Source organism: Nicotiana sylvestris, chromosome 5 (genome assembly GCF_000393655.2).
Source record: "Nicotiana sylvestris chromosome 5, ASM39365v2, whole genome shotgun sequence".
NCBI lineage: Eukaryota > Viridiplantae > Streptophyta > Magnoliopsida > Solanales > Solanaceae > Nicotiana > Nicotiana sylvestris.
Window position 1 is genome coordinate 9,713,479 of NC_091061.1, and position 71,262 is coordinate 9,784,740.

At 35.7% G+C, this 71,262-nt stretch overlaps 8 protein-coding genes and 1 non-coding gene across 10 annotated transcripts; 6 read left to right on the forward strand and 3 right to left on the reverse strand.

The window, feature by feature from the left end:
- Window positions 1-5,399: 5,399 nt before the first annotated feature.
- On the forward strand, window positions 5,400-5,473 carry TRNAV-AAC (transfer RNA valine (anticodon AAC)). The gene has a single exon. It is a non-coding gene; the product is annotated as a tRNA-Val (tRNA).
- A 1,930-nt stretch (window positions 5,474-7,403) lies between these two features.
- LOC104238557 (putative GPI-anchored protein pfl2) lies at window positions 7,404-12,967 on the forward strand. Of its 2 annotated transcripts, XR_011407500.1 has the most exons (6): window positions 7,404-7,842; window positions 8,325-8,436; window positions 9,662-9,776; window positions 10,421-11,485; window positions 11,851-12,251; window positions 12,769-12,967. XR_011407500.1 is itself a non-coding variant. In XM_009792960.2 (5 exons), exons 1-5 carry the CDS (start codon window positions 7,653-7,655, stop codon window positions 12,106-12,108), a joined length of 1,740 nt encoding a protein of 579 aa, XP_009791262.1. In that variant the 5' UTR covers window positions 7,404-7,652; the 3' UTR covers window positions 12,109-12,355. The 2 variants fall into 2 exon arrangements, 1 of the variants encoding a protein (XP_009791262.1); XM_009792960.2 differs by lacking the exon at window positions 12,769-12,967 and having other exon boundaries at window positions 11,851-12,355.
- A 900-nt stretch (window positions 12,968-13,867) lies between these two features.
- Window positions 13,868-14,302, forward strand: LOC104238573 (pleckstrin homology domain-containing protein 1). Its single transcript, XM_009792975.2, has one exon. It carries the CDS (start codon window positions 13,868-13,870, stop codon window positions 14,300-14,302), a length of 435 nt encoding a protein of 144 aa, XP_009791277.1.
- Window positions 14,303-18,112: 3,810 nt separating this feature from the next.
- Window positions 18,113-19,371, reverse strand: LOC104238581 (small ribosomal subunit protein bTHXc-like). Its single transcript, XM_009792986.2, has 3 exons — window positions 19,152-19,371; window positions 19,003-19,067; window positions 18,113-18,378 (listed from the first exon to the last, which is right to left on the reverse strand). The coding sequence occupies exons 1-3, from the start codon at window positions 19,297-19,299 to the stop codon at window positions 18,256-18,258; spliced, it is 336 nt and encodes a 111-aa protein (XP_009791288.1). The 5' UTR covers window positions 19,300-19,371; the 3' UTR covers window positions 18,113-18,255.
- Window positions 19,372-28,758: 9,387 nt separating this feature from the next.
- Window positions 28,759-31,170, forward strand: LOC104238592 (uncharacterized). The gene is made up of 3 exons (XM_009792999.2): window positions 28,759-28,967; window positions 29,075-30,113; window positions 30,909-31,170. The coding sequence occupies exons 2-3, from the start codon at window positions 29,311-29,313 to the stop codon at window positions 31,168-31,170; spliced, it is 1,065 nt and encodes a 354-aa protein (XP_009791301.1). The 5' UTR covers window positions 28,759-28,967; window positions 29,075-29,310.
- Window positions 31,171-31,901: 731 nt separating this feature from the next.
- LOC104238606 (alternative NAD(P)H-ubiquinone oxidoreductase C1, chloroplastic/mitochondrial) lies at window positions 31,902-35,369 on the reverse strand. Its single transcript, XM_009793010.2, has 2 exons — window positions 35,254-35,369; window positions 31,902-33,707 (listed from the first exon to the last, which is right to left on the reverse strand). The coding sequence occupies exon 2, from the start codon at window positions 33,690-33,692 to the stop codon at window positions 32,085-32,087; it is 1,608 nt and encodes a 535-aa protein (XP_009791312.1). The 5' UTR covers window positions 33,693-33,707; window positions 35,254-35,369; the 3' UTR covers window positions 31,902-32,084.
- A 7,536-nt stretch (window positions 35,370-42,905) lies between these two features.
- LOC104238613 (eukaryotic translation initiation factor 3 subunit F-like) lies at window positions 42,906-48,984 on the forward strand. Its single transcript, XM_009793021.2, has 6 exons — window positions 42,906-43,222; window positions 45,016-45,095; window positions 47,357-47,586; window positions 47,939-48,060; window positions 48,144-48,257; window positions 48,643-48,984. The coding sequence occupies exons 1-6, from the start codon at window positions 43,001-43,003 to the stop codon at window positions 48,730-48,732; spliced, it is 858 nt and encodes a 285-aa protein (XP_009791323.1). The 5' UTR covers window positions 42,906-43,000; the 3' UTR covers window positions 48,733-48,984.
- Window positions 48,985-51,137: 2,153 nt separating this feature from the next.
- On the forward strand, window positions 51,138-52,702 carry LOC104238620 (uncharacterized acetyltransferase At3g50280-like). The gene has a single exon (XM_070147200.1). The coding sequence runs from the start codon at window positions 51,175-51,177 to the stop codon at window positions 52,594-52,596; it is 1,422 nt and encodes a 473-aa protein (XP_070003301.1). The 5' UTR covers window positions 51,138-51,174; the 3' UTR covers window positions 52,597-52,702.
- A 2,602-nt stretch (window positions 52,703-55,304) lies between these two features.
- Window positions 55,305-56,712, reverse strand: LOC104238642 (uncharacterized acetyltransferase At3g50280-like). Its single transcript, XM_009793064.2, has one exon. It carries the CDS (start codon window positions 56,706-56,708, stop codon window positions 55,305-55,307), a length of 1,404 nt encoding a protein of 467 aa, XP_009791366.2. The 5' UTR covers window positions 56,709-56,712.
- Window positions 56,713-71,262: the final 14,550 nt, after the last annotated feature.

Below are 71,262 nucleotides of genomic sequence, written 5' to 3' on the forward strand. Positions count from 1 at the left end.
TTACCTATACTCTCTATGTTTTGAAGTTTTTAATAAGTATCTAGGTTTCTCTTACAAATTCTATATATTGCTTTTTAAAAGACTCTCACCCCATTATTAGTGTCTTCAATTAAGTGATTCAATTATATCCTTTCTTTTTTTTCCCTCTCCTCTTCTCTCTCCTTTTTCTTTACATCAAAATCCCTTAATCTACGCCCATAATCTTCATCTCCTCTCTTTCCGCCATTACCGAGAGCTTTATATTGTTAAAAAATATTCTGAAATTTTATGATAATTATCATACATGTATTTGAATTGTATCAGATACATCAATGCCTAAAACATAAATGTATCATACTTGTATCACAATTCTATCTAACTTGTATCCGGAATATTAATATCCAAAATAATACCTGATACAATAGTAATAAATTAATATACAATTATCATACTTGTGATATAAACTGTGAAATTCGTCACGAACGCACAACTGCTCGTAACAATATACATTGAATATACAATTATCATATATTTGTAATACAATTCCTGCAACATTTATGATACATAATACAATTACGATACATTCTGAAAAATTGTGACACAATTACGATCTTCGTCTTTTCTTCAAATTTCTATCACAACTCTACACTAAAATTTAATATAATCGTATTATAATTGTATTAATGAGTATTATTTTGGGTATTGATATATCATATACAAGTCACATATAATAAAGATTTTAGAAAGAAAGAAAAAAACATTCAAAACTTACCCCACAACTTGATTCTAGAGCAATTTTTTGAATTTATTGTATCAATGAAAAATAGAGATTTTGGGTCATTAGTAAGAAAGAGAGAAATTGAACTTCAAAGTCTTTGGAAGAAGAAAAGAATCTACAATTGGGGGGGGGGATAACTTTAGGTAAGCAAGATTTTGGTAAGCGAGATTTCTTACTATGGGTAAGGCTGTATTGTGGTCCGGTCCCGGGCCTAAATGGGTTAAACAGGCCGGGCCAAATGGTCCCGGGCTTAACGGTCCTGTAGGGTAGAACCGGCCCAATGTGGGCCTAAGCCCACATGGTCCGGGTTAAATGGGTCGGGCCCACGAGCCTAAGTGTTTCGGCCTTTTTTTTTGAATTTTTTTATCTAAGGCAATTTCTTATAAATTATATATAAATTGTCGTATATAGTATATTGCCTTATATAAGATATTTTGAAATTTTTGTTATCTAAGGCAATTTCTTATAAATTATATTATATAATTGTGACTAAAATCTTCTAATTCAAATTTAAACACAAAAATAATTGCAAAGAAATATTCAAGGGAATGCCTTATAATTTTTATTATTACGATATTAACAAAAAATGGCAATATCTTTTTTAGTTTTCCTCCCCCCCAATGGAATGAGCACAACAAGGTGTTAATACCACCAAACCCAGCCCACACAGTATCGGCTGGGCCTGGGCCACTGCCTTTCTGACGAAAGCCTGCTGGGTCCGTTCGATTCGGGCTCGACCTTCGTGAGGTTGAGAAGTGCAGACTTGCGCTGTTTGTTTTAAAGCAATGGTTTGCCAATTATAAGGAGGCAATTTATCCAAAGGAAATGAAATTAACTAACATGGATAGTTTTATGCATTTAAGGACATGCTAAACATAATTAGATAAAGTCTAAGATACAACCCATTGCATTGGGAATACTTTTATCTATCAGCCTACATATACAAACTAACATTCAATCACCATACATTGATATCTACTAGGCGTGCAGGCTACCTTCAGTATCCAAACAAGAATGTAAACTATTATACATTACATGATGTTCAATATAACAGTCTATGTATGAAATAAACACCTTCAACTCTTCTCTTTTATATTCATGCTCAACTTTCAAGTTACATTGACACTATTAATCGTGTACCTGGTATAGCAAAGCAAAAGAAGAAGGAGAATGGTCAGCTGAGTAGTATGCAGCAAATACAGCAACAGCAGATAAACATCAACAACACAACAACAACAACCAGCCACAATGATGAAGCTCACAAGTGGTCGAGCAACAAACAAGCAGTCCCAGAAACAGAATGATGAACCAACAGAAAACCAGAGTATTCAATGTAACAGCACCAACAGTTCAACAATCACAAACAGCTCGGTAAATAACCAACAATAATTAGCAAAGACAGCTTGGCCAACTTGAACTCCTAGGCAGTTTTCAGACAGTGTTTGGTTACAATATTCTGGAAATTTCTTTATGTTTCTTTCTTTCTCTCAAGACTAAAAAAATATCCAGCCTCTTTTATGTTCTGAAACAGTCCTATTTATAGGCAGAAATGGCAAGCACTAAGCGGCCTTCAACCCTTCCCCTTTTTCCTGCCCCTAACTTCTTTTTAAACTAATCAGAATATTCCCCATGCCCATCCATTCGACAGGCCTTTAGCCTGTATTTTCTGCCAAAAAACATGGGCACCCCTTTTTTTATTCAATCAGCCCCATGCTAACAAGTTTGGCTCCCCACTATTACATTATTTTAATCCTAATCCAGTACCCTATTTGTCAGCTCATTTAAACTAATCATTTCTGTTCTTTTTTACACCCAAATTACCCTTGTTAAACCCTGATTATTACTGTCCTAAACCATTGCAGCATCAGGGCATTTTGAACTTCTGAAAGTTCAAATTCAAAACTGCCCTAGCGTGAGTCTTTTAGTGGTTTATAATGCAGTTACAAACTACTTTCAAACAATGTCAAGCAATCAATTAACAACAACAGGTTCGTTCACTCATGTGAAGTTGTATGAATTAGAATATTTGAACCTTCAGTTATAGGAAACTAATCGACGACGTTTATCAAGTCGACCACACTAATTATAACAAGGCATAATTAGTCGATTAAATAAACAATACGTACGGGGTCCTGAATAACTTCAGACAACATTGCACAATACTGGGAGGTCATATGAATTATTTATGCGACGACTAATCTAATCGAACATATATATCACAGAATATATTCAAACATGCACAGAAAACAATCGACCAAATAAAAGGCCTTACAAAGACGGAAGAAATTGGAATAAAAATACCAGAAATACTAGATAATCACAACAGAACATGCTAACAAACTTAACCAGTACTCAAATAAAACAGAAAAGAAAAAGGAAAACTTACTGTGGGAGCTTAACCAAGAACGGACCAGACCTGAACCAGTTTTGACCATTTGAGGCCGAACAAACCTTAATCGGGGTGTTCTCGACCGAGAACACCTTGATTAAAGCCTATTAGGTCCCAAAATCCCCATGAAACTGACCGGATTCCCCAGGTTCTTGTATTCCAGAGTTTGAATCTTCAGATTTGGGATTTTAAGATTTGTGGGTAGATTCGGACCAAACCAAGCTTGGTTTGGTCACGAGGGAGGTCAAAGGGGTTGTCCAGTGTGAGTTTGGGTTGGTTTGGTGTAGATCGGGGTTTGGTCTCGAATCTTCAAATCAAGATTCGAGATGATGGAGTGTGATTCGAGGTACATGGTTGGTGGATTCGTGTCCAGGGTGGTTGGATGTATCGGGGGTGTTGTTTTGGCAGTCACCGGCATCCTTGCCGCCGGCTTTACAGTGAAGGTGAAGGGTGGCGGCTAGGGTTTAGGACATTAGGGTTGGGCTCTTGGGGACGATGGAACCGGGGGGTGTTTGGATAGGGGGCGTGAGGCGTGATGAAAGGTTTATATACGGAAGGGGAAGATAGATCAGGGCCGTTAGATCAAGTGATCTCAACGGCTTGGATCTACTGGTGAGTGACAGGACGGGGTCGTTTGGTATGGGAACGGGGTCGTTTTGGTTTAAGTGAGGGGTTGGGTTGACCGGGTAAGGGGGATGGACCGGGTCATGTTACACGGATCTGGGGTATGATCCTGGCCGTTGGATTGGACTGGTTGGAACGGCTGAGATGAACCGTCTCTGAAACGGCGTAGTTTTGGGGTTGAACTACGTCGTTTTGGTGGCCTGAGGATGGGTCTTGGGCTGGCTGACTTGGGCTGCTTCTGGGCCTCAAAATTTTTGAAACAAATAGGCCCAATCCGATTTTCTAAATAATTTGCACTCTTTTCCTTTGTTTTCTAACTTTAAAATACAACTAAATTAAAATGAATTTAAAACACACATTAATCAACACTTAACACAATTATCACACACATATTAAAAATTCTTTAAATGGTTAAATCACAGCCTAGAATAAAAGATGCATATTTTTTGTGAATTTTCTTTTAATGACCGAATTATGGCTTAATTACACATGGCATACATATTTTGTATTTTGTTCGATAAGATTCAATGAAAAATGGACAGAAACACAAATGACTACCAGCACATGTCACGTGAAAATTGTACCGCGATGCCATTTATTATTTTTTTTGATTTCTTTTGGAGTGATTGTTCGTGGAGCAAAAATCACGTGCTTACAAATTGTAGTTACGAAAATGTGCATATCCAATTAGGCGGCCGAACTTGTTTCGCCTTCCAGTCCATCAATCAAAGCGATCTGCCATTTATGTCCATAAGTTCACAGAAGGGAAGTTTCATTATATACCCATTTATAACACTTACTTTCATGATATACATAATAGTAATATTGATTATGTTATTCACTATTTAACTTAGCATTATTATTACGTAGTAATTAATTAGTATGATCGAACATATATAGCAGCAAGAACTACTGTAGGTTTGCCAACTGAATTATACGGTTAACACTTTCAAACTAAAGAAAACAATATTATCATATAGTGATCTGTTTATCTTTTGGATTAAAAAGATTGAACATTATGAGTTATGTGAAGAGACAAAGCTCTGGATTAAATTTAGTGATTAAATTGAATTAGCTCATATCTAATAATGTGTAATAAGTCCAAAGTGAATATGTCCAAAATAAATCATTAAAGCCGATGAATGTGACAAAAAAGATCTAGTATATATTAGTCTAAATACCTCCAAAATGATAAGCTTCCAAAATCCCCACACCCCCCACCACCCACCCCGGGGACAAAGTAAAATTAATTATTTAAGAAACACACAGTCACACACAAAGCATCTGTGATCTGTTCATTAATTGTCCTTTGATAGGATAATTACAAAGGTATTACACCTCTTTCCATTTTTTTAACTTAACATGATAATTCACTCGTAAAAAATGCTGATTGGTCAGGATCAACATTTTGCTAATTATTCCGGTTGTTGGGAAATAATGTATGACAAAATGATTATGAAAATATAAGACAAATTCAAAGTAATGAAGTGATGCTCGTAGTATTAAAGTGAAAAATGAGATTCTGCATCTAATTTATAATATTTTTAAATTTAGATGTCGCTATTATTGTTAGTAAAGTCAGCTGAAACATCCTTAAATAGTTTACTGAGCATAATATTGTCATCAAATGGTTTCGTGGTGTAGTTGGTTATCACGTCAGTCTAACACACTGAAGGTCTCCGGTTCGAGTCCGGGCGAAGCCAAGTGTAGTACTTTATTTTTTTGTCACTTATCTCCTCCAAATTCCAACTGTTGCCTTTTTGATTCAGCAGAGAAGAAAGAGACGGGTCTGTTCTCTCAGTTATAGGAAATATGATAAGACTTTATAAAAAAAAAAAAAAATTCATTGAATGTGTACAACAACCGACTCCGCTTAGTAATGAACTGTTTATTTTGGTGCGGATTCGATCGAATCAGGTGAAAATCCATTCTTGAACTTTTCTCCATTATTTTTTAGCCCGTTTGGCCAAGCTTCTTTAAATCTAGTGTTTTTTTTTCAAAGTTGAAGCGTTTGGCCAAACTCTTGAAAGGAAAAAAGGTGCTTTTGAGAAGAAGCAGAATAAGTAAATTCTCCCCTAAAACACTTTTATGAAAAACACTTTCGAGAAAAATACAATTAGAAGCACTTTTTAGAAGCTTGACGAAACGCTAATTGCTGCTCAGAAGTGCTTTTGAAATTAATTAACCAAACACAAATTATTTCTCATCGAAAGTACTTTTGAGAAAAACACTTTAAGAAAAAACACTTCTCAAAATAAGCTGATTAGAAGCTTGGCCAGACAGACTATTACTCGTTTGATGTGATGACCACATATGAGATCAATATGTACGGTCAGACCTCTCTATAACATCATCCCTATATAACAACACTTCACTATAAAAGTCATGATTTTTCGGAACCAATTTCATGTTATGTTACAACACTTCACTATAACATTCAAAAATATTCGGAACAAACGAGGCTGTTATAAAGAGGTTTGACTGTAGTTGTGAAGCTCAACTTAAATTACCCAAAACTTAGGTTAACTTATATTCTACAACAAAACTGAAAAATAAAATAGAGGCATGGAGTGGATAATGCTTAAGGAATTTTTAAATTGATTAGGTACTTACCCAACTACTTTACTATGGTATTATACGTATGCTGTACGCTTCAAAATACCCAATTTGACCATATATAGTTCCAGGGAAAAGTTAGATAAGATTTCCAAATATTTCAAAATAAAAAGAATTAATACCCTAAAACCTCCTTAAACTGACAAAAATTTGACAGTTTAAGGGAATTTTAGGGTATTAACTCAAATAAAAACAGAGTATCATGTAAATCTGCCCAATAAAAATACTACTGCTTATACATTTTTTAATATTAGTCGGCATTAAATTTTAATCATATCAGTTTTGGTAATGTTTGATAGGAATCTTTCATCGTATTAGAGATTTATATATCAAAAGAAAATGTAAGGAAATAATTTCTAATATTAGAAAAATTAATTTTGTTATGATATTACTATTTATAAAGAATTTAAATTTACAGTAAATAATCTTTTGAAAAATAATTATTATTATATATATATATATATATATAATAAAAAATAAGAAAAGTAATTTAAAAAGTAAAAAACAATGTTAAAAAATTCCCAACATATGTAACACGTAAATTATTAAATATTTTATAAAAAAGTAACATAAAATATATAAAAAATATTAACATTAGGTAAACAACAACCAACTACACCAGAAAACTATTTTATATTAGGTAAAATACATAATATTAGTAAAAAATATATAATATTAGTAAAAATATATATAAAGGTGGATTTAAGGCTCTATATTTGTTGTTGCTATAGCAGTTTTATAAGTATTGTGAATTTCCTTTTTTTTTTCCCTGGTTAGAATATCCAGTTTTCCACCATCTAAAATGCAAAATTAAGACTTTTATAAAGACAACTAACCACCATAACGTCTTTTTCCCTCACAAAAGGACAAGATGAAATGTCAAAAATATAAATCAAAATTAACCACAATCGAAAGAAGTGGGGCTATTTTTGTAATTACAAATTAGTGTAAGAGCTACCATTGGAATTCTGATAACGTACCCTTCAAGTGAAGAAAGCATCAGCTGTGTTAGTTGCATTTAACATGCCCCACACTCATGACTTCCCCTCTCAATTATTTTATTATTCCCTTTTTATCCCTCATTCTTCCCCTAAATAACATTCCTTGCCACTCAAATTTCCTCTCTTCGATCATCTTCAGTTCATCCCCTTTGATTTTCTCTCTCCAATTTTCAGCTCACATTTTTTTCTCCATTAAGCTGTCTGTACAAAACAGAGCAGATTTTGTTTTGTAATTTTTTTTTTTTTTTTGTAATTTATTTTGGCAATGAATGGAAGTTTTAGGGCAGAGGAATCGGCAATGAGGCAGTTACAACAGCAAATGGGAAGTTTTAGGAATTCAGTAATGAAGGAGAAGGAAGAGGAGTTAGCTTTGTTTCTCGAAATGCGTAGAAGGGAAAAGGATAGAAATGATCTTCTTCTTTTTCAAAACGGCGACGAATTTGATGCTCAGCTTGGTGAGAAAAATAATAATTCAGTTTTCCTTTTTATTATTTCATTTATCTCAATTTATGTGATGATATTTGACTGAGCACGAGTTTAAGAAATAGAGACTTTTAAAACTTGTGGTTTATGATATAAATATTTGCCTGGTTATAAAATATATCATTAAGGTAAAATGGAAAATTTTAAAGTTAAATTATTTTCAAATATAAAAATATGTTTTTATTTCTGGAACATGCTAAAGAAGGAAAGATTGTCATATAAAATGGAACAATATTAGTATCTGTTTGAGATTATGGTTGAATTTCATTATGGTTTTGCCTTTTCTTTGTTGTAATATGATGGTTTATGTTTATTAAAGAATGTTATATATTTGGGTACTATAGAAGCAAAACAATACAATAGTATGTAAAACTTGTAGTGAATTTGGGCTTTCTATTAAACATTACTTCATAAGCTAAGCTCATAACTTTTCGCAATACTTTATTTCTTATAGGATCAAATGCAGGCGGTTCACCTTTATTTAACATTGGATCAGCCACAACTGTTAGGAAGAATGGTGCTGATGATTTCCTCAATGCTGAGAATGATAAAAATGACTATGAATGGTAATTTCTTTAGTTTTTTCGTGCTGCTCGAGCATCCGCTGAGCGACTCTGCGTATTCGCCTAATTATTATTTTTAGCTGGTTCGGTATATTGTCATAAGTTCCTCTATCCAGTGAAATGTCTGCATCATGTCACCGACATTTCAGGATTGTAATCCTTTTTAGTTACTGGGTTCTAAATTAATAATTTATACATATTCAATGGATTTTTAAAGATAAATATAGTGTTCGAACCAAAGCTACTGGGTTTGGCATCCACTCCCGGCACTCTAGCTCCGCCCCTGCCGACATTATGTCTTCCTGTTCAAAACTTCAGTTTTTATTGTTCCCCTTTTGGATCATTTGATGATAGCTTTTGCAACATGCACAGTTTTGCTCTAATTATCTTCAGTAGATAGGACTACTGATATTTGAGCAGACATAATGTCTCAATATCAAAAGCACCCTTTATAGTAGTGTAGTACACAAAACAAAAGACTTTGAAAATGAGGGGGCAAAAAGAAGTGGATAAGCAATTATAATTTTATATATATTGAGGAGTGAGGGTGCTATTGGTGAGCCTTTCCGTCTCGAACCATTAGTTGGTGATTCGCGTTCCTAAAGGAGGAGCTCAGCTAAGTTAGAGTAAGGAAAACCCAGCTAGTGGGAGAGAAATCTAACTGCTTCAGATTAGCAATTCTTATGCTATTACAAAGTGCACTAATAACGAACATCTGCATATTAACACCTAACTAACAAGCTAACTGACAATTAAATAAACTTGCTATCTTAAGCATCAAGCCCTACTATTTACATCACAGCCTCCAGTCATGCACGTCACAGCTTTGCAGTTAAGTTATTCCTCTGTACTTGCATTCCGTCAGAGGTAATATGCCAAACTATTCGGGACAGAAGGAGCATTCGATAATCAGTGTTCATTGAAAGATCTTGAATAACTAGACAACAATATACAGTATATAAAGCTCTTAGTTATATTTCGAAGTTTAACTAATCAAACTAATGAATCCCATACATCAAAATGTTGATGCAAACAAGTAAACGAGTAGGTGTTATTAACCCACTTGCTAAAAGGCTCAAAAGTAGAAGAGAAAAGGCTCCTCCAGACCTTTGATATTGGATGATCTTTTGTCACACTTATACAATCATTCAGTATCAAAAGAATTTCTGCTTATGTCTTATATCTAATGTTTAATTCTTTATTCTGAGGTGATATTTTTGTGTTTCAGGCTTCTAACACCTCCCAGTACTCCTCTTTTTCCTTCACTTGAGATGGAGTCGGAAAAATCAATGATGAGTCAGCTGGGAACAGCTAAAGCTCGTCCAACTGCATTAAAATCTAGAGTAAGAAAATACTAAACTTTTCTTACCCCATGATTTGCTGAAGTAATGCATTTTCTATAATTACGATGAGTTTTTTTATATGATATGTACTAAATTACATGAAATGTTATCGTAATGACTTGAACATTATTTCGCTTCACGTCCATCCAGTAGAGGGGATGTAGAGATGTGCAGGAAGCATAATAAAAGGGAAATTTCTATAATTAGGTAGAAAGGACCTTGCAGGCCTTTTAGTTCAAAACAGTGAAACACACGTGGGGGCTCCATTATTTAGTCAAATGCTATTGGCAATGAAATCATCTTTATTGATATTTCACAATTGTCTTTACTCTCGAGTTTCTGAGAGCAATATATGATTGTACTCATTTGCATTTTCTTACAGAAGTTCCTTGTGAGCATGTGGAATTACCATTGCTCAATCTCTAAAAAATATCACCACCTTTTGCAGATGTACTAAATTCTAGAGAGTGCATAGTTGTTGGATAGTAAGCCCAAGTCAACCTTTAATAACAAATTGCGAATTCTCCCACGTAAAATTAGGAATTTCAGATGGAATGTTGGAACCTCCGGCTAGGCAGTCTTAACTTGAGTTTGTTGGGAACCATGGACTGATTTTACGGTGCAACTTGTTATTGTGGATGCAGTTAGCAAATCCCCAGCCTGAGCCCTCTGGTAGAAGCATTTTAGCATCTAGACAGCCTGCTTCCACTCATGGATTAAATACTTCAACTTCAGGACTTCGAAGACCATCTTCATCAGGTGGATCAAGACCTTCAACTCCAACAGGACGACCCACATTAAGCGCAATATCTGCTTTGACATCAGCATCTAGACGCACATCTACTGCAGCATCAAAATCAATGACATCCACTGTAACCTCTAGAACAATGTCTACCACAACCGCATCTCGGCCATCAAGGTCTTCAACCCCAACTTCTCGTGCCACCTTGCCTTCTACTAAATCCACAGTTCCTCCAAGATCTTCAACACCTACTGCCAGGTCTAGTGCAAGGTCCTCTATTCCAACAACCAGAGCCTCCTCAACGCCCACAACCAGGGCCTCTGTTCCTGGATCAAGGTCCACATCAAGGGCAGCAACTCCAACTCGGCGGCCTACTTCAGTTTCAAGTACAGCTAATGCTACTGCTCCTCCTGTTAAATCCCCGTCATCAGCTACCACAGCTACCACTACGGCAAGAAATCCTGGAGCCTCACGTGCTAGTTCTCCAACTGTAAAGCCCAGACCATGGAAGCCTTCAGACATTCCAGGGTTCTCCCTTGATGCTCCACCCAATTTACGGACATCACTATCTGACAGGCCAATTTCAGCTACAAGGGGTAGACCTGGAGCACCAAATGTTAGATCTTCATCCATCGAGCCAGTTACAAATGGAAGGATTAGACGACAATCTTGCTCTCCAGCGAGAGGACGTCCTCCTAATGGTGTTGTGCGTAGCAGTGGAAGCTCTGTTCCGATCCCAGCTATGAGTCGATTACATGCTAAAGCTAATGATAATGTAAGCCCTGGTCTGATTGGAACTAAGATGGTTGAAAGGGTAGTAAATATGCGGAAGCTGGCACCTCCTGCAAAGCATGATAACAAATATTCTCCCCGTAGTAACTTATCTGCAAACTCTCCATCACCTGACAGCTCGGGTTTTGGAAGGACATTGTCAAAGAAATCCTTGGATATGGCTATGAGGCATATGGTATGTATATTCTTTTCACTTCATGCTGCTATTTTTGCAAAAAAGATAGTACACTAAATTCACTTGGATAAGCTAGATGATGGTCATGAATGTTATCTATACAGCATCTCTAGAAATTGTCATTTCTGTATTAATGCAACATAGTGCTCTTCAGATTGAAGACTTCTTTTTTGAGATAAGTTTCTGTAGTTTGAAAGCATCTATCGCTTTCTTAAGCTTTTTAAAGTTTGTAAATATGTTCTTGGTTTTTCCAGAGCTCAAAGAACCCCCCTCCCCCCCCCCCTCCCCCCACCACACACACACAGCCTTCTTATTCTCTTTATACTTCAGGGTTTTGCTTAATTGACGACATTCCTCTCAAACAGGATATAAGGCGAAGCATCCCAGGTAACCTGCGTCCATCGATGACTAACATTCCAGCATCCTCTATGTACAGTGTGAGATCAGGACCTAACAGAAGCAGGACAGTGAGTGTATCCGACTCCCCACTTCATACGAGTAGTAATGCTAGTTCTGAAGTGAGTATCAATAACAATGCGGTGTGTGTTGATGGGAGTGAAGCTGATGATGCTATTAGCAGCGATAAAGGTGTTCGGTCTCCTGCCAGTATGCGTGGAAGGTGATGATTGCCCTTCCCTGATGTGGGATGAAAGAAATTATAGCTTCGATTCAGTGCCGGATTAAGGGTTTTGGTCCCTGAATTATGATTGTTTCCTGGGAAGGACTGAGGCATATGGTTCGCTCATTATGTAAAGATTGATGCACGGTTAGTTAGCTTATATTATTTGAAGCCAGCCTTTATCTCATTAGTTGTGTTGTGTGCTTGAACCAATTTTCTGCACTATTTTCGTTCCACTTTCAAGTTCTTAATTTGTGGGGACACGACTAAGGGGTTGTTTGGTAGGATGCATTAGCTTTTGGCATTACTAATCCCTTGTTTGGTACACTTTTTCTATTACTAATGCAAGTATTAGTTATACAACCTATTTGATATTAGTTATACATAGCAAACCATGGTATTAGCAATACCAAGGCTATTAATGCATGCATTAGCATGGTTAAAGACAAAATTACCAAGTCCCTCAAAGCTAAAGAATATGGTGGGCATTTTTCTAAACAACTAATTTTCTTAAAAATTATACAAATGCATTTTAGTTTTTAATACACTACACCAAACAATTGATAAGAAATAATCTCTGTATAACTAATGCTTGCATTACTAACACATGTATTACTAATCTCTGCATTACTAATAAGGGGATGTACCTCATTCTAATTTCTAGTTGCAGAATATCAATCAAAGTCTACAAGGTACTAAATGAGGACATAAATTTTGCAGAGATATTGTGTTATTAATGTTTTATTCCACATTGGAGGAAATGGTTGTGGTCCCATTACTGTCTCATTACACTATACTGAGTAGCACTTATTGGTGGTGTAAATGCAGCTGGCAAATGACCCTTTCCAAGACAGTCTTAAATATTTAACATTATTCTTTTAATCCAAGAAATATCTTTATTTTAAATCTACTCAATTTCGATTTTGTTATACTAATTTTTTAATCAAATTGTGTAAACTATTGATTTACTAGTATTTTATTGTTACTTATGAAATTTTAAATATCTAGGTGTTTGGACAATAAAATATTAGTATTTGAAGTTGAAAAAAGTTTGACATGAACTACAAGAAAAATACGTTTATAAATGTTGACAATTTGTAGGGGAAAAAATAGTGTGTGCTAACCAGTTTTCGGACCAATAATCGAAAAATAACCAACATTTGCAAAGTTATTGAAAAATAGTCATTATTTTATGCGAAAATAAAATTTAGATAAAAATACCCCGAAACACGGAAAATTCCAACATACTATGCTAGATTATGAAGCTCATGCGTATAAAACTTCCGGCATTATTATATTGGAACTCCAACACATTACGAAATTCCAGCATATTATGCTAGAATATCATATATAAAAAATTCGAACTTCAACATATTTTCTAGAATTTTTAAGGGTATTTTTCTTCAAATTTTATTTTTATATAAAAATATGGCTAAATTTCGATTACTTTTGAAATTGCACTTATTTTTTAGTTACAGATTAAAAATCAAATTATTTTTTATTTTCCCCTAAAATACTGCCTCAATACAATAGCAGAACTTTAATGCACTGGACTTAAAAAGTTAATACATGTACTGAAATAGTAGTACAGTATTACTCAAAAGGGCATAAATTAAAAATATGATATTCCGTATTTAAATTGGAATTGAAGTTAGAGAGAAAAACATTAAAAAACGAATAAAACAAGCAACCACCTGTCTAGAGTTCACACTTTTTCTGCCTTCTCTCTCCTCTTTCTCTCTCCTCTTTCTCTCTCTTCACCCATGGCCAGTCTATGGCGAGCAGCAATGGGAAGCTGGACTCAGTCGAACGACGACTACGACGGAGTCGAGTTCTGGACGAACCCAGAGCGAACCGGCTGGCTCACTAAACAAGGCGAGTACATAAAAACGTGGCGTCGCCGGTGGTTCGTGTTGAAACAAGGAAAACTCTTCTGGTTCAAGGAAGCGAACATCACGCGCGGATCGAAATCACGTGGTGTGATTCCAGTGGCTAATTGCCTCACAGTTAAAGGAGCTGAAGATGTTTTAAACAAACAGTTTGCTTTCGAGCTTTCTACTCGCTCTGATACTATGTATTTTATTGCTGATTCGGAGAAAGAGAAGGAGGATTGGATCAATTCGATCGGACGGTGCATAGTGCAGCACTCTAGGTCTGTTACTCATGATGAAATTCTGGACTATGATAGCCGGAAATAATTAATATTGCCACAACCTAATTTTGGTACGCCTATCCTTTTTTGTTTTTTGGAAATAACTATTTTATTTGTTTTGTCTCTGTGTGTAGTGTGAATGTATATAGTTTTTCGCATTTGAAGCAGTAAGTACTTTGTTTAAGTCATTGTTAAATTGTGAATGCCGTATATTTGCTGCGTTGAAATGCATATGTACCTTTTTCAAATACACTCAAACCTCTCTATAACAACCTCATTCGAAACTTTTTGGCTGTTATAGCGAAGTGCTTATAGAGAACATATATTATAACATAACATGAAAATTTGTTCCATAAAAGAGCTTGTCTTTTATTGTTAATGACTGTTATTTAGCGATGTTGTTAACTTGATTAGTTAAGGCTTTGAATTGTTACTTGTTAGTGATGGTGATTAACTGAATAGAGCCTACTGTTGACAATTATGGTTGAAGAAATGCAATTAAAAGAATATTTAAAGTAAATGGAGATGAGATCAGCTAACCTTCAATCCTCTCGACTTAAAGTTCAGTCATAGAGGAATGTCCGAAATCATCAAGGAATGAGTTTTTTGGAATGATATTAGAGTGAAGTGAAAACAAACAAAATGGATTCTCTAATTTATTTTTTTCGAATAGGAATTCTGGGACTTGCTACTGTACCATGAAGTTTCTATTTTGCTATCAAGCTGTACTTGTTCTTGCATTCTTTGAGCTACTACCCAATTTTTTTTTTCTGTTGATATTCCGTCGGCCTCCCAACATGTTCAACCATCATTTATAGCGTTTGAGACAGCCTTCTGTCTTAGGCTTTTATTTTGATAACCGAGAAATCTCCGAGAGATAGTGGTGCACGGTTTGAAATTCGGTGGATAATGGGTCCGCCCCGCTGCTCTTCTCCACTTAAATACCAGTCTTATGTCTGGGGCAGGATTTGAACCCGTGACATACTCCTAACTCACACATCATGTGTTGTGCTCTTGCCACTAGACCAGGGGGCGTCCCTCGTTAGTTACTCTTTCGTTTTTCTCTTTTGTGGATTTCAGCTTATGCAAATGCATCTTTTGGTTCCTAATTCACGCAAGTGAAATTTTGGTAGTCTTGGTTGAGTTACACCTTCATTTTTTTCTGTTTCATGGATTTCAACTTGTATAAATGCATCCTCTTAATAATAAATCCTATCACATTTTGGCGGTCTTGGTTGAGTCAAAGTTACCTTAACATTTGCTACTTAAGCTCTGTGGTGATATATTTATTTGGATCATTTTATAGAGCTCGTTTAGATTGGTCATGCTTCGGTGGATCCATATTCTTTTGTCAGTGAGGTTTAACCTCCTATTCTTACATTTCCGTGGCCTCATTCTCATGTTCCATAAGCATTTTCCTTTCCGCGGTCCTTTCCGTTGATAGTCAGACTGCTGCTTCTTTCTCCCCGTCCATAAAATCTCAGTTGTGCACTGGGCAGGTTGGCTGGTTATGACTTCAGAAAACCAAAAGAAAGCTTGTCTTACATACAACCAAAGTTGCATTATATTGCTGAGATGATTTGTAGGTAGCTTTCCCTCTAGTTATTATCATTAAAGCCCTGAAGTTCTTTATAAAAGAAAAAGAAAAATCCAGAGTTTTATTAACAATTGTGTCTTATTATCCTACAAAATTTCGCATGACATGGCGGTAAAAATCTCTATTTACTTTCTCACATGGAGTTAAAAAACTGGGGCTTTTTAAGATAAAGTATGCTATAGATGGGAGCCTTTTGAATATCTAGAGATTTTGGTGTTGTGCTAGATCTGAGCACTTGCCAAGTTAGGAATTTCAGGATATTTAGTAGTTATAAGTGTTGTTTGGTAAAACTGAAACTAATCAATGGAAACTAGAGCTAATCTAATCCAATACCACTATACTGATAATCCAATAGTGTTTCTTAATGTCAATGCTCACTGGAGTTCAGAAGAAACTTGTTTCTCCTTCAGAAAAATAGAATTTCTCTTCCACCAACTTTCTGCTGATAATTTTGTCATTTTGACTTAGTTTCGTTAGAAAAAAGAAATCAGTCTCTACATTAATGGTTTTCAAGAAGTTGTTTTCTAATGTGTCCTTTAGCTTATGTACATCAAATTCAGCATTTTCGTCAACCAATATATATTTTATCTAATACCATATCCAACATTGGCATAGTTCTGCTGCCAGAAATGGACTGTCGATCTTTGAATCAACATACTTGTTGGCTGCACCTTTGCCATTTTTTGGCATTTTATTATGTGAACATACACTAAAATGAGCTTGCTTACCCAATAAAGTAATAGGGAGGAGTGGTCGGTTTATTGTAGCTTAAATTTTAATGCTCATGCTGTCTGGGTAAGATGCCTTCTGAATATTCTGCATTTAACTTACCTAAACTTTGTAAGAGAACAAGTCTAGATCGGCCTTGAAATTTCTAAAGGATAAGTCTAGATCATATGCGATACATTCTAGAGAACATGACCAAATAATGAATCCTTATACAACAAGGAAATGCTTGACGGACACGTTTGGTTTGAGAAGTTTTTCAGAAGTCCTTCAAAACCCAAAAACTAAATTTGAAATTTTGTTTTGGTTTGTCCTTTTTCCTGGAAAACGAAACCGAGAAGCCAGTTTTTTTAACCTAAAGTGAGCTCTAACCCAAACTGATTGATATTGGATAGCTAAATATGAGTGATTTGGGGTGAAGCTTTAACCAAGAAGTGTTTGGACGATGAGATATTTCTGTTGTGTGTTTGTGTATATATATTTTTTTATGACAGTTATTGTATCGACGTTGCGCTGATGGACAATGAGTGTTTGATTCTCTTTTTACACATTTTTTTCATTTTTACTTATCCAGCAATCAGCACCCTCAGTTTACTTTTTACTTTTCTTTGGTGTCCTGCACGCTGTGGCAGTTAGAAAGCTATGTTCATTTACTGGTTGCCGATAATCATGGTGCCGGAGAGTAGGTGATTGCATATGAATATCAGTCACCCAACCTTCTCCTTTTCTCGCCATTGTTTTTACTTAGATTGGCATACAACAGAGAGAGATTTGCTAAGCCCCCGGGAAAATGAACCTACATAGTCGATCCACCAATCGTGAAGTAAAGAAACTTCAGTTCAGAAAAAAAAGAAGAGAGAAATTTAATCTTTATGGGAGGTCTTTCCCATGTGGGAACTGCATTATCGAACAACTGTAACTTCACCATGAGCTTGTATTGAGTATACGGTATGGAGAGAGGATTCCGTAGCACAACATCGTGCTTGGGCATTCCTCCTTTTAAAAGAAGACTAGAGGGCGAAAGAAGTATAAGCTCTTACATCGGATAAAGCCTAATTCCATTGTCCTTTGAAAATCGGACAATAGTGAAGACGGACTTTCTTGCAAAACAAATGATTTCCTATGAAAGACATCTTGCCAAAAGAAACAAAAGATCATCAGAGAATGCTCCTTTCATGTTCATTATAACAATATTTAGCATCAAACTGTTGCGTGTTGCCTGTTTTAGTTCACTGCCTTGTTTTGGATAACTGCTTTCATTGAGCCGAGGGTCTTATCGGAAACAACTTCTCTACCTTTGCAAGGTAGGGGCAAGGTCTGCGTACACATTACCCTCCCCAGACCTCACTTTACACGTGTATGTTGTTGTTTTTGTCTTCTTTTAAGTAACCCGGCTTTAGCTCAGTGCCTTTGCAATCGCTTCTTCACCAAACTCGAACTCTTGGGTTATAGAATTGGAACTCTTCTTTTCTTTTGTTCTCTTTTTCTCAAAACAGTGCTATCTCTCCATACATAATTTGAATGAAAGGAACATTTAACTTAGAACATTCAGGCAAACTAAAAATATCAGTTCAACAAGTAAACTAATCGACCTTAAATTTTGGTAACTCACAGAAATTAACAAATTGCAGAGATTTGAGCTACAAAATTGCAGGCAAAATTGCTAACTCAGTAAATTAGGACTCAACAATCTCAATTTTAACGACTTGTCCATCATCAAATGGATCTCTTTTTGGAGCTGCTGGTGGTGCTGCAACCCTAGGTGGCCCTCTTCCCTTCTTCTTATTCCTTGGCCTTGCCTAAACGAATTCATAGAGGCGCAAAGAGTTAATATCAGTTTAAAATAGACATCAAAATATTGAAATCTCCAAGTTTAAAAACTTCATCCAATCAGTTATGCCGCAATCTAAAACTAAAGGTCACTGCTTAACTAGGCTCTCGAGTGTGTTGTCTCGGGTTTGAAACTTGGGTATGGAGTTGCCTTTGCTGGAGAGCATTTTACCCTCAAATGTGGGACTTCCCGGTGCAAATCTAGATTTAATTGGAGCCCAAAGCGAATAATATCACTGATGGGCTGGGCTGTTACATATAGTATCAGAGCTACTCCACGTGCAACCTTAGCGAGGACGTTGAGTCCCTAAGGAAGGTGAATGCAACATCCTAAGCGAATCTCACATCGACAAAACACTGAGAAGATGTTGGGTATATAAGTAAATAAGCCTTTGATCCTTAGTACATCCATATAAACCCTCTTATCTCTTTCTCTATTAAGGTTACTTTCATTGCAATACTAGTAAATGATTTTTTTAATTAAATTAAAGGGGTTACCTACATCCTTACAAAAGCACACAAGTTTTCAACTAAACTAGCAAAAGGGTACTGTAAAAAACAAAGTAAAATTGTAAGAGTGAAGCCAAACTCACATTCCCAAAGGAGTGATTAAAACGCTTGCCTTTTGCAGTTTTCTTGTCGCCTCTGCCACAGTAAACTGAAATCAAATAGCATAAGAATATCATTATCCTGAGTCAAATTGCATAGTAGTAAAATATTTGGTTTTACAAGTGCTCCATACTCAATGGAAGATTTGCAAAGGTGACATCTAAAGATACTGATGCTGAAGAAGTTGCTGAAACTGAGGCGCCGGATATGGAAAGAGAACGAGAGAAAGATAGATTAGGAAAGAAAGCCATAGGAACTGCTCCAAGTAACGACGACGCCATTGCAGTTGAAGTGATAGAGTGAGATAGGATTAAGGTTGTGGCCTTCAAAACCTTTATTTTTTCTGGATAATGTGTAAAGGGATAAAGCCATAGCCTGATTTATGACGGGTAATTGAGAAATAGCCACAGTTTTAAAAGTAATCGAAATTTAGTCATTTTTTCATGTAAAGATAAAATCTGAACAAAAATATCCTTAAAAATTCGGAAATATTCCAGCATAATATGGAATTTCATAATGTGCTGGAGTTCCAACATAATATGCAGGAAGTTTATAGGCAGGAGCTCCATAATCCCGCATATTAGGCTGGAATTTTTCGAGTTTCAGTAAAACAGTGGTTATTTTTCAATAATTTTGCAAACGCTGACTATTTTTCGATTACTGAAACTGACTAGCTCGTGCTATTTTCACATAAAACGATAGGCAGTTGTTATTCAATGGCCCTGGAAACTAATGTCTTTAAAATTAAAAAAAAAATTACTACTAATGCTCCCAAAATTTAATCTTTTGAAAAGTTAAATTTCTTTTAAAGTATTTGATCGTATTAAAACATTTAAATATTATTTATTTGTTAATAATTAGTGAATTATTAATTAGGTGTGATGTTTAAAGAAAGAGAAAGAGTAGTTTAGACAATATTATGTTTGCAAAAACTTGAAAAGAAATAGATAAATATGGATTGAAAGAAGTATTACTCCATTTTAAATGGAAGTAGGGATTCTTTTGTCGCGTTCAAAAAAATAATTGAGTGAAAAAGAGCAACGTAGAACAAAAAATTACTTTTTTTCCCATCTTGGGTTTTTCATTTATGAATGTAGAATTTTTTTTGTAGGTTTTGAAATGGTATAGTACTCAAAAAGTAAAGAATAATAGACTAATTTTAGGAAATTAGACATCATTTATGAAGATTAAAAACATGGAAAAAAGACATGAACAACAAAAACTTTCCTGCAAGAGAGTATTTTTCTTGGAGTTTGTCGCATTTACAAAAATAATTACTATTAAACAATTCTTTGTTGGACCTCGGAATGACCCTGCACTATGGATTTCCCGTTATCATCCATGTAAAAATTTGTTTTTGCATAAGTTGGACGGTCCTTAAATTGCCTCTCCAGAAAAAGGAAAAAGAAAATAAAAAACAGCTTATATATATATATATATATATATATATATATATATATTAAAGGAATAACGTTACCAAATATAATTAGTACTGTGGTTAAGCCAAGTGGCAAGCTAATAAATGCTAATCCATATATATATTAAAGGAATAAAGTTACCAAATATAAATTAGCATTGTGGTTAAGCCAAGTGGCAAGCTAATAAATGTTAATAATGTATGGTAACTTTATTCTATATTTGATTATGTTAGTCAAATACAAATATATATATATAATTGAATTTGAATTAAAATAAAAATAAAAAGAAATTTGTCTTTTGTTATCATGTTATCATGCTTAATTCAGTTAATGATCATATGCAATCATGTTAAGAACTTTTGTTAATTTTTTATAATTATTTAAATATTACTTTTCCTCGGGCAAAAAAGAAAAAAAAATCTTCATATAATTCTAAACTCTTTCACATCTAAAACCCTATAATTATAGTTCTTTAAAACACTATAGCTAGATTTGAATAATGCAGATTTCTCTTAAAATAAATATAATATATATGGTACATGTCTATATTTATTCAAATAACAAAAAAGAGTTTAAAAATCAAATAAAAGTTTACTTACATATATAATGAAGTAAAGCTACATGGTATAGAAAGAAACATCACAATAATGTGTTAATATTCAAATTTTTTTTTTTTTTTTTTTTTTTGAAGAATGTTTGTTTGAAGAGTCAAATTGTAAAAATGGACATCAAAAAAAATAACAAAATATTGGTTATACAATTGCTATCATTACTTTTAATTTAGCATCTTTTAGGAATTAAAGGGTATAAGTTGAAACCTTTTCATTTAGCTGCAGTCAAGCCAACATTGCAGGGGTATGATATTTTTTTTGTTGAAGAATATTAGTTTTGAATCATTAAATTATATGAAAGGTTTCTCGAATTTCACAAGAGGAATATTGGTTTCTAATTGGTAGTTTCTATATCGATTTTCAAGTATAACAAAAAGTATATTTTGAAAATAAATGGTATGACACCAAATGTTTTTTTTAATTGTAAAAAATTATTTCAAAATGTGATTATTTTTTAAAATATAATGTAATTTTAAAAATAAAAGGATAAGATATTTTTGAATTTTAGTAGAGAATTTTTAAATTATTATAATAGAAGTCATATCATGGATGAAATCAAGTAACAGAAATCTTATGGAATATTTAAATAAATATCCGGCCAGATTTATCGTTGATCTTTTATAGCTGATATATATAAATGATATACTGACGATACATGATTATACACGTATTATATATGTATTATATATAAATTACACATTCTTTAATTTTTTAATTTAAGTGGTTAAGTGAGCATATATTTAGGTTGATTAGATAAAGCCAAAAGAAAAATATAAAATAATTTTAACCAAAGACTAAAAATATAAATAAATTTCTTATGTATACAATTTCTATTAAAAATCATCCTTTTATAGCGAAATAAATTAATTTTTTGTTACAAAAGAAAGAAAGACATAAGAAAATAAATATAGAAAAAATAATTTTTTAGCCGGCGAAATTTTGTTTCAGTATGGCTCTATTTTGAGTTTATTGATATCTCTAGCCACAGATTTTAAATTTTGAATAACTTTTATATATAATTTTTTTCTTTGAATCATTAAATGTTAAATTAGCTGATTGTTATTATATAACATTGCAGATATTGTCTTAAAATTATCAAGTAGTTTTTTCTCGACACTATACATGGCTTTACATCAATGCATACTACTCAAATTGCATCTAAATTCAGATTTGAATATCATATCATTTTGTTAGTAATAGTAATTTTTTGAAAACGACACACAATGTAAATTAGAAAAAATATATTCTAAGATATCTTTATCTTATAATCTATGTATTTGAGTTGAAAAAAATATTTTAAATCGATGAGATCAGCTTCCAAATTTTTTATACTCAACAGATAAAGAGAAGAAGAAATTCGTTGTTATCTCTATTCTGGTTCTTAGATTTTTCATATATTTAAATTTGTAGATAGTCTATTAAAGTGGATATTAAATTAAGGATGATATCTTCACTTGTATCATTATAAAGATAATCATTATTGAAAGATAAAAACATACCAAAATAAAATTAGAATTTCAAAATATAATATTTTTTGAAAGATAACAACATACCAAAGAAGAGTTCAAATCATAGTAAAAGAGTCATGTCGTAACTAAGAAGTCGTTCATATTGTGTCACCCTTTGTGTTTTGCTATAAATACGAGTTATTATTTCGCTTCGTGACTATTTTTAGGTTCTAATGATTTCAATAAGAATGGTGCAAAAAAAAATCACTACGAGATTTGAAAAAATATTAGTTTTTTTTCCATGTAGTATTTCTTAATTAATATCTAACGATTATCTATAATTATATAGAAGGTTTAAATTTTAAGGTTATTTATATATAATTCAAATAACTCAGATGTTTAATATGGTTAGTGTCAAATATAAAAATAGAGTCATACTGGAAAAAATAAATTCACTGGCTAAAGAATTATTTAAATTTTTAGATAGCTGACTAAACTGAGTTTTTGAATTAAGGATAATATTTTTACTTCCATTATTATAAACATAATTATTATTGAAAAATAAAATTTTAGAAATTGAAATTTTAAAATAGAAATATTTTTTGAAAGATATCAACAGACCAAATAAGAGTTCAAGTAGTAATACAAGAGTCGAGTTATATCCAAAGAATCCTTCATAGTCTCAACCTTTGATTGTTTTGCCATAGATATGAGTTATTATTTTGCTTCCTGACTATTTTCAGGATCCAATGACACCGCGAAGAATGGTACCAAAAAAGAAAATAGAATTATAACTAGGAAATTTGAAAAATGGTTAATCTTTTTCATGTAGTATTTCTTAATTTATAGGAGTATCCAATAATTATCTATATTTATCAAGAAGGTTTAAATTCTAAGACTATTGACACATAATTCAAATAAATAAATAAATATTTGACATGATTAGTGTTCGCGTATCCGCACGGGTGCTAATATTAGTATATATATAGAGAGAGACGTCGTGGCAAGTTTACACCAAATTAATGCAAGATATATGCATGTCATCATTCTAATTTTAATTAATCAAATTAAACTATTTGATTTGATCGTATTTGCGGCTAAATTTTTACGGTGAGCTTTATGCTTCCTTTGCCTATAGTAGAATCATGACAAATTTTTCTAAAGCACTATCTTTTGGTAGTAATTAGTCATCTATAGATACCATTTGCTATATTACGGATTATAAATACCTTTTGTGTTGTTATAAAATGTGTTTGATGTATTTAAGCTATTATATTCATGAATACAGTAGCAAAAATAGGCGTGAATCTAGGAAGTCCAGCTAATTAGTTGTTGTATTCTAGTGTATTCGACATGGAGTGAAACATGGAATTACAGTTGGACAGATTATTGTATTCAACTGTATTCGATAGTATTCACGGCGTGAAATAGGGGATTACACTGTTTTTAAACGGAAAGTGAATCAATTAACATAATAGACTCCTAATATAACTCAACAAACTCAATTATAACACACAAATTTTGTATTTTCATTTATAAAGAAGATTCTCAACCAAAAAATACCCCAAAAACATAGCAATCTTCAGAGAAATTATATAATACATCTGAATACATAAATTATATTAATTAAAAAAAATATACGAATACATTCATGGAATAAGACAGTGAATATAATAAAATACATATAATATAGCGGGATACATTGAAATACAATGGAAAAAAAAAGACTAGTGAATACAATGAAATACATGAAAATACATCATGATACATTGAAAATACATTGAAATATATTAACAGAAAATCAAGTTGCTTAGCCCCAAACTCCGTCGTCTTTGTTCAAGAATAAACCCTAATTTCCGGCGAATCCGTCGTCGAGCAACGAAATAATCCACCTAGTATCCGGTCTACTATATCGTCTTCCACTTCTATTGAGGCCTTGTCTTTTGATTGCTAATTTTTATGAAGAAAAAGATACCTGGGCTAGACAAGCCTGGAACCGACTCCCTTCTAATGGTTGATTTTTTTTCCAGTCCACTGGTGGTTTTATTGCAATTATGAGATATGCAAGTGCTACTCCCTTGCCACCATCCGTACTCAGCAGGGGTGTAGGTTGGCAGGTAAAAAGGCGTTTTCCTAGAATCGTCCCTCCTGCTCCCTTTCCTCCCCGTTCTTTAGCAAAACAGAACATTGAATCGTGAATAATGTCTTCTAGTTAATGTGGATGTTTACTTGCAATCACCGTAGCTGCATAAAAGGCGGACCTTGGTGGTGGAAGTGGGAAGAGGTGGCAGGTCCAAGAGGGAATCCGTGGTGGTAGATGACGGAGGTGGGTCAATCTAGGCGTTAATGGTGGCGGGGGATCTGGTATGTTAGGGAACAAAGCGTGAGAGAGGAAGCATGAGATTTTATTTACACTAAGAAATTTTAATGGGATGGGGGAAGAGAATGGGATGTATCAAAGTAGAGAGAGGAAAAAAATAGTGTAACTGATTAGCGTATTTAGTGGCTTAGGGCTAGGAGGTAACCAAAATTAAATATTTTGCTATAAACCTTAAAAGGTATTTATAGAATATAATTTTTTTAAATGATATTTATTTAATATAAATAAGGTGTTAACCTTTGCTATATGAGGTAAAAATTCCTAGAATCATCACCTTGTTTTATCGTTAAGGGTATTGGTGTAAGTGTAATGGTTAGGATACTTCAAGCCTTAAGTGAAAGTCTCGTATTCGAGTTTTGATGAGTCGTGCTTCAAAGTGAAATTCTTCTAAAATTCATTGCTCGATTTTGCTACACGAATGCAGTTTGATCTTGTGGTGTATTTGTTTGTAGTGAGTAGGCTTCTTTCTCGTTGATTAATTAGTTCGCCTCCACTTTATTGAAATGTCAGAATTCCTACGATGTTGTCAACAAACGCGTATCGGGCCGGTCAGCCTATTTACATCAGCTGGCAGGTGGGAGCGAGAAGGATATACTACTAGAAATCCGGGCAAAACCGTCCCTTTGGTTGGTAATGGCCAATAACCGTCCAAAATGTGACCATTTATGTGTGAACGGTATTTTAAATGTCGGAAAGGCATACCGACCAAAGTTGATTAAATTCAAAAAAAAATATTGCCTAAAAACCGACCAACTTTGGCCGGTTTTTTGACCAGTTTTTTGACCGATCAAAATTGGTCGTTCGATCGTGGTCGGTTCTTCTAAATTTCTAGTAGTATCGATGAGAATGGAGAAAATTTTATAGGGAGTGTTTCCTCTTTTAATAAACCTTATACAGTGCAATTCTAATTAGTAAGGATTCCAAAATGAGCATCCGATACTGCCATACCGGATAAATAAAAGAAAAAGGAAGAATCATTTTATTTAAGTTATATCAAGATATATTATCAAAAAAAAAAAGTTATATCTAGATGTGCATTATTTCCGTATAAAAGAAAGAAGTGTGACAAAGCAAAGCTGAGGCCATGTGTCTTCCAACCATCCGTGAAAACTAGTAGCATAAAAAGAGAGAAGAGGTCACACATGGCAGTCTCTATGCACCCATAACCTCTTCTTCTCTAGCAAACCTGGTGTTTGCATCACACTCGTGGTGCCAAATGTGCAAGTTAGACTTATTTTGGACGGGTCTAAATGGACTGACTGAATAAATGACCCGCCCCAAAAGTTATTCGGGCTGAAATGGACTAGGTTAAAATGAATTAATTTTGGGTCATAGCCTAACCCGTCCAACTCTTACCAAGGTTTAATTAATGCATGTTATTTTCTTTTGAATTGTTTAATTATCAAATAAGATTTTTTTGTTTTGTTATGGCCAAATATAATATATCAAAAAAAAAGTTATTTTAAAGATAATTTAGCAAAGTTACTCATGGATCAATTTGGGTTAAAAATTAGCCAAACTTTAGATAAGCTAAGATGGGTTGAGTCAAGATTGATTGAGTTCAACAAATGGGCGGGTCAATGATTGGCCCAACCTTTGGCGGATTGTGCGGATTAAATGAGTTTGGGCTCAAATTGCCACCCCTACACCAGACTAGACTAACTGAGGGGAAGTGCACGGTTAGCCCCTAATAGCATATGTATTTACTTTTAAGCCACTGTTTAAAATGTCTTTAGTCTTTAGCCACTGCATTAATAAACTTTACCTGTCCGGACGAAAACACCATTCTGCTCATAAAGTTCAGGACCAAGTGTCCTTAACTTTTGAACTTGTAACTCTAAGTTAAGGACTTCAGGACTACATGTTCTTAACTTTTGAACGTATAACTCTAAGTTCAGGACTTCAGGACTACATGTCCTTAACTTTTGAACTTGGAACTCGAAGTTCAGGACCACCTGTCCTTAATTTCTGTGTTTGTAACTCTAAGTTAAGGACTACATGTCCTTAACTTTTGAACTTGTAAGTCTAAGTTTAGGACCTATTGTCATTAACTTTTGCGCTTGTTAGTCTAAGTTCAGGACCAAGTCTTCTTAACTTTTGAACTTGTTAGTCTAAGTTCAGGACCTATTGTCATTAACTTTTGCGCTTGTTAGTCTAAGTTCAGGACCAAGTCTTCTTAACTTTTGAACTTGTTAGTCTAAGTTCAAGACCTATTGTCCTTAACTTTTGGGCTTCTTAGCCTAAGTTCACGACCTATTGTCCTTAACTTTTGAGCTTGTTAGTCTAAGTTAAGGACTTCAGGACCTATTGTCCTTAACTTTTGAACTTGTAACTGTAAGTTCAAGACCTATTGTCCTTAACTTTTGAGCTTGTTATTCTAAGTTCAGGACCAAGTGTCCTTAACTTTTGAACTTGTAACTCTAAGTTAAGGACTTCAGGACTACATGTTCTTAACTTTTGAACTTATAACTCTAAGTTCAGGACTTCAGGACTACATGTCCTTAACTTTTGAACTTGGAACTCAAAGTTCAGGACCACCTGTCCTTAATTTCTGTGCTTGTAACTCTAAGTTAAGGACTACATGTCCTTAACTTTTGAACTTGTAAGTCTAAGTTCAGGACCTATTGTCATTAACTTTTGTACTTGTTAGTCTAAGTTCAGGACCAAGTCTTCTTAATTTTTGAACTTGTAAGTCTAAGTTCAGGACCTATTGTCATTAACTTTTGCGCTTGTTAGTCTAAGTTCAGGACCAAGTCTTCTTAACTTTTGAACTTGTTAGTCTAAGTTCAAGACCTATTGTCCTTAACTTTTGGGCTTCTTAGCCTAAGTTCACGACCTATTGTCCTTAACTTTTGAGCTTGTTAGTCTAAGTTAAGGACTTCAGGACCTATTGTCCTTAACTTTTGAACTTGTAACTGTAAGTTCAAGACCTATTGTCCTTAACTTTTGAGTTTGTTAGTCTAAGTTCAGTACCATGTGTCATTAACTTTTGAACTTGTAATTCTAAGTTAAGGACCAAGTATCCTTTAACTAATAATTAGGTGGAAGGCTCAGGAGGAATAGGATCAGGATTCACTATAAAAGTTTTTCCTAATGTCCAGATCAGCCATATCTTAGATTATGTCTTGAACAACTTTCTTCTAAAACTCTTTAATTACTACGAATACAGATCATGAAAATGAACATTTAAAGTGTCACATTCTGAAATATCGAGGAAAGAAAGTGAAAAAGGAACAAGTAGAAGCAAGGAAAGAATCTGAAAATTGCGTATCTATCCAACCTGTATTTCGTTTGGGAAGGAAAGGGTAACAACGTCCTTTCATATTAATTTTAATAAACTAGTGATTATTTTTGCTCAGCATTAAAAATGTTGGATAAAAAGTAAATATCACTTTAAATAGTGACTACCCCATATAATTTTTACACTAACCGATGCAAGATATGTTTTTACACATACACATTTCAATTTAAATATGGTTAATTATTGCATATTTTTGCTTTATTATATTACTTAACTATAATAAATTAATATAGTTAAGTATAAACATCTTGTGTGAATAAGCTGGACACTTTCTCTATTGGGATTTGGTTTTCTAATGTGAATTGGATCAGCCACGTTGGAGTCTTCATTATAGTAATTTGATTTATTTATTTTTCACTTGTATTTCACATGTTGGATTGAATCTAACGCAGTCACAGCAACTTCTAGAGTTTATTTTGACTTTCATTTCAAGGTCTACTTTAGATTCAAATTCCACTAATATATATTTTTTAAAAGATTTTTAAAAGTACCCTTTTCCACGGACTTTCTGTTTTCTCTTTTGGCCACTTCTTTTGCCTATTTTCTCCTCATTATTTCCATTACTTCCTCTACTTACATTTTGTATCATCTCTTCTTTATGACCAGAAAATAGTAATTATGAAACTCCAAATTCCTTCTATCAGTGTACAATGTCCTCAAAATTTTATGTTTCAACCATTATCTACTCATTCATCTACTTCTCTTTTCTGTTTACCTTCTTCTTTTTCAGCAAAATGGGGTGCTAAAAATGTAAACCTGGCTATTTCTGTAAGATCAAGAAAATTCTTAAGGTATCAATACTTAGACAAAAATTTCTGTAAAAGTTATAGTAGTATACTACCATGTTGTAATTCTAATTCATGCACTTCTCTGTTCTGTTTACCATCTTCTTTTTCAGCAAAATGGGGTGCTAAAAATGTAAACTTGGCTATTTCTGTAAGATCAAGAAAATTCTTGAGGTATCAATACTTAAACAAAAATTCCTGTAAAAGTCATAGTAGTATACAACCATGTTGTAGTTCAAGATTATGTGCAGATTTTGGAGAAGAAAATTCTGAGGGATGTTCATATAAGAGTAAATATGGGGAAAAAGGGTCATTTTTGCAATCAGAATTTGAGTCCCTAGAGCCAAGAATGCTTGGTATTAAACCAGAACCACCATATTGGCCAGAAAGAGAGGCTATTTTATGGTTAAGTATTGAACAAAAGGCCAAGAGTTTTGGACTTCCTTTATCACTTAGAATGATAAAAAAGAAACATCAGTATTTACCCGTAAAACGGTACAGTTTTTGCTCAATGAAAAAAGCATTTTCCTCATTTGTTTTCATAATTGTGGAGTTGCAAACTTATGCATTGCAAATGAGAGAATCAGTATGCAATGAAGATTTGGAGATGATTATTGGTGAAGTACAGAGAGAAATGTATGCATCATTTATTTGGCTTTTTCGACAAGTATTTTGTCGTACGCCTGTGTTAATGATCTATGTTATGATCCTTTTGGCCAATTTTAGTGTATACTCTACATCTCACAATGTTGCTATTGCAATGCCACAAATGGAAATAGCCTATGATCATGTCAATACAGTAGAAACAAGGGATTTGAGTAATTCGTCGACACTCTTCAAATATCCTCATATTTCTCAAGAATTGTCAAGATTTGAAGATCAAGAACTGAGGAACGATGAAGAGATAGAATTGTGGAACTCGATAGAGGATGAAGCCTTAAATATGAGAGGTTTAAGGGATGTTGGGCTTGATCATGAAGTCATGTTAAGATTTTTTTCGCCATTATCTGTGGAGATTGATCAAGATAACAGTGTTGAGTATTTTAAGACAGATCTTCTTTACCAGATGGCGCTGTCTCACGAGCCTTATAACACGCTTCTACTATGCAATTATGCACAGTTTCTGCAAGTTACTGCTCGAGACTATAATAGGTAAATTTCTTCATATTTCTCGAGTTATATAATGTAGCAGGCATTACACCCTGTGGATGTTGTTGTCCTATTTCATTTAGTGATTAAAAACTGTAAAATATGTTTCTAGTAATTTAATTCAATTGGAGAGGAGGATATGCTAGCTTTACTACATTGCTAAAATGAGTTTGTTGTTGTTGTTGTACTACATTGCTAAAATGGACAAGTAGCATTCGTCCCTGGACTTCACATGTGGGATTACACTGAGTTTGTTGTTGTTGTTGTTGTTGTTGTACTACATTGCTAAAATGGACAAGTACTATTCATCCCTGTGATTTGGTTGTGTCATTTCCTATGGGTTTACTACATCGCTCGAAGGGTAAAGTTGTCTCCATGTGCAAACGATAAACTTTACTACGTGTTTAGGGTCTACGGTAAAGTTTACTACATGAACGGTAAAGCTATCTCTGTGTGACCTATAAGGTCACGGGTTTAAGTCATGAGATCAGTCATTGATGCTTGCGTCAAGGTAGACTACCTACATTATACCCCCTTGGGTGCGGCCCTTCCCCATACCCTGCGTGATGCTTTTTCTTCGGCCTGCCCTTTTATAACATGTTGAAGATTTCTTCATATTGAAAAGCCAAACCACTACAATGTGTTAAAATTGTCAAAAGTTAGTTGTTTGATATGTGCAATCCCTCAACAAGATTACTAGAGTATGCTGAAACTAGGATCCTGCGTGAACACTGAATGCCTTGCGTACCGGGCTGCCCTTTATACGATCTTAAGACAGTGGCTTGTTTCTTGTTACAGGGCTGAAGAGTGCTTCAAACACGCAGTTCAAGTGGAACCACCAGACGCAGAGGTCCTATGTCAGTACGCGAACTTCTTGTGGACAGTTAGGAAGAACTTATGGGAAGCAGAAGAAAGATACCAACAGGCCGTGGCAGCCGAGCCTAGGAATCCTTATTATGCATCTACATATGCCAATTTCTTGTGGAGCACTGGTGGTGAAGAGACCTGTTTCCTTCCAAGTATAACCCCCTTCAATGACAGAATGGGAAAAGAAGTTTAATCATAACAGAATAGATTATCCAAAGTTGTATCACGTTTATACTATTAACCTCCCAATGACATAGAAGATGGAAGAGGCTACAAAAATGCATTAACTACGAGGAAATGGTGATCTTATTATTCTTCTATGGTGTTATGGTACATGTTTACTACAGAGTGGAGAAGAAGATGCTCAACACAACAACACAGATAGAAGGGTGAAGCAGCGTCGTCTGTGTTGCAACGGAGAGTAGAAGTTTTTGTCCTGTATATTACAATTTGAATAAATGCTCTCGTGAATATCTTTTATTAGCACAACATAGTTATCTTTTAGATGACCTGATCGTACGAACACCAGTAGTTATCTTTTAGATGACTTGATAGTGTAAGTATTACACTGTCAGTGTATAGTAGTTAAACTCTTCAGGAAACGGAAGAAAGAAAAAGTTCAAGTTATATGGAAAGAGCATAACTTCTCTGGTTGTCTGGTGAAGCCTATGGCTAGGAGTTTGCCATTTTGTATCAATTTTGTGAGGTCTATATATAGTAGTGGATTTATCTCTCTTATCAATCTTGTGAAGTCTATAACAATAGTATTGTATTTTCATCTTTTTATATGGCTTACCTTTTCAATTTTGTGGCTTTTCAAAGTACCAACAGTAAACAACTAAACAACAACAACTACGCCTCAGTCCCGACAAGTTAAGGTCGGCTATGGCTATATGAATCATCACATCTTTCTTTAAGCTCAACTCAGGATAACAACTGTAAAAAATATTTTTAATTTATGATCAATTTTTTCAATACTAAATGATCTCAAGAAGTAACTACATAATTTAACATCTTGATTAGATTGCCCGTTCAACTTACAACAGTTTTATCAACAATACTATACAGAATTTCTAAAATTATGATCCTAACCCGGAACACCTTGATCTAAGATCCTGATTGAGCTTTCGCGAGCATTGTCTGTACTGTTGCAACCGAATCCACAGTGGACTTCAGTAACCAACTGATTCCTACTTTCACGCGGTGCTGATCAGTTGGTAATCTGATCAAATAGGCTACTTTTCTTGCAGTATGACCAACAAAACCTTCTAAGGTCAGCCCATCGGTGAAGCTTGGTGAAACAGCAGCGTCATGCCTGCCAAGAGTCATCATCTCACCTAAATTTTGATACCTAAAAGGCAACAGTGGACGGTCATTAATTGCGGCCCACAAATTCCAACCAGCAAAATCTGCTTGCTGGAAAGCAACTTGTGCAGTAGCCGGTAGCACCTTCCCATTTTCGTCCCTTAAAGCAGAAGAGTCACCAACAGCAAATATACGAGGATGACCCTTGACACGAAGAGTTTCATCAGTTTCTGCTTGTCCCCTAGCGTTCAGAGGAATGTCGTAAGGTTTATCACTAGGTTCCAACTCAGGAAGTAGTGGCTTAGATCCAATAGTCCATAAAACTATATCTGCCGTTATGATCTGACCCTCTAAGCCCCTTTCAGCAGGCTGCAATTCAAGTATTATGCTTTCAGAATGATCAGCTGCTGAGTCCATGCTCTTAGATTCAGCATCAGAGGTCTGAGACTCAACTTCCTTTTTTATGCATCGGACAAAATAACCAAGTAGAAGTTGAACTTTCCTAGACAAAAGTACTTTTAGTGCTGCTTCCCTATTTCCTGCCGGAGCATTTGGCAAGACTGTCTTTTCAACATTAATTGCTTGTACAATACCCTTTTCTTTCAACCTTTCTGATATCGTGGCAGCTAACTCAACTCCACCATAACCACATCCAACCACTGCTACTCGTACTGCAGAGTCCTTACCAAAGTTCTTGCGCTCTAATTCCTTTAGCTTTTTATCAACCCTAAGAGCATCATCTAGGGTATAAAATGGCAAGGCATAGTCTGCGGCACCTGGTACGATATCAAGTTTGGCCTCAGCTCCTATAGCAAGGACCAACCAGTCATATTCTATTAGGAGACCGCTTTCGAGATGAACAGTCCCTGCTGTAGGTGCATTAGTTCCTAAATGGTCACATGGATATAGGCATTTTACCCTGTCTTTGAGGAACCGCACATCTGTATTGGCAAGCAAGTCTGAGAACTGTGGAGCAATTTCCCATGTCTCAACTTCTCCAGAGAGAAGTTCATACAACATTGGCTTAAAAACGAAACGTTCTGACTGGTCTATGAGGACTACCTGTGGTTTCTTGCCATCAGGCCAAACAAGTGATTCTAACCTCAATGCTGTATAAAGACCTCCAAATCCACCACCTACTATGCAGACCCTTGGCCGCTTGTTATCAGGCCAAATATAATTAAGACGTGGAGCATCAGCTGCAGCAGGAGCTTCCATGGTACTTCCGAATCCTGCGGTGGCGCTCAAGGCAACAGTGCGCAGTGATCTATTCCTCTTTGAGCTACCAGAACACCACGAACTGCTCCAAATCATGGGTAACTTAGGTGAACGTGTCTTTCCCCATCGCATTTGGCGGCAGCGGACTAGTGCAATTGTCGCTGAAGCAGAACATGCAAGAGCACACTCCATTGAAGCAATTGATATCTGATAGTAGCAGGTGCAAACAGTGGCGAAGTCAGGAATTTCGCTAAGGTGGTTCAAACTTTGAGGAAGTAAATACAAAATTTCTTCGATGAATGGGTGCACTGACAATTTTAAATCAAACTGCGTAATATTTTGCTAAGTCGTAAAACACTTGTAATAGAACTAACAATATAAATCAACAAAGGAAAATCTACTAGTGAAAGCATAATTCAAATATGTTTTACAAGTATGCTCAACGAGGTTTTATCTCCTGGAATATATTTATGAGACTTATTGGAAATAGCACTAAATGGTTTTCTTTTTACATAAAGCACTACACAACCGTCTAAAAATCTATTTATCCATTCGGTTGTGCAAGGCATTCTTGATAACTTCATCTTAAAAAAGGCTCTTTCAATGGATGCAGTGGCAATTGCGAACTTGTTTTTGGTACTTTATGAAGATATTCGGGAGAAGGTGGGTGTGGCTCCCGTGGACGACAAGATGCGGGAAGCGCGGTTTAGATGGTTCGGACACGTGCGGAGGAGAAGCCTAGATGCACCGGTTAGGAGGTGTGAGCGGTTGCTTTGCCAGGTATGAGAAGAGGCAGAGGGCGGCCTAAGAAGTATTGGGGCGAGGTGAGCAGGCAAGACATGACGCGGCTTCAGATTTTCGAGGACATGACTCTTGATAGGAACATGTGGAGGTCGAGCATTAGGGTGGTAGGCTAGGGGGTAGTCGAGAGTTCTTCTCTCTTTGTACCGGGTAGTCTGATAGAGTTTTGTTTAGGTTTGTTAACGGTCTATGTTGTGTTCACATTGTTGTTTTGCGTAGTTTTGTGCTATTGTCCTTTCACTTATTCGTTGTTGTTATTTTCTTTCTGGCATCTTTTGTTGTTACATGCCTTTTCTCTTGTTTCTTTTCTGATATTATTGTCTCTCATGTTGAGCCAAGAGTCTCCCGGAAACAGTCTCTCTACCTTTTTCGGGGTAGGGGCAAGGTCTGCGTACACTCCACTCTCCAGACCCCACTAGTGGGTTTTACTGGGTATGTTGTTGTTTTTTGGTACTTTATGATAATGTTTCTCCAAGTTCATTGAAACTTCGAACTGAAATAACTTATAAAGCGCATAATGTTTATCAAGCTCTCAATTCCTTTTCTCTAACAATAAACCAGTTTCTTATTGAACCATCAACATTTATCAATTAACTGATTTATAGGATATCGTTCGATAACCAAAAGGAAAAAGAAAGTAAAAGCACATTTCACCCACAAATCAAACTCGTAAGACTTCAGATAGGTGTATTTCCTGGGTTAGTTGTTAATTAATTACCAGCTTATTTATAACTATGGTGGATATTTAGAGCAGTAAAGAAGTAGAGTTGAGCTGTACTTGAAAAGCCAATGGTTCCAAGTGCAACAAATAGTTAATTACAACAGTAAAGGCACTTCCTCTATTTTGTGGCGAACAAGTAAAGGATCAAATTGAATATATATTACTGTGAGGTTCTCTACGAAAGACAAGATGAACGTATAATCTCTACCTAAAGAGAGAATAGAATCGAACCTCAACGGAGACTGCCGGAGAATCGAACTAGCTTCACAGAGTCCGGCGACGGCGAGACTCGAGTGGCTCTGGCGAGTTGCGCCTGCTGAGCAATGGCGAAAAGTTCCTTTTTTTTTTTCTTCAAAAGATAACTTACGCCTCTTATGGCATTTTGACATCCTTCACCGTTGGCCGCTGGGTCACCACTCACCTGTTTCAATTATGTGTTAGGTGTTCAAAATTTATTACATTTGTATAAAGTAATGCTTTTTATTTTTTATAAAGTAATATTTGACTTATGTTATAAATATATTATATTTCCGTTGTAAATAAGCCTCTGAAGAAGCTTATTCATATGGGACTTCGCCGTAAATATGTTTATCAATTTAGTACTCTATTGGAAATAAGCCTCCTAAAGAAGCTTATTCATATGGGACTCCGCCGTAAATATGTTTATCAATTTAGTACTCTATTGGAAATAAGTCTCCTGAAGAAGCTTATTACTTCGGTACCCAGTTATGGATAAATATTACCCCGATAGAAGATTATTTATACCGGGTATAATAAGTTTATCCTTTCGATACTCCGTTATGGATAAACATTATCCACGGTAGAATATTATTCATACCGGGTACAATAAGCTTATTCTTTCAGTGCTCCGTTATGGATAAACATTACCACAGTAGAAGATTATCTATACTTGGTACAATGAGCTTATCCTTTTAGTATTCCGTTATGGATAAGCATTACTCTCAGTAGAAGATTATCCATATCTGGTATAGTAACGGCATACACAACAGCTTACAGTAGCAGCTGACACAGCAGCTTCTTTTCTTCTATAAATAGAAGAAATTTCAGTTCATTATGTACATCAGTTTGAATTCGAATAATATATTTGTTTCTCTCTATACTTGTCTTTACTTTACAGTCTTTATTTTATAACACGTTATCACCACGAGACTCTGTCATCTCGAGCAAATACTTTGAAAGTATCTGAGGTACGAACTTTCTTTTTCTATATAATGTGAGATCTTTCTAAACTTGAATTTGTAGCCCTGGATATATCGGGGGGCAAAAGCTACATGTCTTGGGTGTTTGATGCTGAAATTCATCTTGATGCGATGGGTCTAGCAGACACCATCAAGGATAAAAACTAAGCATCAAACCAAAACCGTGCCAAAGCAATGATATTCCTACGCCATCATCTTGATGAGGGCCTGAAAATAGAATATTTCACTATTAAAGATCCAGTCATACTATGAATAATTTGAAAGATAGATATGACCACCTGAAGATGGTCGTTCTTCCACAGACACGTTATGATTGGACTCATCTAAGCCTACAAGATTTTAAATCTATAAGTGAATATAATTCTGCTATGTTCAGAATTATTTCCCAATTGAAATTAAGTGGTGATAATATTATTGATCATGATATGTTGGAGAAAACTTTCACCACTTTTCATGCCTCGAATATGCTCTTGCAGCAGCAATATCGAGAGATGAGATTTAAAAGGTATTATGAACTTATCTCACATCTTCTTATAGCCGAGCACATAATGGGCTATTAATGAAAAACCATGAAAGCCGACCTACTGGTTCTTGTCTATTCCCTGAAGTGAATGAGACGAACTTCCACCAAGCTAGACGTGGAAGAGGTCGTGGCCCCAGTCATGGTCATGACCGTGGTCGGGGAAGAAATTTTAATCATGGTATGGTTATGTAATTGTTGTACATAAAGAAAAATTATGATTTGATAATGATGTTTACTATAGTATATCTTATTTATGTCATTTTGAAGAATATGGATAACATTATTAGATCAACTTAAACTCTAGCAGAGTTTGCAAGAAATATATAACCACTAGAAGTGGTTATATTTCGTATATCTCATTGTAATTAAATTTTGTTAACCGCCAGAAGTGGTATATGCTTATGATCACCAGAAGTGATAATTTAGGCTTTCTATGGTTATAATTGAAGATAAGCTACATAAATATTCTCTATATTAAATGCACGCCTCGATTTTCTCCTGAAGTAGTAAATATTTTAAAAGAGGTTGAGGCATCACAATTTGATGTGATTAATGCGCATTCAGATAATTATGTTCGATTTCCTGAATGATGAAAACTTTTGATAATATTAATTCATTCCCTAAAGTGAATGTGACAATATTAATAAATCTGGTAAATATGAATGTGCTCTTGATGTGAATATATTACAATTCACCTCCAGAAGAGGTAATATAATTAAGAGAATATATACTCAATATTTCGTATTTTGAATTTGCTTCTCAAGAAGTAACACAATTGAAATTGCCTCATGAAGTAGGAAAATATTATGAAGAAGAGTTTTCTTGTGCTTAAACAATTGTTTTACATTGTTTATTTGATTGTGATTTTCTCTCATAATACCATAAGTGTATGAGCAATATTTGATAGTACAAAATGTATCAACAACTCCTAAAGAGCTAACTGTTTGCCTAGAAGATACATGACACTAGTGGTGTCCGATAAATTTTAGATTGTGGATAATAAATGAAGGCTCTCGAAGATCTTATATACAAATATGTCATTCATATTATATGATTATGGTCAAAACATATGTTGTATTAAACCTGAAGTTTACTAATACAAATGACTATCATATTGAGACTACAAATGACTGGAAGATTGAAAATTTTCATGTTTCCACAATCATAGGGGATAAAATAATATGTATGTGAGAAGTTATCCGCCTTATTCTTCAATTTATATTATATCATGTATCATAGTAAATCAGAAGTTTACTAATGCAAAAGCAGTCACGGTAAACCAGAAGTTTACTAATGCAAAAGTTTATGGCATAGTAAATCAGAAGTCTACTAAGAGATAGCACATGCCATGATAAACTTGAAGTTTTCATTTGCCATTTTTGAATGAGCTATTTAAGAATTCAGATAAGCATATATTGAAGAACTAGAAGATTCTTCAAGAATTCTCCTGTGTTGCTTGTTCTCATAATAAATTGATTATACCAACTAAAGTTGGGATTAAGACTTCTGATTCTGAAATATATAAAAGGTGAATATGGGCCCATTCACCTGTCATGTGAACCACTTATAGATGCATATATAAGATGTTTACATGTATGTTTATTGTCAACCTGCAGTTTAGCATTTGAGATTGCTTTTCTCAATTAAAAGCATAACTTTTAGATTATGAAATCAAGACAGTTCATCTTGATAACGTTGGTTTATATCCAAGCTGCTTTAGCATTGAATACCTCCTACTAATGGCTAAACTATTGCTTATGAGAACAAAGTTTCATGTGTTGGTCTAAGATATTCTAAATTGCATACAACAACACTTGTATGCATCAGACCAACAATATATGATAAAGTCCTCCCCTCACAATTGGTTTAGGATCAGAAATCAAATATTTTTACTATCTTTTGATGTGTGGTATATGATTAATCTCTCTACCACAATACACAAAGATATGTTTCCCAAAAAACATTGGGGATATATATTAATTTTTCTAACATTTGAGGGATGGAAAAATATGCTATATGAATCGAATTATCATTAATATGATCCTCACTTAGAATATAATTCAAGTCAAATGCCAAAAGCATTTGCTGATCCAAACTTTAATATCATATTTCAGCTACAAATGCTCCTATTAAAATTAAAGTCCCTGAAGGATAAAGTTTATTGTATGCATGAAGCGTGGTAGACCAATCGGTTCCAAAGGTAACAATTCTTGAAAAATGGTAGGAGCTAATGATCATAATAAGGAGGAAATAAGCTTTAGAAGAGCCCACGAAGAAGTTCAGGTACCTAAAAATAAAGAAAGTGATGAGATCTCAACAAGTTATGTCGCTTAGGAACTGACACAAAATGATCGTCGACGATATATTTGATACAATATTGTAAAAGATTGTGAGGATCGGACCAGCAGTCCAGACACTTGAAGATGTCATACCATTTAGATACAAGTCTTAACCTATATGACTTATTTGATTAAATCTATATGAAGATCCTTGAAGGATTGAAAATACTTGAAGCATATAATTCAAAGTCTTAAGAAATGTACTCGATAAAATTATAAAGATCTTTGTACGGTTTAAAGCAATTAGTGTGTGTGTGATATATAATCGCCTCAGTAAATATTTGGTGAAAGAAGATTACATAAATGATGTTATTTGTCCATGTATTTTTATAAAGAAAATGTCATCAGAATTTGTTATACTTGATGTTTATGTTGATGACATAAAATTTGTTGGAACTCCAGAAGAGCTTCAAAAGACAATTGAATATCTTAAGAAAGAATTTGGGATGAAAGATCTTGGAAAAATAAAAATTTGTCTTTGGTCTGCAAATTGAATATTTAGCAGACGAGATCTTTATCCATCAATTTGTCTATACATAAAGGGCCCTAAACGCTTTTTCATGGACAAAGCACACACATTAAGTATATCAATAGGTGTTCGATCACTTGAAGTGAATAAAAATCCGTTCCGACCTCTAGAAGAGGACGATGAACTCCTTGGTCCTGAAAATACTCTATCTCAATGTAATTGTTATGCATATATAGGTGGTGCATATCGTATTGGTTTTGCAGATACAAGATTAGAATGCGGAGGCTCAAATATTTGAAACAAGGTTTTCATCAAGGGGAGTAAAATACGCGATGCACTATTTTTTTCTTACTAAAGTTTTTTCCCACAGGGTTTTTCTTATAAGGTTTTTAATGAGGCACCTAGCAATGTGTATTACTAAATATGTGTACTCTTTTTCCTTCACTATGATTTTTTTCCCATATATTTTTCCCTAATAAGGTTTTAATGAGATACATTATCTTTTAACGAACATCCAAGTGGGAGTGTTATAAATATATTATATTATGAATGTTCATTTAGTACTCCGTTGTAAATAAGCTTCTCGAAGAAGCTTATCCATATGGGACTCCGCCGTAAATATGTTTATCAATTTAGTACTCTATTGAAAATAAGCCTTCTAAAGAAGCTTATCAATTCGGTACCCGATATGGATAAATATTACCCCCGGTAGAAGATTATCCATACTGGGTATAATAAGCTTATCCTTTCGATAATCCGTTATGGATAAATATTACCCTCGATAAAAGATTATCCATACTGGGTACAATGAGCTTATTCTTTCAGTACTCCGTTATTGATAAACATTACCCCAGTAGAAGATTATCTATACCTGGTACAATGAGCTTATCCTTTTAGTATTTCGTTATGGATAAACATTACTCTCAGTAGAAGATTATCCATATCTGGTATAGTAGCAGCTTATAGTAGCAGCTTACACAACAGCTTACAGTAGCAGCTTACACAACAACTTCCGTTCTTCTATAAATAGAAGAGATTTCAGTTTATTATGTACATCAGTTTGAATTCGAATAATATATCTGTTTCTCTCTATACTTGTATTTACTTTACCGTCTTTATTTTATAACAACTTATAATTTTTCGATAAAAGTTATTTTAATCGATCATTCTTTTATCTGTAGGTGCAAATACCTTTGAGTGTGGTTCGCTCGATTTCTTATTGTAATTAAACCTTTTTATAATAATTTTATTTGTTGTGATATTTTTTAATTATTATAAACAATACTATTATAGAAAATATATATTATAATATAATATGAAAAATTAGTTTCAGATTATAGTAAAGCATTATTATAGCGCGTGAACGTTCTATTAAGAAAGAAAAATACATAAACCCTCCGTCAAAGTAGTTCGCCTTTGTCTATTATGACTTTAACTGTATGGGTTCCTATTACCTTAGTCCTTAGAAGTTTCGGCTCAAAGTTAATATGCTACGGGCTAAATTTTCAGACTTGAAGTAGTAGATCTGAATTTTTTTACAGACCTACTAGAGTAAAAATTGCACGGGGCGCCTTATTTGGTCGCCTCCATTTAACCTATACCCATTTTTTAAAAAAGTTTTAACTTGTACCCACTTTTTAAACAATTTCAGCTCTCTTTCTCCTTCTCTTCTTCTTCTTCTTCTTCTTCTTCTTCTTCTTCTTCTTCTTCTTCTTCTTCTTTCTTCTTTCTTCTGCTGTTGTTGGTGCTACTATGAATCTTCAGTTCATGGGATGATTGCCATAAGTATATTTATTAGATTATTTAAAAATAAATTATAAATAATTACGTAAGTTAGTAGACAATAATTTGTAAATATTTCCACGTACGGGAAGTTTAAGGCCACACTTAGTGATTCTTTTCACGATAATTCTGTTCTTTTCACGTTTATTGTTTCCGAAATTTATGATTTAGATACTGTTGGCAATCTGATTATTTATATAGTATGTTAGAAAGATTTTTTCAAAAACTTCAGCTTATATAGTGCTGAAATTTTTACAAATGAACTAAATAACTTTAGCATCTTCTGGTGAAGTTTTTGAAAAAGCTTTATGACAAAACTAATGAATCCAGGACAAAAAAAACTTCAGCTTATTTAGTGTTGAAGTTTTTACAAATGAACTAAATAACTTCAGCATCTTCTGCTTAAGTTTTTGAAAAAGCTTATCCAGGACAAAAAAACTTAAGCTTATATAGTGCTGAAGTTTTTATAAATGAACTAAATAACTTAAGCATCTTCTACTGAAGCTTTTGAAAAAGCTTAATGACAAAACTAAAGAATCCAGAACAAAAAAATTTCAACTTATTTAGTGCAGTTACAAACAAAAACTTTAGCAAATAGAGAACAAAACTTCAGCTACTATGCTTAAGTTCAGCAATTACAAACAAAAATTTCAGCAAATAGAGAACAAAACTTCAGCTACTATGCTTAAGTTCAGCAATTACAAACAAAAACTTCAGCACACTTGGTTCAACACACTTGCTACTTCAGGCCCGTCTACTAGAATGCTGAAGTTTTGCGTGATTGCCTTTGCTACTTCAGCCCCGTATACTGAAGTTACGCGAAAAAGTGGGTACGCTTGCAATTCTTTTTTGCAAAGCGGACACGAGTTAAAACGTGACCCAAAAAGCAGGTATAGATGCAAATGCCCCAAAATTGCACGGGCGCCATATTTAGTCGTCCCCATTTAACATGTACTCACTTTTAAATTATTTTTAACTTGTACCCATTATTTAAGCAACTTGAGGCCTTTTCCTCCTCCTCCAGCTTCTTCTTTTTCTTCTTCTTCTTCTTCCTTGAGTAACACTGATTTTATTTGGCCTTAAGTGCATAAAATCATTGTTTGCACTTCGGACCTATTTGGCCTTAAGTGCATATGAAATACAATTTTTTCACTTCAGGCTAATTTTTTTTTAACTTCAGACCCGATAAGTCTGAAGTTGATTATAAAGTGTGTAGGCTTACAATTTTTTTTGCAAAGTGGATATAAGTTCAATTGTGACCCCAAAATCGGATATAGATGCTAAAGCCCCTCTACTGGACCAGAAGCTTCTCAAGCTCTAAGTATTTACTTTTCTAGCCAAAGATCAATGGCTTAGGTAACTTCAGACCCGCGATTGAAGCTTCAAACCCCGTAGTTTGGAGTTTGGTTATGAATAGGCTAGACTTTAAGAATTTTGTAAATTTGGCTATTCATTAAATATGGGTCCTAAAAACGGCTGTTTGTGCACATCGCCCGATTTTTAGTTCAGAGAAAAAAGCCCATGGCACAGAACAAAGCCCACTCAGTCTCCTCTCACTTTCGAGTTTCGACTCGAGCAAATCCCTAGCAATTTCGCCCACTTCTTCAATTTTTGCTCACTCACATACGAAGAACAGCTAAACAAAATGGCATCCAGCGATCAAACTGTGTTGCAATTTTCACCATCTTCAGCGAGTTTATCAGCTAGGGTTCAACCTTTGGTCATTTTCAACATTTGCGATTGCTACGTAAGACGACCTGACCAAGCCGAGCGGGTCATTGGCACTCTTCTCGGCTCTGTATTGCCTGACGGCACTGTTGACATTCGCAATTCTTATGCCGTTCCTCACAGCGAGTCTCAAGATCAGGTTTTGCTTCTCATAATTACTGATTCTGTCAAATTTAGTCATTTTTCCTATTTTGTTTTGCTAAAGTTAGACCCTTTTTGGGCCCAAAATAGTCTAAGAAGAGCTGAATTTAGGGTTTAAGTCTCTTTGAGCAATTTTGAGTAAATCTTCGGACTTAGAGAACATTATATGTTACTTAAATTGCTAATTTATTGTTAATATGTACAGATGATAGTTGATTAGGGTGCACATTGTGTTTGTACGTAATAAAATGTGTGTGAACCATGGAAATGCACTGAAAATACTATAAGAAAGGAATCCATTTTGTATAAATATAGATACATTCTAGTTATGCTATGTACCAATTTATTGAACTTGTTACGTAGTGTGTGTGACTTTGAATTTTATTTTGTCGCTTCAGAACCTCATACTTCAACATAGATAATGGAGTAGTATTTTTGTTGTCTCACAAAGGCAAACAAATAAAGGAAGAACATATAAAAAGAGAGGCTATTCTCTGTTTTGCTGTTTTTCCAATCCATTTTATTTTGCCAAATTGATGTTTCTTCTCTCGACGCGGGATGGTGTTAATGAGAGGTTGGAGGTTTGGAGACAGACTCTCGAGTCTAAGGGTTTTAAATTGAGCAGGACTAAGACAGAGTACCTAGAGTGCAAGTTTAGCGCCGAGTCGAGAGAAGTAGGCATGGATGTGAGGCTTGGATCACAGGTCATCCCCAAGAGAGGTAGTTTCAAGTACCTTGGGTCAGTTATTCAAGGGATGGAGAGATTGACGAGGACGTCACTCACCGCATAGGAGTGGGGTGGACGAAATGGAGGCTAGCATCTGGAGTCTTATGTGACAAGAAAGTGCCACCGATACTCAAAGGTAAGTTTTATAGGGCGGTGGTTAGATCGACCATGTTGTATGAGGCTGAGTGCTGGCCAGTTAAGAACTCTCATATTCAGAAGATGAAGGTAGCTGAGATGAGGATATTCAGGTAGATGTGCGGGCACACTAGGATAGATAAGATTATGAATGAAGATATTCGGGAGAAGGTGGGTGTGGGCTCTGTGGATGACAAGATGCGGGAAGCGAGACTCAGATGGTTCGGGCACGTGCGGAGGAGAAGCCTGGATGCTTCGGTGAAGAGGTGTGAGCTGCTGGCTTTAGGGGGTATGAGAAGAGGTAGAGGACGGCCTAAGAAGTATTGGGGAGAGGTGATCAGGCATGACATAGCACGATTGCAGATTTCCGAGGACATGGCCCTTGATAGGAAGGTCTGGAGGTCGAGCATTAGGGTTGTATGATAGAGTGGTTGTCGAGCTTCTCCTTCTCCATTCCGGGGGTGAAGCGAGTTTGAGTAGGTTGGTCCTAGACGGCTTGTGGTTAATGTAGAGTTCACTCTAACCTTACTGTTTTCCATAGCTCTGGACCTTAGTTGCGGGTTATTGTTATTGCATGTCATCTATTTTATGGTTTTTAGGATGCTGTCATTATTTCTATGGTTATGTTGACGTTACTGATGAATTGTCTTTTCTTGTTTTCTTGTTTTATTTCCATCTTCCTGAGCCAATGGTCTATCAGAAACAACCTCTGCCCTATCGGGGTAGGGGTAAGGTCTGCGTACACACTACCCTCCCCAGATCCCACTTAGTGGGATTTTACTGGGTCGTTGTTGTTGTTTCTTCTCTCGTGATGGTATTCTTAACTCCATGATTCTTGAAAGATATCCCGATTTGTGATAGACCTTTGTTGTAAATGTGTTTTTATTTTATTGCTTTCGCTGAAATTTTTGGCATACGTTCTTTTAAAGGTTGCACTGGATATTGATTACCATCATAACATGTTGTCATCTCATCAGAAGGTGAATCCAAAGGAAGTGATTGTTGGATGGTAATTCTCCATATGCTTATGCCTTCTTATGTTATGGCGGGTAATGCATTTTGCTGTATAGAGTGCTTGGGAGATGTTAAATAGGTGGATGACATTGTAAGAGAATGAAAAGTATGAAATAGAGAGATCATTTGATTTAACTGACAGCATTCTTTTGTATCAAATGTTTCCTTAATAGTATAAACTGATTTGAGCCTTCATAGCTTAGTAGTACCATCTACTACTCCCTCTGTCCCAAATTATGTGGCGTAGCTCGGATTTTGAGAGTCAAATTTCTCAATTTTGACCTTAAATTCGGACATAGAATCTTCAAGTTTGTTTAAACAAAACTAGTATTAGTGTACGCGTGTTGCGCGTGTATCAATATTAATGAGAATAAACTTTTTAATAACAATATAATTAATAGAATATTTAAAAGATTTGTTTGCGTTATACCCCTTTTATTTTCACTGTCTCGATTCAATTCTGAAGCCAAAGAATTTGATGGCTCCCAGTCTTGATTAATAAGAATAATGAACGCTACATGACTCCCATAAAAACTTAAAACGAATCTCCTATATGTAAATAATTTTTTTTTGGTTGTTTAATTTGATTACATTCAGCTTGCTTTTTAGTCGAGACGATACGAGGTGATTTTAATAGCCTTCAACTTCATAATGATTTTTCGGTATAGCAATTTTTCTTATCGAGTGGGGCTAATCAGTCGTATAGCCACATACTTTGTGATCACTAAAATAATATTAATGTTGATAATATGTTTTACATTTACCTTCTAATAAGTATTTTTCTAATATGTATGCAGTAAAAAAAAGGTAAATTGATTGTTTTTTGTACTATCAAGTATATATGCTTGAATATTTTAAGTTCATTGTTTTGGAAGAAATTGACAAATAAGGGTACTTTTATAATTATCAAAACTAAAGCTACATATCAATGTGATGAGATTTCTTCATATCAATAATATTTTGATTGAGAAACTGGCGGATTGCTTCATGTATTATTACTTAATATTTAAATAATAATAAGTACTATATTTAAACAAGTACACCTTTATAAGAGTACTTTGTATTGAAACTGGCACGAACTTGTTGCTTTTTCTAACTTTGTGTGGAATTTATAGCTTTTGTAAATAATGAAAATTTTAATAAAATAAATTTTAGTTAATTTAAGGCATCAAATTTTAGGAAAAGTGATATGACGAAGTTATAATTATGTTATATAGTTGGAATAAGGAAAATATTTAAGTAAGGTAAAATCTTGATTCATTTTAAAGTCCTAAATTTTAGGACTTCCTACATATTTCAAATAAGAAAAATTTAATAATCAGTCCTAAATATTAAAAATAATAATTAAATTATAAGATTGTCCAATATGAAATAGCATCATAATTGTTAAACATTAATTTTTTTCCTATTACTAAATTGATAATAAAAATATTATTACGGTTAAGTAGAGGGTTGTATTTGATTTTGTCCTTGAGATTGTGAATATATTAATGTTAAGATTATAAAATATTCTTGGTAAAAAGTAAGTGTTTACCTATGAAATCTCGTCTATGAGTGAGATAATAGTTTTTTATGATAATTCAAACTTACCATATATTTATTGTCCATGCTTCGTAATTATTATATAAGCTAAAATCATAATGGAATATAAAGTCCTAAAACATTAGGATTTCTCACATAGTTTAAATAAGGAAAGATTTAATTAGTAAAATTTTAGTTGAATTAAAATTCCTAAATATTAGGAAGATAATTAAATGACTATTTTGTCTAGTGTGAACTCTATTTTTAAACGGGCAAAAAAGACGAACGATATTTCGCTAAGTGCCTTCGTGCTTTTAATATAGTATAGATTTATATATTTGGAAACTACGTAAAAAGTACTTTAAGTCACAATAATTAGCAACTCAAAATATCTAAAAGGCATATGAAAAAATATAGTAAAAAAAAACTCGGTTGACTCTCGAAAGTCGAACTCGACCACATAAATTGGGACAGAGGGAGTAATATTTTGCATGTAGAAACCATGAACTAGTGGCTGCATTTGTCAAGATACAATACTTTGTACCTCCTTTTATATATATTATAAAACACGGGGCATCTTTTCGACTTTTCCAGGTTCTTTTTCCTTGAACATCCACTACATCCACTCTATTTTGGTTGGTTACTTATGGACCTCCAATTTTGTGTAGTATTCAACATTCAAATACATGGGTTACTAGCTGACGCAATTGTGAATACTTGTCTTGAATTTTCCAGGTTTTCTACTGGTTTTGGAGTCTCTGGTGGTAGTGCTTTGATCCAAGAGTTTTATTCTAGAGAAACTTCTAATCCTATACATCTGACCGTTGATACTGGATTTCAAAATGGTGAAGCTTCAATAAAAGGCTTTGTCTCTGTGCATTTGTCTCTCGGAGATCAGCCACTTGCTGCCCAATTTCAGGAAATTCCATTGGACCTGCGCATGGTTGAAGCTGAAAGGGTTGGATGTATGTCTCTACTTACCTTCCATACCAAATAGGATAGGCCCTATTTTACTGCATATTGACTTAGCTATGTCCATGTGCATTGGTCAGCTTGGATGGAAGTGTGGTTGGACGATATGTAATTGTGAACTGCTGGTGGTAATTCTCATAACAACAATAATAGTTGGTCTGGTAACTTTCACGTAAACAAGTAGCTAATTATCTTAAGGATATGGTGCAATAGTAGCCATATGTTAATGATTTTAAGTCGTAAAGTAGAGTCTGGTTATATATTCTTTTTGGTTTGAGCAATAGTCTTTATTTCCTATTCGCGATGAAAATTCTTACTAGGACATTCTTTTTCCCCTTGATGCAGTTGATAAGCTCAAGAAAACAACCGTAGACAAACTTCCGAATGATCTCGAAGGAATGGAAGCATCAATGCAGCGATTACTTGCTCTTATTGATGATGTCTACAAATATGTTGATGATGTTGTGGTAACAGGAACTTTTCCATAATTGAATTTAGTAAGTTTCTGTGTTTTTCATCTTTAAGTTCTCATATTGGTTTGCCTTGGTAGGAAGGACGTCTACCCCAGGATAACAGAACCGGAAGATTTATAGCTGATACTGTGGCTGCCATTCCTAAACTCTCACCCCAAGCCTTTGATAAGCTTGTGAATGATGGTCTTCAGGTAGCATTTTCCCCTTTGTATGTTTATGCCGTTGCTTCCCTTCCCCTTTTTGGTGATTTCCATGGCATGCAACAACAAACAATCCAGTATAATCTCACAAGTTGAGGTCTAGGGAGGGTAGTGTATACGCAGACCTTACCCCTACCTTGAGGGTAGAGAGACGGTTTTGGATAGACCCTTGGCTCAAGGAAAGGTGAAAAAAAAAGCAGTAGCAACGCAGTAACGACAACAAGATAATAAGAAAACAAGCGAGATCTCCATAGCATGCATACCTAATAATTTTGTTAGTAGCGTCCTAAAATATGCTTGCGGCTGGTTATCATGATATTTAATGAAGCTTAATATTGGGTCTGTTTTCTTACCCTGATTTAATCTTTACTTGTAGGACCAATTGCTTTTGTTGTATTTGGCAAGCCTCACGAGAACTCAACTCAGCTTTGCAGAAAAGTTAAACACTGCTGCTCAGATCCTGTGATTGATTATCCTTTCGTGCTCTTGTAATGCAAGGCCAGATTTTTGTCCGGGTGACTGTTTGGTCTGACTTTTCACAACGCGATCAATCCTCATTATAGATGTTTGGTTTGGGGGGGGGGGGGGGGATCTTTGAACTAGACGGACAACTTGTAGTGCGAGATACTGAATACTTGACATACGCGTTAGAATGCAGTAAGTTTCCAGCATTTTGTAACTGTCTTTCAAGAAATTAAGCTAGAAATAACTTCTTCCAGTTTGTTGGATTGCTGTATTTATCTTTAGAAATATAGTTAGTCACAGAAAATGGACAGTAGCTTTGACGGGAGCAGGATCGAAAGTTTCTTTTTCAAATATAAAATAGTATGTTTAATATGCAAAATTTTCTTAAATTTAGCTCAGTTTACAATTCGCACAAAAAAACTATCTTTATTAGGTGACAAATTTGTCATATTCACCTACTTATCGTTGACCTTAATTGCTTCAAATTTGATTTTCTTGATAAAGGCGGAACTTACAGAAGAATTTACAAATAAAAAGAAAGCATATTGGAATTACACAGAAATCAGATGTGGAACAAAGGAAAACGACTAGAGATTTAACATGGATCTACCTATTGATATCTTTATTTTGTTATACGGATTTATAATCAAATAATCCTTATAGAAACCATATTGTATGTAACAATACAACATGAATGCTATGCTTTTATTACTATAAATCTTCCAAATTTTCTATTTTAGCTTAGGAAATCCCATAAAATGAAGTATGAGTGGCGATTTACTGTGACATATACCCTTGATATATTAAAGCTCGTGTCATTTTTTCTGCAGAAATTCTATTTAATTTCTGAGAAGGATGAAAAGGGGTCCTAATACATGAAGGAACTTCACTAAGTGAAATGTACATAGTTCAGCTCATTCAGTGTACATTAAAAATTATGCATTTTTAACATCCTAAGGCAATATGTTTGTTGCTTCAACTTTAGTAGTACAGTAAGATTAATTGCATAGTCCAAACAATAATTTGTGACTTTTAATAATTAAATTATTCACAATTGTTCGTAAGCTGTCGTTCACGTGGAAGCTGGAAAGCCAGTAAGGTCTAAGATTTTTGCTAATTTAATTTGTTGCTACTAATTAATGAAAAGACAGCATAGATTCAAGTGGTAAAACATAGTCAAACCATTAAATAATACATCATATAGTATTATGAGATACTACTGTATTATGTATTTGGTTTAAAATAATAGCATACACCGACCAATCAAAAAGACGGTTTTAAGGATCATTCTTGACATTAATAGGCTGACTTTTCAGTCAGCAAATTAATTTAGAAGCTAAGGTCAAGTATTAAATTAATAGTGGGATTAATTAATTAAAAAATGGGATTGGGGACAGTTTGGATATGCAGAAGTATTCTGATTAATGTTACGTATTTTAGGAATGAGGAGATTCTAAACTGAGTTTTCTAATCCTAAGGAGAATGACAGGTCACGTACAGAACGCTAAAAGACGGCGCTTAATTATGGATTATTATTAGGAATTTGTCTCATTGACTCTTTCTGTATCTCTCACAGCAATGCAAATAATTTTTTTGTTGCTGAGTAGATCATTGTTATGTTGGTGTTACTGCTTCGTTTTTATTATTATATTATATTTTTTTAATTATGTTGTGACTATATTTTTCTTGAGTCAAAAGTTTATTCGGAACAACTCCTTTCCCTTCCCAAAACATGAGTGAGATTTAAGTATATATTACCTCTCCCAAATCTCACTTGTGCGATAGTTTATGTTATTGTTATAATTGCTAAGTAGACTAATGATAGTTCTCTCTGCAAATGTAGTGTTGCTTTTATTACATATTCTCCTATGTTTGAGGTAACACTATATTCTTTTTAGCTTGTTTAGAAAAGAAAGATATCTTTAAATATCTAAAAAAAAAAAAATTGATTTTAAAATTTTTATTTTTACTTAATTGATGAATTTAGGCAACAATATTATAAGATCATATAATTTTTTTCCTTTTTTTAAAGTTCGTGCTCGTCTAAATAAGTTCACGTAAACGGAGATGGAGGAATCAGTATTATAATACTTGTTCCATTCTATTTTTGTTACTTTCATTGTTTAATTTTGAGGTCCAACAACAAGTTGACAATCTTAGAATTTAAGTTTATGTCAAGAAATTGTTGGACACGTGCCAGCCAGTCATATCTTTGAAATAGCAGTCCCCCAAATCATAATCAAAATAAAAAAATTGAACGCTTAGGTCAACTCCCCCATGTTTCAAACTTGCCAACACATATCAATACAGCAACTGCCACCTCAAATGCATGAATCCAAGTCCCCATTCACTCCCTATATAAACCCCTTCTTCTTATTCTCACTTCATCCTCAGCCTTCACACATCACTCCTTAATCCAACTCAAACTGCAAATTAATTAACAATGCCTTGTTCCACAATGTTAACAGCAGCTTCTGGAGCTGTAACTTTGATCAAGAAATGTACCATTTTTCCCTCTCAAAAATCATCTATTCCTGACCTCAAACTCTCTGTTTCTGACCTGCCTATGCTCTCTGTTCACTATATTCAAAAAGGTTGTCTCTTTACTCGTCCTCCTTTTTCCATCGCTCACCTCATTTCGCTTCTCAAGCTCAGTCTTTCTCAAACACTCACTCACTTCCCTCCTTTGGCCGGTCGTCTATTGACTGACCAAGATGGTTACGTCTACATTTCTTGCAACGATGCTGGTGTTGATTTTGAACACGCCACTGCTACTGATATTTTCATTCGCGATGTTATTGGCTCAATTGATGTTCTTGATCATGTTAAAGAGTTCTTCCCTTTTGATCGTACAGTGAGTTATCAAGGTCATTTTAGGCCTCTTCTTGCTGTTCAAGTGACCGAATTAGCTGACGGCGTCTTCATTGGCTGCGCCGTCAACCACTCCGTCATTGACGGCACCTCATTTTGGAACTTTTTTAATACCTTTGCTGAGGATAGTAGAGGTGTGAAAAGGATTACGAAGCAGCCGAATTTCAACCGTAATTCAATTTTGATCTCAAATGCCGTACTAAAACTCCCAGCTAATGGACCCACAGTCACCTTTGACGCTGACGCCCCATTGAGGGAGAGGATATTCAGTTTCAGCAGGGAATCAATTCAAAGACTCAAATCAAAGACGAACAATCAGAAATCGAATTTCGACGAAGAAATTAACATTGTTGAATTAATGGCCAAACAGAGCAACGATCCCTTGATACAATGTTCGCGGACAGAAAAGGCGGCTGTAATCTCAACGGCTGAGATTTCATCATTTCAATCGCTTTGCGCATTGCTATGGCGAGCAGTGACACGTGCGAGAAAATTCCCAGCTTCCAAAATGACGACGTTTCGAATGGCTGTAAACTGTCGTCACCGTCTCCAGCCGAAACTTGATCCGTTATATTTCGGCAACGCAATTCAGAGCATTCCAACATACACATCAGCTGGAGACGTTTTATCACACGATTTGCGTTGGTGTGCGGAACAATTGAACAAGAATGTGAAGGCACACGATAATGTTATGGTAAGGAAGTATGTAGAGGATTGGGAGAAGGATCCACGGTGTTTTCCGCTAGGGAATTTCGACGGAGCTATGCTAACAATGGGGAGTTCGCCGAGATTTCCAATGTATGACAATGATTTCGGGTGGGGCAGACCCGTTGCTATTCGGAGCGGGCGGGCGAACAAGTTTGACGGGAAGATATCGGCGTTTCCGGGGAGAGAAGGAGGAGGAAGCGTTGATTTAGAGGTGGTTTTGTCACCGGAAACAATGAAAGGTCTTGAGTTGGACACAGAGTTCATGCAATATGTTTCTGGGTATTAAATTGGATAACCTAAATTGTGAGCTTTGTATTCATTATTAATTGTTGTTTAATTTGTTTCATAAACTAATTTGTGGGTTTGCTAAAAGGGGTACGTAATAAAAAAGAATATCATCCAAAAAAAAAATTGATTCAATATGTTTTCTTCTTTGTTTTATTTTTATTTTAGCTCAGTTCTGTATAACTGCTAATCTGCTATGCTAAAATATAAAATAGAAAATTCCTAGTCAACCAGTCGCTAGACACACTTTTTACACTAATTAATTAATTAAAATTTTAATAAAAACGATTTGATCATAGCTTGTGTTATAAATTATCCACTAAAATTTTTTATTCAAATCACTTACAAAACTTTAAAAACAATCTAAAATTATATTTATATCCAAATAAAATTTAAAATTTTAAATACTATTTTCACTTAAAAAAAATTTCACCATATTTTGAAATTTTACAATTTTTATGTCCACACGCCCGCTAAACCCTATGGTGATCTTCAGCCGTCCTTTTCGATTTGTCGGCGTATGCTATTATTTTAATCCAGTCAACATTTGATATAAACCAAACACTGTCATTATTAATTACTATATATTAATTTGGCTAAGTAGGTCAATGTTGATGTTTATAGCCTGATCGGCTAAGCTTTTTTGGGGCCAAACGTACATTTTCTTTAAGTCGAAAGTATTTTTTTCTAAAAATTAAGGTGTTTCGCCAAACTTTTGAAAGAAAAAAAGTATTTTTGAAGAGAAGCACAAGCAGCTTTGAAGAAGTAGAAAAAGTAGCTTATCTTCAAAACTACTTTTTTGATTTTTTTTGTTGAGAAAAATACACTCAAAAGTAATTTTTAAAAGTTGTCAAACACTAATTTCGCTAATGCTTTTCAAATTAATTAGTCAAACACACTGCTTCTCACCAAAAGTACTTTTGAGAAAAAACACTTCTCAAAATAAGCCGATTTTTGCGGCTTGACCAAACAGGCTATTAGTCTCTTAACCTCTTTATTAGTCAATGAAAGATTAATGTAACAAAAAACTTGGATACTAGTGTTTCTTTTTGGGGTGAAATATATACTCCCTCCGTTTTAATTTATGTGAACTATTTAATTAGATACGGAGTTTAAGAAAAAATGAAAAACTTTTGAATAGTGTAAAATGAGGCAAATATATTTTATGTAACTATAAATCATTGCATAAAGGTAAATTGTTTCCAAATATGAAAAAAATATCATTCTTTTTTAGCACGGAGTAAAAAGAAAATATGTTTACATAAATTTAAAACATATATATATATATATATATATATATATATATATATATATATATATATATATATATATATATATATATATGTTTAATTTAATCTTTTTGTAACGAAAGTATCTATAATATTCAGCTGGGAAATATTTTTATATTTGTTAAATAATAATAGATGCTTTTAATATTAGCAGGAAGTTGATAGAAATATACATCCATATTAATTTTGGAAAATTAGGTTGCCCTTGGAAATCTATGTAGAATTTAGTTGTTGAAAAAGCTGGTTTTAGTGGCGACTAAAAATTTGCAACAAAAACTATTGTGACGCCAAAACAATTAGTATTAGTGGCGCATTGGTCGCCACGAAAACACAGGCTATTCTGGCGAGAGTTGTCACAGAAAGTATAATAGTATTTGTGGCGACTAGTCGCCACTATGAAAAGCGTCCTAATAGTTGCCAGTAGAAGCAGCGTCCTACCAAACCAAATCAAATTATATATTTATATATTTGGTTGGTTCGAATTTTTTTACTCAATATCAAATCAAACTTATTTTTAATCGGTTTGATTTGACTTTTCGAATCGTTGCTGTTTTCTGACTGAGTTTGAGTACCCCTAGTACCAACTCTAAATAAAATTTTAATCAAGGATCACATGGACATATATGTAATATCCACTCTGTAAGTACTTAGCTAATTACATACTCTGTCCCAAATTACGTGATATTCATTTTCTTGTTTAGTCGGGCCAAAAACACTAATACTATTCTATTTTATATTTAATAACAAGTTAATTTTAAAACTTTGTATTTTACCTTTTGTTTGGTGCAACGATGAGATAAACAAGGATAAGATATCTCGTGGAATTACTTATCCTACCTTCTATATGAGATAACTAATTTCATCATTTTGCGGTAAAACTTATTCTGGGATTAACTAATATACTTATAAATCAAGTATGGGCTAAATACAATCTCAAATTCTATCCCGAGATTATTATCATTATCCTTTGTACCAAACAACTCCTTAATGCGATGATTTATAACTACAATTTTGTTTAGGCCATATTTTCAAGTTTTTCTTTTATTTTTAAACTGCATCCGTCAAATAATTTCATATACTGAAACGGAGAGACAATTACTTTCACCACGATCCACGTGCTTTCCTATACAAAAAGAGATGAATTAAAGCAATTATTATAAAGGTTGACAATTTCTTTTAGATTAAGAAACATATTAAATACAATTAAAATTAATCAAACAACCCAAACAGAGAAGAAAACACAAGAAAAAGCTAATATGTTACACTCATTTGAGTCATTCTTCCCTCACCCCACATTTCCGTCCCCCCCACCCCTCACTCCCACCCCCACCCCCAACCCCCCAATCCCTTCTCCCCCGCCCCCCCCAAATACAAAGCTCACCATTTAACCCACCCCAAATTCACGTAAGTATTACAACAGTCAATACCCAGAAACATATTGCATGAACTCTGTGTCCAACTCAAGACCTTTCATTGTTTCCGGTGACAAAACCACCTCTAAATCAACGCTTCCTCCTCCTTCTCTCCCCGGAAACGCCGATATCTTCCCGTCAAACTTGTTCGCCCGCCCGCTCCGAATAGCAACGGGTCTGCCCCACCCGAAATCATTGTCATACATTGGAAATCTCGGCGAACTCCCCATTGTTAGCATAGCTCCGTCGAAATTCCCTAGCGGAAAACACCGTGGATCCTTCTCCCAATCCTCTACATACTTCCTTACCATAACATTATCGTGTGCCTTCACATTCTTGTTCAATTGTTCCGCACACCAACGCAAATCGTGTGATAAAACGTCTCCAGCTGATGTGTATGTTGGAATGCTCTGAATTGCGTTGCCGAAATATAACGGATCAAGTTTCGGCTGGAGACGGTGACGGCAGTTTACAGCCATTCGAAATGTCGTCATTTTGGAAGCTGGGAATTTTCTCGCACGTGTCACTGCTCGCCATAGCAATGCGCAAAGCGATTGAAATGATGAAATCTCAGCCGTTGAGATTACAGCCGCCTTTTCTGTCCGCGAACATTGTATCAAGGGATCGTTGCTCTGTTTGGCCATTAATTCAACAATGTTAATTTCTTCGTCGAAATTCGATTTCTGATTGTTCGTCTTTGATTTGAGTCTTTGAATTGATTCCCTGCTGAAACTGAATATCCTCTCCCTCAATGGGGCGTCAGCGTCAAAGGTGACTGTGGGTCCATTAGCTGGGAGTTTTAGTACGGCATTTGAGATCAAAATTGAATTACGGTTGAAATTCGGCTGCTTCGTAATCCTTTTCACACCTCTACTATCCTCAGCAAGGGTATTTAAAAAGTTCCAAAATGAGGTGCCGTCAGTGACGGAGTGGTTGACGGCGCAGCCAATGAAGACGCCGTCAGCTAATTCGGTCACTTGAACAGCAAGAAGAGGCCTAAAATGACCTTGATAACTCACTGTACGATCAAAAGGGAAGAACTCTTTAACATGATCAGGAACATCAAGAAAGCCAGTAACGTCGCGAATGAAAATGTCAGTGGCAATAGCGTGTACAAAATCAACACCAGCATCGTTACAAGAAATGTAGGCGTAACCATCTTGGTCGGTCAATAGACGACCAGCCAAAGGAGGGAAGTGAGTGAGTGTTTGAGAAAGACTGAGCTTGAGAAGGGAAATGAGGTGAGTGATGGAAAAAGAAGGACGAGTAAAGAGACAACCTTTTTGAATATAGTGAACAGAGAGCATAGGCAGGTCAGAAACAGAGAGTTTGAGGTTAGGAAAAGATGATTTTTGAGAGGGAAAAATGGTGCATTTGTTGACCAAAGTTACAGCTCCAGAAGCCTTTGACATGGCGGAGCAAGGCATTGTTAATTAGCAGTAGCTAAGTTTTAATGGCGGCTTTGTACTCAGCTGCAGCTTCACTTGGAATAAGGAATGATGTGAGAGCTGAGGATGAAGTGAGAGTAGTAGTAGTAAGAGGGGCTTTATATAGGTTTTGGGACTGAAATATTATGAGATTGTGTTCATGAATTTGATGAGATGGAGATTCTTGATTTGATTTTTGTTGGCTGTCTTCTTTAATTTCCACGAGATTTTCTCTGGCTTTGCTCGGAAGGGAGCATTACTGCCATGTGGCCTCACGCATTCGAGCCAGAGAAATAGTCATTTGCATCGGATAAATTTGCGTACGATAAACCCTTATGGTCCGACTCTCTTTGCAAATTTGATATTTTGGGGAGTTGACCCAGAATTCATTTTGATTATTTGATTGGGGACTGCTGGTTTAATCATATGATGACTGGCTGGCACGTGACCAACTATAAACAACAAGACGTTAATATTGATAATTGAATTGTCACACAAATCATATATTGGTAATTAATGGATTAATTAATTCCACTAGTAATTAAAGTATATTTGAGTATTTGAGCTTCGCTTGTGTTTTAGATTATTCACTGTAAAAGGTCGGTTCATTAATGTGCCGATGATCGATCCTCAAAGCCGGCATTTTAGATTCGTCGGCGTATGCTATTATTTTAATCCAAGGAACATTTGATGTACAAACAGCACAATAGTATATGGCAGCACATTTTCATTAAACTACTACTACTATGTATTTATGTTGATAAACTATATACTCCATTCGATCCATTTTAATTGATTTTTTGATATTTTTGTGAGTTACAATATTTGATTTTTTCAAATATAAAAAAAAATTAACTTTTTCTTTTTAAAATTACTCTTGGAATAATGAGACTAGGAGTATTTGTTATATTTACAATAAGCAAATTAAAGTTAATATGGTCAATTTTATCATTAATTAATACTAAAATATAAATTCTTTAATATGTGTGAAAACAACTTAAAAATCAATTAAAGTAGACGGGATGAAATAACTTAATTAGAGGTTGATTTTGTAGGCTGACTTGATGATTAGTCTCTTCATTAATTAACAACAAATTAAGTTGACAAAGTACTTGGACTGTTTCCAGCATCCACGTGAATGACAGTTCAAGAGCAAACATGAAGAGCTAATGAAGTCACGCTTTTTCTTAGGTTCTTTGATTAGTTGAGCTATTAGTACTGTTAATCAGAGGAATTAAAAGGAATGGCCCAAATAGAATGGGCTGCGGCCTATTACTTAATTTTGTACTTCCAAACGAAACTCATACATTGCAATGCAACAAGTGTTAGATTCAAGTTTTAATGATGAAAAATAACGTATTTCTACTTGCAGGAACAATCCAAGAGCAAAGGAAAGGAAGATTGTCAAATATTTGTGAAGGAAGACAAAAAAGGAAGGAGCAAAGAAAAAAAGAGAAAAAGATCTCCAAAGATCTAACGGTAAGAAAAATGAGTAGATAATATTGACTAAGAACAAGAAGGAAAGAACAACTTATAAAAAATACTGTGTCATGGCAAGCCACTTCTTTGAAAGCGATTTCGGCCCGACTGGATGCAAATCGTTAAAACCGGTCTCTCCCCAAGGTTCTACAGCACCTCCAAACACGTGCACTCATGGATGGAAGTTTAGAATTTGCACAAAACAGTTGCCCAGAAAGAAGAGAAGATGAAGGTATTTTCTGTTGTTGTTACAGAAATTAAAATATTGTAGGAAGAAAATAATAATTAGCAAGATGAATTATTGATTAAGAAATTGAGTGAATTTGATGGCTAATGATCATCCTATTTATTGGCAATTAGGGAGGTTGCATGTATGACAAGTGTGGAGAGTCTTTTAACACTTGTCCAAATATATTAGTCCACTTGGCTTCAATATTAACAAGTGTACATAGTCTTCCATATATGAAGACACATGATAGATTTGCATAGCCATTTATCAAAGTCATTCAACACTTGGCTTTAAGGCTTCATGCAAGAAGCCACTTGAAAATAGATGAAACACTTGAAAAATAAAAAGACACGTGGCTATTGGTTGTAAATGGATTTTCAAAAAGAAAATTTTGACTTTACATTATAAATAATACCAACAATCCCCCGCTAATGCAAAGACAAAAATAGAATAATTTTGGGCAAAAAAAGGAACATGTACTTAAGTGTCAATATCTTTTGATATGAATTGACACGTAGTGAAATGAGGCAACAACTAACATCCACAAAGTGAAGTACTCTTGAACTGAATTTGAGACCCCCACAACACATACTATATCCTTAATTTTATGCAAACTCTGCGATACTAACAAAGTGTTTTTATGGTCATGCACATACCTTGGGTCTCATGAGTGCTCTAGAAAAATATCCCAAGTCTTTCATAAAAGGCGACCGCACCATTACACTCAGATAAGTGATTCCATCAAGTCTATCTACACATAGACTACCTTAAGGCTATGGAATCATTAAGAGCAAAGTAAGCTCAATATTATAAAGCACTACCACATGCCATAGGGATAGGAAGTGTAGTGCATATTGAGGTCTCATATGACTTCGTTTGACCATAAACGGATATCCACCATACTTCCTCAATCCATGGGCTTTAGCCCTATCCCCCTCGACGTTTCAAAGTTAACTCTCCTAGCCAAACCCTTGGTTAAAGGATCCGCCAAATTTCTTTCGGATATTACATATTCCAAGGAAATAACACCATGTTTCAACAAGTGTTTTACCGTACCATGCCTAATGCGGATATGTCTTCTTTTTCCATTGTACACACTATTTTTGGCAATTTCAATTGCCGCCTGTGAGTCATAATATAGAGAAACTAGTGAAGCTTGTCTTCCCTACAAAGGCATGTCTGCCAATAAGTTTCTCAACCACTCGGCTTCTTGCTCTGATAACTCAAGAGCAATGAATTCAGACTCCATAGTAGATCGTTCTATACAAGTCTGTTTTGAAAACTTCCATGAAATAACACCTGCACCCAAAGTAAACATATAGCCACTAGTGGAGCTAACTTCATCATTGTCAGTAACCCAGTTTTCATCACAAAATCCTTCTAAAACAGCAGGAAATTTATTAAAATGCAAACATCAATCCATAGTACCTCTCAAATACCTTAGCAAAAGATGAAGAGCAATCCAGTGTTCACTACTAGGGCTATGAGTATATCTACTCAATCTACTAACATCATAAGCAATATCAGGTCGTGTAAAATTCATGAGAAATATTACACTACCAATTATCTTAGCATACTCAATTTGAGAAATACTAGATTCCTTATTCCTTTTCAAGTGTATGCTGGGATCATAATGAGTTCTCACATGTGCTACATCAAAACTATTGAACCTTTTCAATATTTTCTCAATATAATGAGACTGAGACAATGAAAAATCATCAGAAGTTCTTTTGATTTTAACCTCTAATATCACATCTGCTTCTCCAAGATCTTTCATTTCAAATTTAGAAGGCAAAATTTTTTTAGTCTCATTAATGACATTCACATTAGGGCCAAAGATCAATATGTCATCCACATACAAACATATAATAACAAAATCTGATCTTATCATCTTGGAATAAACACAACTATCAGATGCATTAACAACAAAACCATTACCACTAATGTACTATTAAACTTTTCGTACCATTGCTTAGGTGCCTGCTTTAGACTATACAAAGACTTTTTCAATTTGCATACTTTGTTCTCTTGTCTTTGGATCACAAATCCCTCAGGTTGAGACATATAGATCTCTTTTTTTAAATCACTATTTATGAAGGCCATTTTAACATCCATTTGATGTATCACTAAATTATGAATAGCGACTAAAGCAACAAGAGTTCTAATAGTCACTATCTTAGTCACAGGAGAATAAGTATCAAAGTAATCAATGTCTTTCTTTTGGTTAAAACCCCTAATAACAAGTTTGGCCTTATATTTCTCAATTGTACCATCAGGTCTCAATTTCTTCTGAAATATCCACTTGCTACTTATGGGTTTACAACCTTTGGGCAAATCAGACAAGTCCTAACTGTGATTAGAAACTATAGAGTCTAATTCACTTTTTATGGCCTATTTTCAAAAACTAGCATCTATTGACCTCATTTCTTCACTGTATGTCTTAAGGTCTTCTCATATTAAATAGATTGACACTAATTCATCACTCAAAACATCAAGATCAATATTTTCAGTCAAGAAAGTAGTAATGAAGTCAGGACCAAAGCTAACTTTAATTCTACGCCTCTTACTTCTTCTAAGTTCATTTTCATGCTCGTTAGCAGTAACACTAGAAGAAGGCATAATATGTGAATTAACAGACATAGATGTAGAAGCATTATTAGGCACAACACTAGGCACATTATTTTTCAATGAAAAAACATGCTCAAAAAATTCTGCATCTCTAGATTCACAAATAGAGCTATCAATCAAAGACATAAATATATATGCAACACTATTTTGAGCATAACCGATGAAAATAGCATCAAAAGTCTTGGGTCCAACAGTTACTTGTTTAAAAACAGGTAGACCAACTTTAGCCAAACACCCTCACACTTTCAGAATTTTCAAGTTAGGGGAAAACCCTTTCCATAACTCATACGGGGTTTTATCTAACTTCTTATGAGGGACCTTATTAAGAACATAGCATGCAGATAAAATAGCTTTCCCCCACATATTATCAGATAAACCCGAACTCAAAAGCATAGAATTCCTCATCTTCTTAAGGGTTCTATTTTTTCGTTCGGCTATACCATTTTGTTGGGGAGTATAGGGAGCACTAACCTCATGTATAATACCATTTTTCTCACAAAATGCTTCTAGAGTATTAGTACTATATTCACCATCCCTATCAGACCTAAGCCTCTTGATTTTTCTGTCTAATTGTTTCTCTACTTCTGCCTTCTATTTCAAAAACATGCTTTCAGACTCATCTTTTAACTTAAGAAGATATACCTTATTGTATCTAGAAAAGTCATCTACAAAGGTCATGTAGTATTTCTTTCCACCCTTACTAACAATATTCTTGAAATTGGCTAAGTCTGAATGTACTAGATCAAGCAATTCTGTTTTTCTACTAGTTATATTTTTAAAAGGCTTTTTGTTTGCTTCTACACAAACAGGACACTTAGAAAAATAATCAACATTAACAGCAAGAATTAATTCCATTTTTCTAAGTCTTTTAATAGAAGCAATACTGATATGACCTAGCCTACCATGCCACAAATCAATAGACTCAGCAATATAAGCAGAATTGAAAGTACTAACATTATTAGTGAGTGATGTTCAGTACAAATAAACCCTCAATAAGGTAACCCTTCCCAACAAAGTCTCCTCCACGAGAAATAACAAGTTTATCAGATTCAAAAACAAGTTTAAGACCTACTTTGTTGAGAAGCGCACCAGAAACTAAGTTTCTACAAAGGGAGGGTAATACAGAACATTATTCAAGGCTAAGGTTTTTCCAAAAGTTAACTTAATGAGAACTTTTTCTTTACCCATAACTCCAGCTGCAGTAGAGTTATCCATGTAGACACACTCGCCATCAGCAGATTTCTCAAAGTCGTGAAACAGCTCCTTGTTGGCGCAAATGTGCCTTGAAGCGTGTGTGTCCAATATCCAGTCAGTGTTGTTAGCCACCATGTTCGCCTCAACAACCACAACAACAATGACATCACCACCCTCAGTAAGGTTAGCTTAGACTGGAGCTTTTCCTCCAATCTTTGAGCTTTGTCCTTGTCTCTGATTGCACTGAAAAGCCTTGTGACCAATTTTGTCGCAGACATAGCAAGGTCCTTTCGACTTTTGAATATGGCTCTACGGCTTATTGAAGTAATTTTGCTTCTTCACATGTCCTTTCTTCTGGCCTTTCTTCTGTTTTCCTTTAAACCTATCTTTCACAAAAGTACAAGAAAATTCCACAAAGTTAGCTTTAGAAGAATTAAGAGAGAGAGATTTTATCTTATCTTTAAGTCGTTCAGACTCCTCATATTTGAGACAGTTTGCTTCCTCAGTCCTCATGTGACTGATCAGTTCTTGAAGAGTTAAATTTTTCTTTTTGTGTTTCAGTTGATTCTTGTAATCATTATAGAAAGGTGGAAACTTTTCAAGCAGAACATTAGCCTGAAGAATCTCACACATCTCCATGCCCTCGTTCAAAACATCAACAGTCAAGTTCTCATGCTTGTGAACATGTTCCATGTTGTGCTTATCATCAACCATCTGAAACTTGATCCACTTTCCAACGACATACTTCTTTTTTCCCGCGTCATCAACATCATATTTCTTCTCCAAATTATCCCATATGACTTTAGCAGATTTATAATTTATAAACAAATCAAAGAGAGGGTTAGTCATATGGTTAAGCAGATGCCCTCTCACAGTTTTATTATCCTTTTCAAATTTCTTCTTAGTAGCATCATTAGCAACAACAATATTTGCAGAATTAGAATTATCATCAACAATTTCAGCACGAGGATCGTTAAACAAATATAATCAACTTCTAATTGTTCAAAGAAAATTAAAAGTTTCTGGGACCAATGCTTATAATTGTTTCCATCTAAAGGCTCAAGCTTTGAGAGATCAGGAAGCGTTTTGTTCAAAGTGGTGGTCATTAGTCAATATTATATGTAAAATCACTTTCAAATTGTAAGAAAAATGAGCAGATAATATTGACTAAGAACAAGAAGAAAAGAATAACTTATAAAAAAATATTGTGTCATGGCAAGCCACTGCCTTGAAAGCGATTTCGGCCCGACTGGGTGCAAATTGTTAAGATCAGTCTCTCCCCAAGGTTGTACAACACCTCCAAACACGTGCACTCGTGGATGGAAGTTTAGAATTTGCACAAAACAGTTTCCCAGAAAGAAGAGAAGATGAAGGTATTTTCTGTAGTTGTTACAGAAATTAAAATATTGTTGGAAGAAAATAATGATTAGCAAGATGAATTATTGGTTAAGAAATTGAGTGAATATGATGGCTAATGATCATCATATTTATAGGCAATTAGGGAGGTTCCATGTGTGACAAGTGTGGAGAGTCTTTTAACACTTGTCCAAATATATTAGTCCACTTGGCTTCAATATTAACAAGTGTACATAGTCTTCCATGCATGAAGACACATGATAGATTTGCATAGCCATTTGTCAAAGCCATTCAATACTTGGCTTTAAGGCTTCATGCAAGAAGCCACTTGAAAATAGATAAAACACTTGAAAAATAAAAAGACCCATGGCTATTGGTTGTAAATGGATTTTCAAAAAGAAAATTTTGACTTTATATTATAAATAATACCAACACTGACAGCCTATGGGAAGGAAGATAAGAAAGAAATGACCAAAATCATAGGAGATCAAGATTGCTAAGGATTCGCTCGGCATATCTATCAAAGCACTGAAGATCCGTTCATTGAACTTAGGTTGTTGAATCCCTAAATCAAAGGAAAAATTAAAGGCTATTCGCTGAAATAAGGATTCGCTCACTGATGGAAAGTTCTATCAAGACCGCCAGTCAAGATACAAATCAACGGATTCTCCATACTTATTTTTGGAAGAATCATCTTACGATTCATTCCAAGGATCAATTCCTTTGGGTTTGTAATCTCTCAAGATCTGCCACAATCAAGAATCAAAGTAGATCCCTCGAAGTATATATATAGTGAGACGACTAAGAGAAGACATATACTTTCATCGAACCAATTTCGTGCTCCTTGTTCAACTCTAAGCAAGTATTGTAATCTAAGTTACTGTGTAATTAGTAGACAAAAGAAAGAGAGAAAGATATTGGTGAGGCATTGTATCAAAAATACAAAGAGTGTACTTAGAACTAAAAGGCAGTTGATGTTCGTGTTAACATCAACACATTTATATGAAATTTTCAAGGAGGTTTGAAAATAGAACCCTCTTGCAGCCCAAGGGGACTGGAGTAGGATTCACATTGAATCTGAACTAGTATAAAAATATTTGGTGTCATTTAATTTCTACACTTTACATTCTAGTCTTTATCTTTTACCTCGTATCTATTTCTAGTCGACTAATTAGTAAACTAGTCAACTACTTAATTATAAAAAAGAAAAACACAACAATTCACCTGCCCCTCTCTTGTACTTTCAACAAGGAAGCCCGACGTATTTTGTAAACAAGTATGATCCATGAATAAGCATCCAAAACTTTGTTGGTCAAAACAGAGAATGTGGAAAAAATGGAGACGGGACTAGAAAGAGTTTGGAATGTAAGCACAAATGAAGTTCCTGTTCGGCAATAAATTTTTGTATTTTTTTTAAAAAATGAACCTTTTTCAATTTGTTTTTGAAAATATTGTTTGTTCATGGTAAGGGTGGCAAGTAGGCCGGTTAGGCCCGGGCCCAACCCAGGCCTGCGAGCCCATATGGGTAGTGGGCCTAAACGGGCCTACCCATTTAAGCCCGGGACCAGGGGGCTTGAGGCCCAAGTGGGCCGATTCAATAAATAAGCCCGTAGGACCAGGACCGTTTGGGCCCGGGACCGGCTCCTAAGTGGGCTGGTTCAACTGGTCCTAAACGGGCCCAACGGCTACATTTTAAAAAAAAAAATTCCCTCAAAAAATTCTGACCGTTACCCATTTAAAATCTAGTCGTTTGGCCTGCAAAAATAGCCGTTTGGGCTTTGTAAAATAGCCATTTAACCCCTTCTCCCCCTCCCCCCCCCCACTTTGTTTTAACCCCAAACTTTTTATAATTACACTTTTTCCCTATTTTCAACTATAAGTACCCCCTCATTCTTTCATTTTTCTCACAAAATCATCAATCTCTCCCTAAAATTGGTTACTTTATTGTTGCAATTTGTATGAAAAATTGTGAAGTTGCTGAAATTGAAGTATTAAGTCTTCAAGTCTTCAACGATAATTAATTTTCAACAAGTTGTTCGTCAATTCGGTAAACTCGTTCCAACTCTTTAGTTTTAATATTATAATTTTATTTTGTTTTATTTACTTTTGTATTGTTTGATTAATTAAGATGGATTTTTAGTTAAAAAATATATTTAGTAAAAATAAGGGAAAATCCAAGAGTAGTGAATCTAGTGACCAATCTATTCCTCCTCCAATTCCCCGGGCTCCCCTACCCAAACCCCATACCCGTCCTTTACCTGCTCCTATTCTTGATAGTGATAATACTTTATTACAATTTAGTAAGAGTCAATATGTGCATAATGTTTGTCATGGGCTACTTTCCAGACACGCCCCATGACCCCTTGGCCGCGCCCCATGGCGGCCTAGCGAGCCTCACAATGCCTAGCGCCATGGTCGGCCCCGTGGTCTTGGCTGCGCCAAGTGACAAGCGCGCATGCACCTTTGTCGCCCCACCAATGCCTCTTGCCAGCGCCTAGTGGCTGGCCAATGACAACAGCGTTGTGCGCCCTGACAATGCCGCACGCACAGATCCTGATGCCTCGCCAGTGCCCAACTGCAGGCCCAGTCCAATAGCGCCTCGCGCACAGACCCTGATGACAAGCACCAGCGCCTAGCCTCAGGCAAACATAACAAGTGTCGCGCGCGCCCACAGCAACGCGCGCGCAGACGCTGACCCGCAAGACAAAGTTACTGCCATCGGACTTGGTTCTACATTGTAATAAACTAAGTCCTTTTCATTGTCATTATAGGCTAGTTTACATCATTTTCATTCAGTGTGCTTCTACATCTTTATTAGGACTAGTCATGTAACTTTGGTTTATTGTTTTTAAGTATTATTAGGGGGGATCAAACAATCAAACATTTTCAAGCAAGCAATTTTCTGTACTGGTGTCTCTCCCCCTCGACACCGCATCTTTTGTAATCAGCATTTCATTCATTAATAAAATCATCATCATCATTCAAAACCCAATTCTCTCTCAGCTTCCGTAATTGCTCGTGACATTGATTTTCCCGCACGGCACTGACAATCTAGTCTAGCATACAGAGGGGAACTCATTGGCGGACAGTAACCGCACTGACATCGGTTGCTTAGCCTTACGTTGCCCTTCCAAAGAACATCAGGAAGGCGTTGCATAATAGTTGGTATCAGAGCCTAGGCTTGACATCGGACGAGGGAACACATTTGCCATCATCGCCATTTCTGACCATGGTGAATCATGGGGAGCGCCTGACATCCCTAGAAGAGACGGTTGACCGATTACGACCCATCATGGATATGGTGCCTGATCAAAACAACAACCTAGTGCAAAGGTTGGACGACCTGGACCGCCGAATGCGGCAGGCGGAAAATGACATTGCAAACATCAGTCGTGACTCTGACGATGACCGACAAACGGCAGCCATTGAAACTGCCAATATTTATGGCAAATTTGAGGACCTCCAATAGGAGCGTGCCGATGATTTAGCCCATCGGCAACAAGAGGCAGACAGACTAACTGCCATGCAGCAAACCATAGACGACTTGACAGGCAAACTCAATATTGTCAATGCTGCCCTACAGAGCCTACTTCGAGGAGGTGACAACCACATCATGGGTACAGTAAACCTCACCCCCATTCCACAAAAGCTTAAGATACCGGAGCCAAAGCCATACGACTGATCCCGGGATGCTAAAAAAGTCGAAAATTACATCTTCGACATCGAACAATAATTCGATGTCGTGGGCCATTTGGAAGAATCCAAAAAGGTAGCGACTGCTGCCATGTATCTTTAGGGCAATGCCAAACTTTGGTGGCGGGTCAAATACAAAGCCATCAAGGCCGGTGAAGATACTTTCCAGACATGGGATGAATTGAAGGCAGCCATACGCCTGCAGTTCGTCCCCGAAAATGTGGAATACAATGCAAGGAGAAAGCTACGGGAGCTCCGCACACCAGATCAGTACAGGAGTACGTGCGCAAATTCTCCGCACTCATGCTAAACATACGCGACATGGGGGACAAAGACAAACTCTTCGCATTCATAGAAGGTTTGAAACCTCATGCCCGTATGGAACTACAAAGACAACGGGTAGACACCCTGCCCAAGGCCATTCAAGCTGCAGAATGCCTTGGCGATTATCATTTGGGAACTTAGAACGACAGGACCCAGCCGTCTGTCCGAGGGGGATTCAACGGGAACAATCCCAACAATGGTGGCCCAAGCAAAAATGGGGGAGATCGAAGTGCATCCAAAACTAAGACTCCTCCCTCCAGCAACAACAATGTTGCATCCATCAACAACAATTAGGGGAGAAAGCCTCCCTCAGAATGTCGTCATTGCGGCGGGGCACATTGGAACAATGAATGCCCAAACATAAAGGTCAATGCTCATCAAACTGTCGAGGATGAGTCAAATGAATCAAACACATCAAAAGAAAACCAGGTAGGCGCCTTCAATGCAATTGTTGGCTCTATCCCGCATGCCTTAGCGGGGACCAGTGCATGTCTTCCTAAGAAAATCTCAGTCCCAATCACCAAGAAAGGGAAGGAAAAGATGGACGAGAGGCCTCCTAAACAAGCGAGGACCCTAATGTTCGTCGAATTGAAAGTGAACGGCAAGCCCCTTCACGTATTGATAGACACGGGTGCTACACACAACTACTTGGCTTCAACTCAGGTAGAGCGCCTGGGTCTTGTTGTGCAAAAGAGCAAAGGCCGCGTCAAGGATATCAACTCACCACCCCAGACATTGGGTGGAACAGCTACAAATGTCCCAGTGAAACTTGGCCCATACAAAGAAGCATCGACCTGCGCATCGCAATCATAGATGACTTCGACATCATAGTGGGTTTGGAGTTCATGAGGCAAACCAACACCTTACCAGTACCATATGCCAACATACTCCTGATGATGGGATAAAAGGGGGCCAAGCCCTGCACCATACCATGTTTTCCCATAAAGATGACCGCTGAAAACATCTCGGCCATGCAGTTGGAGAAGGTCGTCAACAGACATGAACCCCTGGTTCTGGCTACCCTACGCAGCAACAATCAACCATCATGTCATCGGCCTCAAAAGACTGGTGACGCTCCTCAGCGTGTGAAGATTTGTCAATCATGCCACAAGGACAAGTCAGATCATTCATCATAGACGAGACCCTTGCAGCCATTACATGTCCCTCAGAGACCATGGGAAAGTGTTTCCCTCAGATTCATCACGGGATTACCCCAAGTTGGTAATCTTGCATCCATCTTGGTTGTCATAGATCAGTTTTCAAACTATGCAACCTTTATAGCAGCCCTGTAGAACATCTCAGCAGAAGTTACAGCTCGACTCTTCTTCTCGCACATTGTCAAACATTGGGGCCTGCCCAAAGACATTATTAGTAGGCGCGACTCACGCTTCACTAGCAACTTTTGGACCCATCTCTTCAGGTGCTTTGGGTCAACATTGAGTCACAACTAAGACATCCATCCACCATCGGATGGCCAGATAGACCGGTTCGATGACATGCTGGAGGAATATCTCCGCAACTTTGCAACTGGATCACATAAGCATTGGGTGAAGCTCTTGGATGCTGCTCAACTGTGTTTCAATTCTCAAAAGAGCCATCATACAAACAAAAGCCCTTTTGAAATTGTTACCGGACAACAACCGCTTCTCCCGCAAACGGTGAATGCATCAACAATGCCAAAGTCTCCTCGAGCTGCCAACTTCTCGAGCGAATGGGAGCGCAACATGTGGATAGTGCGGAGCTATCTCGTCAAAGCCCAAGAGCGGGAAAAAAGATTCACCGAACAAAATCTTTGTTTTGCCCAACATCAAACAGGGGACAAAGTAATGCTATACATCCCAAAATGATACTTGTTTGCAGAGAGGACCCATGACCCTCGCCTGCAACAAAAATACATCGAGCCCCTGCCCATCGAAAAACGCATTGGGAAGTCCACATACCAGGTGAAAACTCCATCCTGGTGGAAGATCCATCCAGTCTTCCATGTCAGCCGCATGAAATCATTACGTCGCTACAATAGTAAGCTCACAGAACAGAGGGGCGCAAATCTCCTATCCAACAACCACCAGAAGCATCATCATCATCATCATCATCATCATCATCATAAGGCTCCGAGGACGCGCCAACTCAGGTGGGGGAGAATGTCATAGGCTACTTTCCAAACATGCCCCATGACCCCTTGGCCGCGCCCCATGGTGGCTTAGCAAGCCTCACAATGCCTAGCGACATGGTTGGCCCCGTGGTCTTGGCTGCACCAAGTGACAAGCGCACATGCGCCTCTGTCACCCCACTGATGCCTCTCGCCAGCGCCCAGTGGCTGGACAATGACAACAGTGTCGCGCGCCCTAACAATGCCGCGCACGCAGATCCTGATGCCTCGCTAGTGCCCAGCTGCAGGCCCAGTCCAACAGCGCCTCGCACACAGACCCTGATGCCAAGCACCAGCGCCCAGCCTCAAGCAAACACAACAAGTGTCGCGCGCACCCACAGCAACGCGCGCAGACCCTGACCCGCAAGACAAAGTTGCTGCCATCGGACTTGGTTCTACATTGTAATAAACTAAGTCCTTTTCATTGTTATTATAGGCTAGTTTACATCATTTTCATTCAGTGTGCTTCTACAGCTTTATTAGGACTAGTCATGTAACTTTGGTTTATTTTTTTAAGTATTATTAGGGGGATCAAACAATCAAACATTTTTAAGCAAGCAATTTTCTGTATTAGTGTCTCTCCCCCTCGATACTGCATCTTTTGTAATTAGAATTTCATTCATCAATAAAATCATCATCATCATTCAAAACCCAATTCTCTCTCAGCTTCTGCAATTGCTCGCGACATTGGTTTTCCCGCACCGCACTGACAATCTAGTCTAGCGTACGGAGGGGACCTCATTGGCGGACAACAACCGCACTGACATCGGTTGCTTAGCCTTACGTTGCCCTTTCAAAGAACATCAGGAAGACGTTGCGTAACATGTTGGAGGTGGTGGACAGTTAGATCATGAATATATGAATTCTCTTTATGGTAATCCAACTATTGATGAAGAAGATGAGCAGGAAATAGATTTAGATGAAACGCAACCGGATGATAATACACCCACTAGTCCTGTTGCTGGAGTTAACCCAACTAATCCAAATGATGCCCCGATTGATCCCCCTGTTACTACCCCTACTTTTTCTAGACAACCTTCTAAACTGGCCGACACATCTCTTGTTTGGCCATTTTTATTTAAATAAGAGAAAAAAATAAAGCTAAGTGTAAAACTTGTGGCAAAGAGTTAGCTTTTAACTATGTTGATCGGGGGGGGGGGGGGAAAGTTTGAGGAGACACATAATGATACACCCTCAAGATAAAGTTAAATATAATCAAATGAAAGTTGCGGCTGGAAGGACAAGTCTACCTAGTCAACCTGACCCTAGTACCAGGTCAAATCAATTTCAACCGGGAATTAGCACTATTACCGGTGGTATTTTATATTATGGCCCAAGAAAAAATAGGGAAGAATTAGCAAAAATGGTTACTGTTATGTGCTTACCCTATAGTTTTCCTTCTAACCCTCACTTTATGCATTATATTAGAAGAATTCTTAATCCTACTTATAAAGGATGGCCTCGCACAACCGTAAAAAGTGATATTT

Excerpts from the sequence above, each read along its gene's own strand:
- LOC104238557 (XM_009792960.2), top strand. The coding sequence starts at position 7,653 with ATGAATGGAAGTTTTAGGGCAGAGGAATCGGCAATGAGGCAGTTACAA. Across the intron at positions 7,843-8,324 it reads CGAATTTGATGCTCAGCTTG|GATCAAATGCAGGCGGTTCA; the intron begins GTGAGAAAAATA and ends TATTTCTTATAG. Across the intron at positions 11,486-11,850 it reads ATATGGCTATGAGGCATATG|GATATAAGGCGAAGCATCCC; the intron begins GTATGTATATTC and ends CCTCTCAAACAG.
- LOC104238573 (XM_009792975.2), top strand. The coding sequence starts at position 13,868 with ATGGCCAGTCTATGGCGAGCAGCAATGGGAAGCTGGACTCAGTCGAAC.
- LOC104238581 (XM_009792986.2), bottom strand. The coding sequence starts at position 19,299 with ATGGCGTCGTCGTTACTTGGAGCAGTTCCTATGGCTTTCTTTCCTAAT. Across the intron at positions 19,068-19,151 it reads CTTTGCAAATCTTCCATTGA|TTTACTGTGGCAGAGGCGAC; the intron begins GTATGGAGCACT and ends ATTTGATTTCAG. Across the intron at positions 18,379-19,002 it reads TTAATCACTCCTTTGGGAAT|GCAAGGCCAAGGAATAAGAA; the intron begins GTGAGTTTGGCT and ends GAATTCGTTTAG.
- LOC104238592 (XM_009792999.2), top strand. The coding sequence starts at position 29,311 with ATGCTTGGTATTAAACCAGAACCACCATATTGGCCAGAAAGAGAGGCT. Across the intron at positions 30,114-30,908 it reads ACTGCTCGAGACTATAATAG|GGCTGAAGAGTGCTTCAAAC; the intron begins GTAAATTTCTTC and ends TTCTTGTTACAG.
- LOC104238606 (XM_009793010.2), bottom strand. The coding sequence starts at position 33,692 with ATGGAGTGTGCTCTTGCATGTTCTGCTTCAGCGACAATTGCACTAGTC.
- LOC104238613 (XM_009793021.2), top strand. The coding sequence starts at position 43,001 with ATGGCATCCAGCGATCAAACTGTGTTGCAATTTTCACCATCTTCAGCG. Across the intron at positions 43,223-45,015 it reads ACAGCGAGTCTCAAGATCAG|GTTGCACTGGATATTGATTA; the intron begins GTTTTGCTTCTC and ends GTTCTTTTAAAG. Across the intron at positions 45,096-47,356 it reads AAGGAAGTGATTGTTGGATG|GTTTTCTACTGGTTTTGGAG; the intron begins GTAATTCTCCAT and ends TGAATTTTCCAG.
- LOC104238620 (XM_070147200.1), top strand. The coding sequence starts at position 51,175 with ATGCCTTGTTCCACAATGTTAACAGCAGCTTCTGGAGCTGTAACTTTG.
- LOC104238642 (XM_009793064.2), bottom strand. The coding sequence starts at position 56,708 with ATGTCAAAGGCTTCTGGAGCTGTAACTTTGGTCAACAAATGCACCATT.